At 44.1% G+C, this 72,089-nt stretch overlaps 1 protein-coding gene across 1 annotated transcript; it reads right to left on the bottom strand.

The window, feature by feature from the left end:
* Positions 1-30,189: 30,189 nt before the first annotated feature.
* FDX1 (ferredoxin 1) lies at positions 30,190-56,281 on the bottom strand. Its single transcript, XM_075851599.1, has 4 exons — positions 56,104-56,281; positions 42,565-42,689; positions 34,442-34,571; positions 30,190-33,000 (listed from the first exon to the last, which is right to left on the bottom strand). Exons 1-4 carry the CDS (start codon positions 56,229-56,231, stop codon positions 32,886-32,888), a joined length of 498 nt encoding a protein of 165 aa, XP_075707714.1. The 5' UTR covers positions 56,232-56,281; the 3' UTR covers positions 30,190-32,885.
* Between the last annotated feature and the right edge of the window lie 15,808 nt (positions 56,282-72,089).

Below are 72,089 nucleotides of genomic sequence, written 5' to 3'. Positions count from 1 at the left end.
GATAAATAACTAAATAATTTTGTAGTTCAGGCCGTTACGGACGCGGCGATACCAATTATGTATAGTTTATTTGTTTGTTTATATATTTTTATTAATAATAAATGACTGATAAGGGAAAAAGGGGGATTTTTACTTTTAATACTTTTATTTTCTTATTTTTACACATCTTTTTTTAACTTTTTTTTTACTGTATTACTTTGTCCCACTAGGGGACTTGAGGGCAGGAGGCCCTGATCGCAATTCTAATACACTGCACTACATGCGTAGTGCAGTGTATTAGAACTGTCAGCTACTCACTGACAGCAAGCATAGTGGGTCCTGACGTTGTCAGGACCCACTAGGCTTCCGTCTATGGCATAGCCGGACGCCATTGTTTGGTGTCCGGTTGCCATAGTCACCATCGCCGGCCGCTATCGCGTAGCAGGCCGGCGATGGCAGCTTAACCCCTAAAAAGCCGCAATCTCTATAGAACGCGGCTTTTAAGGGGTTAATCAGCGGGGACTCAGCGATCGGTCCCCGCTGTAGGAGCTGTGACAGCTGCTGAACAAGACAGCAGCTGTTACAGCTCCTGTATGTGTCGGGAGGACGGCCGAAACGGCCGTTACTCCCGAGACGTACTATTAGGTCATGGAGCGCGAACGATACAGCTGTCATGACCTAATAGTACGTCCAGGAGCGGGAAGGGGTTAAAGGGGTTGTCCACTTATTTATTTTATTATTTATTTATAGAATAGGAAATCATATCGTTTTCTGATATACATGTATTAAAAATTGTGCTCACATACCTTTCTTATGCCTGTGTAGTAGGCCCCTGCCTTCACAGTAGAATGGAAGGCCAGGGTGCCCTTAGCAACAGGGACACATGGGATCATGTTGCCTGTGGGTTTAGTTTTTCCTATTTAATCATAAATGGTCCCCCCCCCTCTATATGGGGGGAGTTGGTACTTACCTTTTTAAGTTCTCTTGAAGGTCAGCTGTGATCCTCACGAGCAGGTTCTGGAATGTGTTGGAAACATCTGGAAGGAGGTCATGGATCCAGCTGATTGGCCAGCGGTGTTTTGACGGGAATCTTCAGTCTCTATTTATTCCAGTGCTGGAACGTCCGCTAGGTCTTTTGGAAGAAGAAGCTTTGCACAGCGCCCACCCTCCCTCCCTCAAGTCGCGGTATTCCTTAGAGGGGATTGTCGCCCAATAAAATATGGGTGGACAAGATCTTTCATGGTTCAGTTTAAATTTGAACTCATACGCTTGATTCTTTAAGACTAAGCCTTGTTATGGTCATTGGTTTTTATTAATTATTTATGGATTAATTTATTGACATTTTAATATGTATGGTAACCCCTAAGGCCCCATGCACACGACCGTGCCCGCAATCCCGGCCCGCGATTGCGGGCACGGCCGGCCGCTGACTGACAGCCGCATTTTCGGGCCGTGCTCCCATACAAAGTATGGGAGCACGGCCCGCAAAATGCGAAAGAACAGACATGTTCCATAATTCCCGGAACATTTCCACGGCACTGACACCCTTCCGTAGTGCTACGGAAAGGTGTCAGTGTTCAATGGAAGTGAATGGCTCCGTTTTTGCGGACCGCAATTGCGGTCCGCAAAAACGGAGGTTTTTTGCTGTCGTGTGCATGGGGCCTTAATAAATACTGCGGCCTTATTTATCCAAATAGTATTGTTTCGTGTCATTTTATTATTCATATCACAATGGCGTCTATGATCCCATGGTATAGCCCACAGATTATTCCTGTGTAATATATCCATGGGCTAACTGAAACATGGTGTCAATCATGTGACCACACACACACACACACACACACACACACACACACACACACACACACACACACACACACACACACACGTTAGGGCAACATAGAAGAAACATCCATTGGCTAAGAGACTAGGACTGATGGTGGAATAATGATGAACAACTACTTCACTTCGGGTGTATTTACTTGTATGACACGGCTGCCTGTCTTTAGTTGATGTTGTCAATAAAGTTAACTGTTAAAAAAAACACATACACACGCACGTGGTCCAGGGTAAGACCCGAATCAGACAGGTATAATAGGGCTGCAACACCCAAGCCCTGCACAGTTCTACTCACCTGAACCCAGATCACCATGAGGGCTTATTTAGACGAATGTGTAATACGTCCGTGCAACGCGCATGATTTTCACGCGCGACGCATGGACCTATGTTAGTCTATGGGTCTCACGCAGAGTGTGTCTGCTGCGTAAAACTCACGACATGTCCTATATTTGTGTGTTGTTCGGTCATCACGCACCCATTGAAGTCAATGGATGCGTGAAAATCACGCGCAGCACTTCCGTGGGACGCGCGTGATTCGCGCAACAGCAGTTAAAAGTATGAATGAAAACAGAAAAGCACCACGTGCTTTTCCATTTACAAACATACAGTGTCATAATGATGGCGGCTGCGCGAAAATCACGCAGCCACGCATCATACGGGGCTGACACACAGAACTGTTAAGTACCTTTTGCGCGCGCAAAACGCACACGCTCGTGTAAATCCGGCCTAAGGCTCTGATCGAAGTGATCGTGATCAAAGCTTTTTTTTTTTTTTTTTTTTACAGTACAATCGTGTGGGGTCTGAGTATTTTAGCCCTATTGCTATTTGACCCAGACCTGTCTGGGTGAAAATGAGGAAACAATCAGCAGGGCAAAGGCTGCATTGAAAAGGAACTGGTCATCCATATGCATCCTTTTTCAATATTTCTTCATAAATAACAGACCTCATGCAGGTAAAACTTTAATAAACCTCACACTAATATCTAAGAGGGTAAAATGTAACTAAATCTACACAAGGTACATGAGGTAAATGTTGGAAATCTCCCCTATGTCTAGATCATTGGCAGTAATGTGGCAGTCATGAACGAACAGTCAAAACAGACTGACAAGGTAATCTCCTTTATACAGCGCTCTGCAGCAGCTTTACCGGCAAGCCCCAAATAAAACTTCAATACTAAGATATAACAATAAACTAAAAACCGCAGGATGAAGACACCAGAACAGATGAGCCCCCCTGAATGTCTGCCCTCGGGGGCCGCAACTACAAAAGAGATCGCCCACTGCCTGCTAAGAAATGATATCATAATGATCCCAGTACAGAACTAAAGTAAGACAAGACTCCATCTGCTTCTGGTTTCTTTGATATTTCCGTGGACCATCTTAGTTTTCATATCCTTGAATATTTTTTTCCATATATTACAATTATATATTACATTAAATGGAGTTTCTTTTTTATATTCCATTTATTTTTAACTACTTAGTAAAGCAAGAGATGAAATACCTTGTTTTGTGCTGTATCTTCTCATGTCAGCCACATATACTCCAGATTTCTTTCTATAGTAGTGGTGTCTGTTCACATAACATCAGGAGCCTCCGTCACAGAACCGGTCAAAAATGACGGATAAAATAGTGCAGAATGGACATCAGGACGGGTACCCGACGAAACCCATTAAAGTCAATGGGGGAATTTTACATTATTATTTTATGCACCAGTCTTAATAAACGTGTCGCATCTTATTCCAACTTTTTCTTTCTACTAAGAGGCGAAAGCCTCTTGATAAATATGTGGCATCTTTTGGCTGGGCCATGCCCCACAATTGTGGTGCCGTTCCAGCATGGCTCATGCAAGGTCCTGATGCTGCCCAGTGATAGTACATTGTATCAGCCGGCCACGCTGAGGGAACCTGGAGGGAAGAAGAGGAGCACTTAGGTAAACAAATTTTTTTTTTCCATTTTTTCTTATTCACCTATTCAATGGGGGAAGGGGCTCAGAGGTAGTCTGATCGGGGGTGCAAGGAAAAAGGCCCAGCACAGGCGTCTTCCTTGCTATGCTAGGCGTCTTCCGTGCTTGTCTGCTATCGTGCAGGACAAGGCGGCCAAGCTGCTCGTGTGAGAGCCGGGTTGTTATTAGGAGGGAAAGGTTAATAGTTAGATTGTACTAGGTTCTAAGGCTGAGGCTGTTGTACATAGATTAAAAGAACGCCCTAGAAGAAGCCAGAAATACAGGCGAAACGCGAGTGCGCCATTCTTTTAATCTATGTACAACAGCCTCAGCCCTAGAACCTAGTACAATCTAACGGTTAGCCTTTCCCTCCGGCTCTCACATGAGCCCCTTGGCCGCCTTGTGCTGCATGATAGCAGACTTACTGGTAGGCAGGGCTCTAGCATTCTGTGCTTTTTTTATTGCCCCCACATGGCTTGCTCCATAGCTATTGCCAACGCTTCTCTTGCTCAGTCTGAGTGGAGAAGCAATAGCGTTCACTGTCCTCAGAATCCCAATGCTCTGTCATTGCCAGAGCGCTTCTGACAGCGACTAAGCGACAGACTGGAGGAAGGCTGTAGTGTGAGCTGTCATTTTCCCCCGCTCGACACACGAGCGGAGGAGTGACAGTGCTGATCAACGGCACACTTCTCCATGCCCGGATACCGATCTTAGCAGTTTTGATCAGTTTACATCGCTGCTGTGTTTCCTCCGTTCAGTACACGAGTGGAGTAATAGCAGCACTTCTTCATTTTTGACAGGCAATGTAATGGTATATAACTAGAAAGAAAGGCGACTGACTCACAAACATAATTACTTATATTTGTTTCGACCCTTTCTATATAGTCAGGAATTAGGCCATCACTTATATGCTATTACAGTTCAGTAAGGTTGGGTATACATATACAGTATAGGGCACACTTATTCCCTCCATTGCAGAATATATAGGGGTCTCTGCGACATTTTAATGTGTGGTTGTTCATTTCTATATATACATAAATACAAAAACGAATAGCCTACCGCAGGAGCCGTCACAGCAGGGACAGTAGGTGGCTTTAAAAAAGGCTTAGATAATTTCCTAGAACAAAAAAGTATTAGCTCCTATGTGTAGAAATTTTTTTCCTTCCCTTTTCCCATCCCTTGGTTGAACTTGATGGACATGTGTCTTTTTTCAGCCGTACTAACTATGTAACTATGTAACTATGTAACTATGTAACTATGAATAAAGTGTTCATTTATTAATTGTTATTCCATCACCACACAGTTTTCCACCTTTCCCTTCCCTTATCAATTGGCACCAAAATACTAGCTTGTGTCAATATGCAAGTCTCACTATCCTTCCATCATACAGTGTCCGCTACAACGTAAAACGTAGTATTACATGGCAACCATTCAGATGACCAGATTCCGTTTTAGCAAGGCTCTGTTTGTTAGCAGCTCGAGATCACCCCCCCCCCCCCCACACACACACACACACACACTATGGCATCCATAAGCGCTAATAGGGAAGTTACAACGGCCATTTTCTGCCAAATGTGGAGCCGTAATAGTCACACGCAGCAGATTTGTTGCCGAAATTTGTGGGACTGCCCCGTTCATCTGAATTGAACTTACAGAAATCCATGCACTTGCTATAGAAACAGGCATGTTCATATGTATAGGATGAGTTTTCAGTCACAGAAATTGCTGCAACAAATTTGCCTGCATGTAAATTCTCGCTACTGTAGACAGTCACACAGGCTTCAAAGAAATGCACAGTCTCTCCTTCCCTTATCATGACTTTTCTTCCAGCGCCTAATCTAGAAGAATAAAAAGTGGAGATCACAAGCAAGACATTAGTTAGATTTTTTTATTTTATTATTAAAGGAATATTGCAGGCAAACAGAAAACTCTGTTAAACAAGAGCTACAAGACCAACCCAACCCCCGCTCCTTATTTCTACCACTTGCATTTTTCACTGGGCATGCTGGTAATAATGGTACATAGAGCTCTGCATGTTATGCCAATAACACAATTATTTCCATAGCTCTTCTCCTGGTGTTACGCATGAGGCTTGGCACACAAGGGAGTGGAGCATGATATTCATATGTTGCATTAGCCGGTCATCAGTGAGTGCAGTGCCCGTTACAGGATCCGCAGGTCCTGTATGCTGCATCCCACAGCTTCATTCACCCATGAGCGATAATTAATCTCCTTGCTTATCAAATCCTGTATAAAAGCGGGAGCACATTAAACTAAACAGATACCCTTCAGATTTAGGTTTTGTTAACTAATGTTTGACAGATCAAAATGTAACATAGCAATTGCTGTCCATTTTTTTTTCCAGCAGAGCACCTTTAATCCGTTACTGACCGCCAATACGCCTTTTAACGGCGGCCACTAACGGGCTTTAGTCTGATGCATATGCCTTTTTACGGCGCTGCATCAGGCTAAAGTAAACAGAGCAGGGAGCGTCAAATCTCCCTGCTCTGCCGGGTGAGATCGATATTAGTATCGATCTCACCCGTTTAACCCCTCAGATGCGGTGCACAATAGCGTGCACCGCATCTGAGTGGTTTTGGAGAGCTCCCTCTCTCTCCCACTGACACCCGGCGATAAAAGCCCCCAGGTCTGCCTGGAGCGAATGCCTGCTAGATCATGCCGGAGGCATGACCTAGCAGATGCCTGTCCGTTTTAAACAGACAGGCAGTAATACACTGCAATACAAAAGTATTGCAGTGTATTATAATAGCGATCGGAAAATCGCATATTAAAGTCCCCTAGTGGGACTAGTAAAAAAGTAAAAAAAAAAGTTTAACCCCTTCCCGCTCCTTGACGTACTATTACGTCATGGCAGCTGTATCGTTCGCGGTCCATGCCGTAATAGTACGTCTCGGGAGTAACGGCCGTTTCGGCCGTCCTCCCGACACATACAGGAGCTGTGACCGCTGCTGTCTTGTTCAGCAGCTGTCACAGCTCCTACAGCGGGGACCGATCGCTGTGTCCCCGCTGATTAACCCCTTAAAAGCCGCGTTCTATAGAGATCGCGGCTTTTTAGGGGTTAAGCTGCTATCGCCGGCCTGCTACACGATAGCGGCCGGCGATGGTGACTATGGCAACCGGACACCAAACAATGGCGTCCGGCTATGCCATAGACGGAAGCCTAGTGGGTCCTGACAACGTCAGGACCCACTATGCTTGCTGTCAGTGAGTAGCTGACAGTTCTAATACACTGCACTACGCATGTAGTGCAGTGTATTAGAATAGCGATCAGGGCCTCCTGCCCTCATGTCCTCTAGTGGGACAAAGTAATAAAGTGAAAAAAAAGATGTGTAAAAATAAGAAAATAAAAGATTTAAAAGTAATAAAAGTAAAAATCCCCCTTTTTCCCTTATCAGTCCTTTATTATTAATAAAAATATATAAACAAACAAATAAACTATACATAATTGGTATCGCCGCGTCCGTAACGGCCTGAACTACAAAATTATTTCATTATTTATCCCGCACGGTGAACGCCGTAAAATAAAATAATAATAAACCGAACCACAATCACAATTCTTTGGTCACTTCACCTCCCAAAAAATGGAATAAAAAGAGATCAAAAAGTCGCATGTACCTAAAAATGGTGCTGATCGAAAATACAGTTCGTTACGCAAAAAATAAGTCCTCGCACGGCTATATTGATTGAAAAATAAAAACGTTCTGGCTCTTAGAATAAGGTAACACAAAACGTGAATGATTGTTTACAAAACGTATTTTATTGTGCAAACGCCATAAGACATAAAAAAACTATAAACATCTGGTATCGCCGTAATCGTATCGCCCCGCAGAATAAAGTGAATATGTCATTTATAGCGCACGGTGAACGCTGTAAAAAAAATAGAATAAAAAAACAATAGTAGAATTGCTGTTTATTAGTCACCACGCCACCTAAAAATAGAATAAAAACTGATCAAAAAGCCGCATGCACCCCAAGAAAACTAAAATGGATTCCTCAAGGGGTCTAGTTTCCAAATTGGGGTCACTTTTGGGGGGTTCCCAATGTTTTGGCACCACAAGACCTCTTCAAACCGGACATGGTGCCTAATAAAAAGGAGGCCTCAAAATCCACTAGGTGCTCCTTTGCTTCGGAGGCCGGCGCTTCAGTCCATTACCGCACTAGGGCCACATGTGGGATATTTCTCAAAACTGCAGAATCTGGGCAATAAGTACTAAGTTGCGTTTCTCTGATAAATCCTTTTGTGTTATAAAAAAAAATGGTATCAAGAGGATTTTCTGACAAAAAAAAAATGTAAATTTCACCTCTACTTTGCTCTAAATTTTTGTGAAACACCTAAAGGGTTCATAAACTTTCTAAATGCTGTTGTGAATACTTTGAGGGGTTTAGTTTCTAAAATGGGGTATTTGATAGGGGTTTCTAATATATGGGCCCCTCAAAGCAACTTCAGAACTGATCTGGAACCTAAAAAAATAAATAAATGAGGCAATACTTCGCTTCTTACATTATACTGATAATAAGCCGTGCCCACCCCTAGATGACCCCAGTTTTGACCGTTTGTATAAACGGAGACCCCTATTAGACCGTTCCAGTGCCCGGTTTTCCCAAGCATACACCCCCGAGAAGTGTATTTCTATTGATGAGTCCCTGGTACATTTTAAAGGGAGGGTTCAATTCCGCGAGTACCTGCCGGGTAAGAGGGCAAGGTATGGCGTGAAGATGTATAAGCTGTGCGAGAGGGCATCAGGGTATACCTACAGGTTTAGGATATATGAAGGAAAGGCCACCCCCAAACCAGACTGCATCCTGGACTACAATAGGTACATGGGAGGGATGGACTTGTAAGATCAAGCCCTGAAGCCCTACAGCGCCATGCGGTGTGGTATAAGAAGCTGGCCGGGCACATCATACAGATGGCATTGTACAATGCGTACATGCTACGTCGATGTGCAGGCCAGACGGGAACTTTCCTGGAATTTCAAGAGGTGATTATCAAGAACCTAATCTTTAGGGACCAAGAAGGGGGGCACCCAGTACTTCTGGAAGCGAGCCCACACGCATCGTACCAGGGCAACACTTTCCAGGAGAAGTTCCCCAAACTGGCAAGAAGGGAAAAAGTCAAAAGAGGTGCAAAGTCTGCTATAAGAGGGCGATAATGGATGACACAATATATCAATGTGACACGTGTCCCGAATAACCAGAGCTCTGTATGAAAGTGTTTTAAAATTTATCATACATCCCTTGGTTTATAATTTACCCCAATTTTACTTACCCCGATGCACTCCACACAGCTTATCCCCCCTCGTCTTTCCCCTCTGGGCCCTGCTGTGTGTCCAGGCAGCTGATAACAGCCACATGTAGGGTCTTGCCATACCCGGGAGAACCCACATTACAGTTTATGGGGTGTAGGTCTCCGGTCAAAATGCTCACTACACCTCTAGATGAATACCTTAAGGGTGTAGTTTTTAAAACGGGGTCACTTCTTGCGGGTTTCAACTGTACTGGTACCTCAGGGGCTTCTGCATACATGACTTCGCACTAGAAAATCCCCAGTAGGCCAAATGGTGGTCCTTTCCTTCTGAGCCCTCCCATGGGCCCAAACGGCAGTTTATCACAACAAATGGGGTATTGCGGCACTCAGAACAAATTGCGCAACAGAATGGGGTATTTTGTTTCTTGTGAAAATAAGAAATTTTCAGCCAAAACTACATATTATTTGAAAAAAATAATTTTGTTTTCATTCCCAGCCCAATTCAAATAAGTTCTGTGAAAAAACTATGGAGTCTAAATGGTCACATTACCCATAAATGAATTCCTTGAGGGGTGTAGTTTCCAAAATGGGGTCACTTCTGGTGGGTTTCCATTGCTTTGATACCTCTGGGGCTCTGCAAATGCGACATGGCACCCGAAAACCAAACCAGCAAAATCTGTACTCCAAAGAACACACAGCGCTCCTTCCCTTCTGAGGCCTCCCATGGGCCCAAACGGCAGTTTATTGCCACAAATGGGGTATTGATGCACTCAGGAGAAATTGGGCAACAAAATTGAGTATTTTGTTCCCTGTGAAAATAAGAAATTTTGGTAAAAAATTACATCTTATTGGAAAAAATGTCATTTTTTTAATGTCACAGCCCAATTGAAATAGGTGCTGTGAAAAAACTGTGTGGTCAAAATAATAACAACAACCATAAATGAATTCCTTGAGGGGTGTAGTTTCCAAAATGGGGTCACTTTTGGTGGGTTTCCATTGCTTTGATACCTCTGAGGCTCTGCAAATGCGACATGGCACCCGAAAACTAATCCAACAAAATCTGGACTCCAACAAACATATAGCGCTCCTTTCCTTCTGAGCCCTCCCATGGGCCCAAACGGCAGTTTATCACCACAAATGGGGTATTGCCACACTAAGGACAAATTGGGCAACAAAATGGGGTATTTTGTTCCCTGTGAAAATAAGAAATTTTGATCACAAATGACATTTTATTGGAAAAAATGAAATTTTTTTCATTTCAGAGCCCAATTCAAATACGTGCTGTGAAAAAACTGTGCAGTCAAAATGGTAACAACAACCCTAAATGAATTCCTTGAGGGGTGTAGTTTCCAAAATGGGGTCACTATTGGGGGATTCCTACTGTTTTGACACCTCAACACCTCTTCAAACCTGGCATGCTGCCTAAAATATATTCTAATAAAAAAGAGGACTCAAAATGCACTAGGTGCTTCTTTGCTTCTAGGGCTTGTGTTTTAGTCCACGAGCGCAGTAGGGCCACATGTGGGACATTTCTAAAAACTGCAGAATCTGGACAATACATATTTAGTAGTGTTTCTCTGGTAAAACCTTCTGTGTTACAGAAAAAAAAATGAATAAAATTGAAATTCAGCAAGAAAAATGAAATTTGCAAATTTCACCTCCACGTTGCTTTAATTCCTGTGAAATGCCTGAAGGGTTAAAAAACTTTCTAACTGCTGTTTTGAATACTTTGAGGGGTCTAGTTTTTAAAATGGGGTGTTTTATCAGGGTTTCTAATACATAGGCCCCACAAAGCCACTTCAGAACTCAAGAGGTACCTTAAAAAAAAGGCTTTTGAAATTTTCTTAAAAATATGAGAAATTGCTGTTTATGCTCTAAGCCTTGTAACGTCCAAGAAAAATAAAAGAATGTTCAAAAAACGATGCCAATCTAAAGTATACATATGGGAAATGTGAACTAGTGACTATTGTGGGTGGTATAACCGTCTGTTTTACAAGCAGATGCATTTAAATTCTGAAAAATGCAATTTTTTCAAAATTTTCTCTACATTTTGCAATTTTTCACCAATAAACACTGAATATATCGACCAAATTTTACCACGAACATGAAGCCCAATGTGTCACGAGAAAAAAATCTCAGAATCGCTTGGGTAGGTTTAAGCATTCCGACGTTATTACCACATAAAGTGAAATATGTCAGATTTGAAAAATGGGCTCTGAGCCTTAAGGCCAAAACTAGGCTGCGTCCTTAAGGGGTTAATAAAGTTAATTTAAAATTTTAAAAAATTAAAAAAAAAATGAAAAACCCAGCTTTTCCCCTTACAAAATGCTTTTGTAATGATGGGGGTAGGGAGACAGACAAGTGAGCCCTAATCTACCCGCCACTCAGTCCCTGCCTACTTGCAACGACCCGCCCTAGGCGACGGGGTACAACTGGGCGACGGTCCCTACGCTCAATAAGTGCATGACAGACAAACAGACAAAGGTACACAGAAGCTAAGGGAAATGGAGCAGTTGCCCACGGCAACACCGTGAGCAACAAGAGTGGTGAACGAGCCGAGTCAAACCAGGAGTGTACGAGGTACCAAACGCAGAGCAGGAGAGTAGTCAGTAAGCCAGGGTCAGTATGAAGCAGGGACAAATAGTTCAAGAAGCTGCAGCAGGGCCAGGAAACCAAACGAGAAGAATCACAAGCAAGGAGGAACAGGAAAGGCAGGTATAAATAGACAGAGGACGGGAGCTAGCTCCGTCTGGCGAGGCTGTGATAGGCTCTCCCACTCCTAAGCCTGCCATCCTGAGTGGTGGAAGATGGAGTCAGTCTCAGACACATAGAAGCAGGTGCAGACTGATTACCTATGGGCGTATACACAGAAGCTGTGCCTGGCAGATCCTTTACAGCTTTACTATTAAAAAAATAAAATAAAGTTAAAAAGTTACACATATTTGGTATCACCGTGTCCGTAACGACCCCGACTATAAATCTATTACATTATTTAACCCGCACGGTGAACGCCGTAAAAATAAAAAACTATGGAAAAATTGCTGTTTTCTGTGAATCCTGGCTTAAAAAAAAAGTGATAAAAAGTGATCAAAAAGTTGCATCTACTCCAAAATGGTACCAATAAAAACTACAAGTCTTCCCGCAAAAAAAAAGCCCTCATACAACCGCATCGGCCAAAAAATAAAAACGTTACGGCTCTTCAAATATGAAGACACAAAAACAAATAATTTTGAAAAAAAAAGCGTTTTTACTGTGTAAAAGTAGTAAAACATACAAAAACTATACAAATTTGGTATCGTTGCAATCGTAACAACCCGCTGAATAAAGTTATTGTGTCATTTATATCAAACGGTAAACGGCGTAGATTTAAGACGCAAAAAAGAGTGGCAAAATTTCAGGTTTTATTCTATTCCCCCCCAAAAAAAATTTAATAAATGTTAATCAATAAATAATATGTCCCCCAAAATGGTGCTATTAAAAAATACAACTTGTCCCGCAAAAAACAACACCTTATACAGCTATTTCGACGCAAAAATAAAAAGGTTATAGCTCTTGGAATGCGCAGATGGAAAAAACTTAAAAAATGGCTTGGTCATTAAAGGGAATGTGTTGTTAGCAAAAAATGTATTTTTTTTTTTTGTTAAACAATTAGTGTGTAGGCGATTAAACATTGTTCTAATTTTTTTAATTTTTTTCACGAGTCAGGAAATATTATAAATTAGATTCTAATTTATAATATTTCCCAGCACTGGTCACTAGATGGAGCAATTCCCAAAATTGCAGCATTGCATGTGGTAAAGCAACCACATTGCTTTATGCTGCAAAATGGGGAAAAAATCCCTCGCTCTAGTGAGCTCTCAGAATCCCCCCTCCTTTATCCTGGCTAGTGCCGGGAGAAACGAGGGGATTGAACGGTCAAACCTCCTACACTGTGTGTCGCCATTTTTTGAGCTAACACACATTGTAGAAGGTTAACATACAGTAGTAAACACACTGAAACACGAACATACATAGAAATAACTTACCTGCTCCTGTCGCCGCCGCTCCCTCTGGTCCGTCCGCTCCGTCTGCTGCCGCTGCTCCAAGTGCACAAGTTCGGAAGCCGCGACCGTAAGTAGTAATCTTACTGTCCGGCCGCGACTTCCGGTCTACAGGAAAATGGCGCCGGACGGCGCTCAGTTCAACTTGGACTGTGTGGGAGCGGCGCATGTGCCGTTCCCACACAGACGGCGTACACCATAGTGGATGGAACGGGCCCCGTTCGCATTCACTATGGGACTGGAGCTGCCGTATTCCATGTCTGTATGTGTCGTTAATCGACACATACAGAAATGGGAAAAAAAAAATGGCAGCCCCCATAGGGAAAAAAAAGTAAAAAAATAAAAAAAAGTAACACACACACACACACAAATAAATACAAAAGTTTTTCATAAAATACTAACATCAAACTGATATAAAAAATTTTTTTGGGGCGACACTATTCCTTTAAGTTTTAAAATAGGCTGGTCATTAAGGGATTAAGGCTCTGTAAATACAACATTTTAGCCCTATGTTTAGCGTATACTTCAGTAAAGCTCCGAACCTGCATGCTAAATGTGTCTATAGGATCCACTAGTCCGCCGAAGGATGCAGGCTGGAATAGGAGCAGACTACGCTTTTACATACCAACGCATCACACAAAAACAACAAAACATGGTAACACAAACCCCAACACAGAAACAACAGAACATAAATAAAAACACAAGACAACTTTTGGAAAAAATAGGCTGCGATGTTTATTAAGGGTTACCAAAGAATAAATAATTCCACATAACCATAAAATTATTGAAAATTCATTAATCAATTATCATAAAAATATTGTACCAAGTACCCCCAGCATTAGCTGGGAGACTAAACCCCACAAGCCATGGACCAGAGATACATAGCCACCCTCCCAAACATCGCAGCCATTTTTCAATGATATTTTGTAATCAGAGATTGAGGTAGGGATTAACATTTTCAGATAAGTGCACACCATCTAACCTATAGAGGCCACAAGTAAAACCCTCCAGATCAATACGTCTGTATTAAAAACCACCTAAAGAGGGCATACATTTTTCCATAGCTCGATTGACTCTCTTCCTTATTTTCTCCATAAATGAACATACATTACTTGTCCAAACTAATCTAGGAACCAGTTCAGAAAAAAATCAGAACACAACTGGGAAACATGCATTTTAAAATAGCGAAATCCCTTCTCATTTCCCATAATAAATCTAATGTCTTGACTTTTCCAATGTCATTCCCACCGCTATGAATTATGAACACGTCCAGACACGGCGAAGACAAATTCAGTTTCTTCAATTCAGCCATAACTCTTTTCCTTTGCATTCCTCTTATAACCCACCAAAATAAATATTAAAAACATTCAGATCGATTGATGGGTTCTCAGAATAACTTCGTTTGGCTGCTCTCTCCTGAGCCCAGAAGATAAAAAAAAACGGTCCCTACACTCAATAAGTGCACGACAGACAAACAGACAAGGGTATAAAGAAGCAAGGGAAATGGGGAAGTTACCCACGGAACACCGTGAGCAACAATCGAGGTGAACGAGCAGAGTCAAACCAGGAGATGAGCGAGGTACAAATACGCAGAACAGAAGAGTGGTCAGAAAAGCCAAGGTCAATCACAAGCAGAGGAGAAGTAGTTCTAGAAGCTGCAGCAGGGCCAGGAAACCAACAAAGAATCACAAGCAAGGAGGAACAGGAAAGGCAGGTATAAATAGACAGAGGGCGGGAGCTAGCTCCGTCTGGCCAGGCTGTGATAGGCTCTCCCACTCCTAAGCCTGCCATCCTGAGTGGTGGAAGATGGAGTCAGTCTCACAGACATAGAAGCAGGTGCAGACTGATTACCTATGGGCGTTGACACAGAAGCTGTGCCTGGCAGATCCTTTACAGTAAGATCACATTTTGATAACGTATTTATAGCAAAAACAACCGCTTTGTTGTCAGTATGTAAACTAATTCTTTTATTTCTGAATTCATGGCCCCAAATTACAATTGCAACTATTACAGGAAAAAGTTCAAGTAAAACTATATTCTTGTTAACTTTATTCACTAACCTAGAGTACGGCCAAACCTCCGCGGACCAACTATCATCCAATATGCTCCATAACCAACGCTTCCTGCTGCATCCGTGAATAAGCAAAGGGAATCTGAATCTTGAAATTCTTGCTGCTTGCAACTATGGCCATTGAATTTGCTAAAAAAAATCCAATCAAATCCCTAAATCATCTTTTAATGACCTAGTCAATCTAATATGTGCCCAGGAGACTTTAACCCCTTCGCGCTCAGCGACGTAATAATCCGTCGCGCTAACTGTATCGTTAGCGCTCAGCGACGGATTATTACGTCGCGGGGATAACGGCCATTTCGGCCGTCCTCCCGACACATGCAGGAGCTGTGACAGCTGCTGTCTCGTACAGCAGCGGTCACAGCTCCTACAGCGGGGACCGATCGCTGTGTCCCCGCTGATTAACCCCTTAAAGGCCGTGTTCAATAGTGATCACGGCTTTTTAGGGGTTAAGCTACAATCGCCAGCCTGCTACGCGATAGCGGCTGGCGATGGTGGCTATGGCAACCGGACACCAAACAATGGCGTCCGGCTCTGCCATCGACGGAAGCCTAGTGGGTCCTGACAACGTCAGGACCCACTATGCTTGCTGTCAGTGAGTAGCTGACAGTTCTAATACACTGCACTACGCATGTAGTGCAGTGTATTAGAATAGCGATCAGGGCCTCCTGCCCTCATGTCCCCTAATGGGACAAAGTAATAAAGTTAAAAAAAAGTTAAAAAAAGATGTAAGGTGTAAAAATAAGAAAATAAAAGTTTTAAAAGTATTAAAAGTAAAAATCCCCCTTTTTCCCTTATCAGTCCTTTATTATTAATAAAAATATATAAACAAACAAATAAACTATACATAATTGGTATCGCCGCGTCCGTAACGGCCTGAACTACAAAATTATTTTGTTATTTATCGCGCGCGGTGAACGCCGTAAAAGAAAATAATAATAAACCGTACCACAATAACAATTGTTTGGTCACTTCACCTCCCAAAAAATGGAATAAAAAGAGATCAAAAAGTCGCATGTCCCTAAAAATGGTTCTGATCGAAACTACAGTTCGTTACGCAAAAAATAAGTCCTCGCACGGCTTTATTGATGGAAAAATAAAAACGTTCTGGCTCTTAGAATAAGGCAACACAAAAAGTGAATGATTGTTTACAAAACGTATTTTATTGTGCAAACGCCATAAGACATAAAAAAAAACTATAAACATCTGGTATCGCCGTAATCGTATCGCCCCGCAGAATAAAGTGAATGTGTCATTTATAGCGCACGGTGAACGCTGTAAAAAAAATAGATTAAAAAAACAATAGTAGGATTGCTGTTTTTTAGTCACCACGCCACCTAAAAATAGAATAAAAACTGATCAAAAAGCCGCATGCACCCCAAGAAAACTGCAATGGATTCCTCAAGCGGTCTAGTTTTCAAAATGGGGTCACTTTTGGGGGGTTTCCACTGTTTTGGCACCACAAGACCTCTTCAAAGCGGACATGGTGCCTAATAAAAAGGATGCCTCAAAATCCACTAGGCGCTCCTTTGCTTCGGAGACCGGTGCTTCAGTCCATTACCGCACTAGGGCCACATGTGGGATATTTCTCAAAACTGCAGAATCTGGGCGATACGTATTAAGTTGCGTTTCTCTGGTAAAACCTTTTGTGTTATAAAAAAAATGGTATAAAGAGGATTTTCTGACAAAAATTTTTTTTTAATTTCACCTCTACTTTGCTCTAAATTCCTGTGAAACACCTAAAGGGTTCATAAACTTTCTAAATGCTGTTGTGAATACTTTGAGGGGTCTAGTTTCTAAAATGGGGTGTTTGATAGGGGTTTCTAATATATAGGTCCATCAAAGCAACTTCAGAACTTAACTGTAACCTAAAAAAAAAATAAAAAAATCAGGCAATACTTGGCTTCTTACATCATACTGATAATGAGCCGTGCACACCCCGAGATGACCCCAGTTTTGACCGTTTGTATAAACGGAGACCCCTATTAGACCGTTTCAGTGCCAGGTTTTCCCCAGCATACACCCCCAAGAAGTGTATTTCTATTGATGAGTCCTTGGTGGATTTTAAAGGGAGGGTTCAATTCCGCGAGTACCTGCCGGGTAAGAAGGCAAGGTATGGCGTGAAGATGTATGAGCTGTGCGAGAGTGCATCAGGGTATACATACAGGTTTAGGATATATGAAGGGAAGGACACCAATGCTCAGCCCCCAGAATGCCCCCCCTTACTGGGAGTTAATGCAAAAATTGTGTGGGATTTGGTACACCCACTGCTGGACCAGGGTTACCACCTCTACCTGGATAATTTTTATACCGGCGTCCCACTCTTCAACTGCCTCGCTTCCAGTCCTGTGGCATGCGGCACTGCTAGAAGAAATCTGAGAGGCCTCCCTAAGACTCTGCAGGGCAAACAAGAAGGGGTGAGCGCAGGGCACATTCTAGCAGCAACATATTGTGTGTCAAGTACAAGGACAAGAGAGATGTCACACCAGTACCCATGTACCTGTACGAGGTACCAGTACAGAGACCCCTAAACCAGACTGCATCCTGTACTACAATAGGTACATGGGAGGGGTGGACTTGTCAGATCAAGTCCCGAAGCCCTACTGCGCCATGCGGTGTGGTATAAGAAGCTGGCCGGGCACATCATACAGATGGCATTGTACAATGTGTACGTGCTACGTCGATGTACAGGCCAGAGGGGAACTTTCCTGGAATTTCAAGAGGTGATTATCAAGAACCTAATCTTTAGGGACCAGGAACGGGGGGGCACCCAGTACTTCTTCTGGAAGCGAGGCCACACGCATCGTACCAGGGCAACACTTTCCAGGAGAAGTTCCCCAAACTGGCAAGAAGGGAAAAAGTCAAAAGAGGTGCAAAGTCTGCTATAAGAGGGGTATAAGGGAGGACACAATATATCAATGTAATGCGTGTCCCGAAAAACCAGAGCTCTGTATGAAAGAGTGTTTTAACATTTATCATACATCCCTTGTTTTATAATTTACCCCAATTCTACTTACCCTGATGCACTCCGCACAGCTTATCCCCCCTTATCTTTCCCTTCTGAGCCCTGCTGTGTGCCCAAGCAGCTGATAACAGCCACATGGAGGGTATTGCCATACCCGGGAGAACCCACATTACAGTTTATGGGGTGTATCTCTCCGGTCAAAATGCTCACTACACCTCTAGATGAATGCCTTAAGGGTGTAGTTTTTAAAACGGGGTGACTTCTTGCAGGTTTCAACTGTACTGGGGCTTCTGCACACATGACTTTGCACGAGAAAATCCCCAGTAGGCCAAATGGTGGTCCTTTCGTTCTGAGCCCTCCCATGGGCCCAAACGGCAGTTTATCACCACAAATGGGGTATTGCTGCACTCAGGACAAATTGCGCAACAGAATGGGGTATTTTATTTCTTGTGAAAATAAGAAATTTTCAGCCAAAACTACATATTATTGAAAAAATTAATTTTGTTTTAATTCCAAGCCCAATTCAAATAAGTTCTGTGAAAAAACTATGGGGTCAAAATGGTCACAACACCCATAAATGAATTCCTTGAGGGGTGTAGTTTCCAAAATAGGGTCACTTCTGGTGGGTTTCCATTGCTTTGATACCTATGGGGCTCTGCAAATGCGACATGGCACCCGAAAACCAAACCAGCAAAATCTGTACTCCAACAAACACATAGCGCTCCTTTCCTTCTGAGCCCTCCCATGGGCCCAAACAGCAGTTTATCGTCACAAATGGGGTATTGCCGCACTCAGGACAAATTGGGCAACAAAATGTAGTATTTTATTTATGGAGACAATAAGAATTTTTGAGCAAAAAACGACATATTATTGGAAAAAATATATTTTTTTTTAATTCCCAGCCCAATTCAAATAAGTTCTGTGAAGAAACTATGGGGTCTAAATGGTCACAACACCCATAAATGAATTCCTTGAGGGGTGTAGTTTCCAAAATGGGGTCAGTTCTAGTGGGTTTCCATTGCTTTGATACCTCTGGGGCTCTGCAAATGCGAGATGGCACCCGAAAACCAAACCAGCAAAATCTGCACTCCAAAGAACACACAGCGCTACTTCACTTCTGAGGCCTCCCATGGGCCTAAACTGCAGTTTATCGCCACAAATGGGGTATTGCTGCACTCAGGAGAAATTGGGCAACAAAATGGGGTATTTTGTTCCCTGTGAAAATAAGAAGTTTTGATAAAAAATGACATCTTATTGGAAAAAATTTTTTTTTTTCATTTTACAGCCCAATTCAAATAGGTGCTGTGAAAAAACTGTGCAGTCAAAATTGTAACAACCATATTTGAATTCCTTGAGGGGTGTAGTTTCCAAAATGGGGTCACTTCTGTGGGTTTCCATTGCTTTGATACCTCTGGGGCTCTGCAAATTCAACATGGCACCCGAAAACCAATCCAGCAAAATCTGGACTCCAACAAACACATAGCGCTCCTTTCATTCTGAGCCCTCCCATGGGCCCAAACGGCAGTTTATCACCACAAATGGGGTATTGCCGCACTAAGGACAAATTGGGCAACAAAATTGGGTATTTTGTTCCCTGTGAAAATAATAAATTTTGATCACAAATGACATCTTATTGGAAAAAATTTCATTTTTTTAATTTCACAGCCCAATTCAAATAGGTGCTGTGAAAAAACTGTGCGGTCAAAATGGTAATAACAACCATAAATGAATTCCTTGAGGGGTGTAGTTTCCAAAATGGGGTCACTATTCGGGGATTCCTACTGTTTTGGCACCTCAACACCTCTTCAAACCTGGCATGCTGACTCAAAATGCACTAGGTGCTTCTTTGCTTCTAGGGCTTGTGTTTTAGTCCATGAGCGCAGTAGAGCCACATGTGGGACATTTCTAAAAACTGCAGAATCTGGACAATACATATTTAGTAGTGTTTCTCTGGTAAAACCTTCTGTGTTACAGAAAAAAAATGAATAAAATTGAAATTCAGCAAGAAAAATGAAATTTGCAAATTTCACCTCCACTTTGCTTTAATTCTTGTGAAATGCCTGAAGGGTTAAAAAACTCTAAATGCTGTTTTGAATACTTTGAGGGGTCTAGTTTTTAAAATGGGGTGTTTTATCAGGGTATCTAATACATAGGCCCCTCAAAGCCTCTTCAGAACTCAAGAGGTACCTTAAAAAAAAGGATTTTGAAATTTTCTTAAAAATATGAGAAATTGCTGTTTAGGTTCTAAGCCTTGTAACGTCCAAGAAAAATAAAAGAATGTTCAAAAAACGATGCCAATCTAAAGTAGACATATGGGAAGTGTGAAATAGTAACTATTTTGGGTGGTATAACCGTCTGTTTTACAAGCAGATGCATTAAAATTCTGAAAAATGCTATTTTTTCCAAATTTTCACTACATTTTGCAATTTTTCACCAATAAACACTGAATATATCGACCAAATTTTACCACGAACATGAAGCCCAATGTGTCACGAGAAAACAATCTCAGAATCGCTTTGATAGGTTTAAGCATTCCGACGTTATTACCACATAAAGTGAAATATGTCAGATTTGAAAAATGGGCTCTGAGCCTTAAGGCCAAAACTAGGCTGCGTCCTTAAGGGGTTAATCCCCATGTAGCAAAATAAAGTCTTTTAGAAAAAACACGTCCCATTGGGATAACTCTAGTTGCAAAATTTAACAAACCAAGTAAAGATTGCATTTCTTGTAAAGTAGTTTTACTTTTAGCTAATAAATTAATTAATAAAACTCTAATTTTTATTAACATCAACGGGCAAACTAAATGCCATTTTAACCAAATCTATAACCCAGGGGAATAGCTAGGGGGCGGGGGGGGGGGGGGGGGGCAGGCAGGGCATGTGCCCGGGGCGCAAATTAGAGGGGGGCACCAGCACCACACCGTCCATGACGCAGCAGTCTGCCTGGAGAGAGGGAGCAGACGCACCGGAGGAGAGCACTGCAGAGGACAAGAAAACACAGGACAGTGGTGAGTACACAGTGTAAACAATTTAGTGACTAGGAACACTAGAGTTTCTAAAATCATAAAATATATGAAATTATTTTAGAAACTCGTGTCTCCAGGTACATTCTTTTTGCGGCTCCCGCCTGCCCTCTCGCCCCCCCTCGTAACCCCCCATGGGACTGCTGTAACTTTTCCCTCTCCTGGCATGAGAGGGAGAATAGTAATAGTGGTAATAGAAAAAACACATTTCTCCATTAAACATATCTATCTGTCTGTCTGTCTCATATCTATCTATTATCTATCTCATACCTCCCAACCGTCCCGGATTCAGCCGGACAGTCCCGGATTCCGGGCGGTGTCCCGCTGTCCCGGGCGGCCGGGGGTACATCCCACTGATTGACAGGGAAAGTCATTCTGCTCTGCCAATCATCGCCTTTCGTAGACGCAAGCGGCGCGATCACGTCATCGCGCTGCTTGCGTAGTTCAGCCCCAGGAGAAGTGCGCAGAAGAGAGCAGGTCTCCATTGCCGCTGGAACGGGATTAAGGAGAGTTTGTTTATCCTAATAAAAAAAGTGTGTGCCATTATCCATGAGGGGGGTGGACTATATGTGGAGCAGTATATACAGGGGTGGGCTACATGTGGAACACTATAAACAGGGGTGGGCTATATCTATAGGTGGGCTATATACAGGGTTGGGCTATATGTGGAGCACTATATACAGGGGTGGGCTATATGTGGAGCACTATATATAGGGGTGGGCTATATGTGGAGCACTACAGGGGGAGCTATATGTGGGACACTATATACAGGGGTGGGTTATATGGGGGGCACCATCTATAGGGGGCACAGTGTGTGTGTGTGGGACACGATGTATGGTGCTATTATAATTAGAGGTGCAGTGTATGGCGCGATTATATTTAATGGTGTAGTGTGAGGTATAATGAGAACTTTATTTTTGTTTATAGGTGTAGAAATGTTTGAAAAGTGAAAAGCTGAATACATCCAAGCGGCAAACTGCAGAAATGGGCTGTGGCCGGGAGAAGTCATCATAGAGGTCTGGACCGGATGGAGAAAAATAACTAGAATCTGAGACGTCACTGGTGAGTCACTTAATGTAAATGTTTATTCTGCCTCTAATCAGTACTGTAGTCACTGTATAATCTGCGGTGATAAATGGTGGTATGATTATGATACGATTTATTTTTATTTTTTTTGAAACAGCAACTTACAGCATATCCTTACCATTGTTTGAACCATGCTGGGAGCTGGAAACAATTTAGTGCAAACCTATACGGCAGGGGTTGCACTAAATTGAGCTTTATTTGTGCTGGTGTTGTATATATGTAATGAGCTGGGTTCTGGTGAAGTATATATGTACAGAGCTTGGTTCTGCCACTATATATATGTACTGAGCTTGGTTCTGGGGCTGTATTTATGTACGGAGCTTGGTTCTGGTGCTGTATTTATGTACGGAGCTTGGTTCTGGTGCTGTATTTATGTACTGAGCTTGGTTCTCGGGCTGTATTTATGTACTGAACTTGGTTCTTGGGCTGTATTTATGTACTGAGCTTGGTTCTCGGGCTGTATTTATGTACTGAGCTTGGTTCTCGGGCTGTATTTATGTACTGAGCTTGGTTCTGGTGCTGTATTTATGTACTGAGCTTGGTTCTGGTGCTGTATATATGTAATGAGCTTTGTTCTGGTGCTGTATATACGTAATGAGCTTTGTTCTGGTGCTGTATATATGTAATGAGCTTGGTTCTGGTGTTGTGTATAGGACTAGAGATTGCTTGTAAAATGTACAAATGTTTTTATGCTTGAGTTACATAAAAAAAAAATTTGGAAAAGAAATGACACGTCATTGATTGGTAGGGAAAACAAACATGGCGAGGGGGAAGGAGATGTCGGGAAAGATGTTGGGGGGGGCGCCAAACTGAATGGGTGCTGGAGAACCTAGCTGCGCCTCTGTATAACCATATGAAGAAATCCTAAACAATGACAAGGCAAAAAACAGTTTTTTCTGTAGCAAAGGGGAACTCCAAACCAACCAGCTACTTCTACAAATGTATCTAACAACTCAAAACATAAAACCGAATGTAATAGACCATTTGTCATTTGATCTTTAACTACCCAATGAAGAAAGGTAGAAAAGGTGTCAAAATAACAACAAGATAAAGAAAATCCCATAGGGAGGGCACTTATCAAAATAAAATTCATCTTCAAATTGAAAACCTAAAGAGTTAAACCCGATGGGCTTAACCGGCAGTAGTCTGAAAGCGGATTTAATGTCAGCCTTGGCTAATAAAGCCTTGTGGCCAAACTGTCGTAATAAAGCTACTGCCTGATCAAATGAAGAGTATACAACGGACGCGGTTTCTTTTAAAACGTCAACATTTAAAGATGGCTTTTCGGGGTAAGAAAGATGATGAATTAATCGAAATGACCCAGCTACTTTCTTGGGCACAAGACTGTACCGCCAAAATTGCGATATGCCTCAAATACAATGTCGACATGCTGAAATAATCCGCAACATTTATCTTGCATTTATACTGCAGTTTTACGTGAAAAATACCCAAATGCCTGTAGCCAGTTAATAAAAGACCCAGGCATACTGCGTTTCCGGTCATCATTCTTATCTTTTTTATCGCTACGAACAATATGTTCTTTAGCTGAAGGCAATAGTGATAAAACCTCAATAAATTCATTATGCCAAATGCGTTCTTTCACACTTTTCTGTAAATAAAAACCTAAAAGGAGACACTTCACATGAAATCACTTCTTTAGCACATGTCTACACGACTCCTGTACCTTTATCTAATAAAAGGAACATTGACTAAAGAACTAGGGTGCAAATCATGTGGCAAAACGACAGAAGTATTAGGGTATGTTCACACGCATAGCAAAAAACATCTGAAAATACGGAGCGGATTTCAAGGGAAAACAGCTCCTGATTTTCAGACTTTTTAAATCAAACTCGTGTTTTTAGCTGCGTTTTTTACGGCCGTTTTTGGAGCGTTTTTTCTATAGAGTCAATGAAAAACGGCTCCAAAATCGGCTCAAGAAGTGACATGCACTTCTTTTTCGCGGGTGTCTTTTTACATAGCCGTTTCTCAAAACGGCCACGTAATAAAATGCCCCGTTGGAACAGAACGCCATTTTTCCCATTGAAATCATTGGGCAGATGTTTGGAGGCGTTCTGCTTCCGATTTTTCAGTCGTTGTCGGCCGTTTACGGCCCGAAAAACGGCTGAAAATAAGCTGTGTGAACATACCCTCATATTGCTAATTGAACGGTTTGGTTCAACCCAAACTCCAGCTGCTGAAGCAGGAGCTGATGCTTTAATAATAAAATCTGAGATTAATTTAATAAAATTATACAAGAGGGACATTATTGGGGATAGAATTCATCTCACCCGTCGGCGACTCCGTATGGACCTCTTCTGGCCCTAGTACCACAGCTGGAGCTAGGCCCCGCTCCTGTTGCTGCGCTTCCTCTCCTGAATGTGCAGCCCGTCCTGTGGTGCATGCCGTCCAACGCTGCTGCTTTGAAGTACTTGCCCGCTCCTCAGACTCCAATGCACGACCATGGAACCGCTGCCTTGAAGGTGTCCCAAACCGCTCTCCTGATGCCGACCGTCTATGCGGTCTCCACTCAGCTGACTGGAAAGTCTCCGCCCCTTGGCTGGCTGCCCGTACGCTGCTTCTGCTCCAGCTGCTATGAGGATGCAAATACAACTCAGCTCCTCCTTGCTCTTTTGGCCGGCCTCCTGTCACTCTCCGCTAGACCCGGCTCTTCCTCTGCTGGCACCGCCTCAGTCACATCGTGCCGCAAGCTTTCTTCCTGTTCCAGCAGCATCTTCTAAGCCAGTGTTCGCTGCGTGCCGGCTCTTCGTATCAGCTGCTGAAGGTCTTCCATGGCTTTTCTTTAAATCGCCCAGAGCGCCGGCAAACACGAGAATATAAGGGTATGCTCACACGCACTAATTACGGACATAATTCAGGCGTTTTTGCCCCGAATTATGTCCGAAAATAGCGCCTCTATAGCGCTGCCAAACATCTGCCCATTGAAAGCAATGGGTAGACGTTTGTCTGTTCACACGAGGCGTAATTTACGCGCCGCTGTCAAATGACGGCGAGTAAATAGACGCCCGCGTCAAAGAAGTGACCTGTCACTTCTTTGGCCGTAATTGGAGCCGCTATTCATTGACTCCAATGAATAGCAGCGCCAATTACGTCCGTAATGGACGCGGCGTTCAAGCGCCTGCACATGCCGTTACGGCTGAAATTACGGGGATGTTTTCAGGCTGAAACATCCCCGTAATTTCAGCCGTTACGGACGCCCTCGTGTGAACATACCCTAAAGGGGAATTCTTCCTGCCATTGCCACTCAATAGCCAATCAGGAGAAAGCGTAGACTTCACGAGCGCAAGGTAGAAGAATCTAGAACCTGCTCGTATATTCCATACAGCTGACCGACAGTTGACCCCAGCAGGTAAGTACCAACTGTAAATAATAAGAAGGGGAAGAAGGGAGAATGACGTCAATGACGTCCGCCGCATTGAAGTGGTTGACAGAGGGAGGGAGCTCCCTCTGTACCCCACAGCCCCCCCCTCCCCGATGGATCGCGGGTGGCGATGGTTGCTAGGCTTCCTGGTTGCCCAGGTACGGAAGCCTATTAGGTCCTGCCCGAGGCAGGACCTAGTAGGCTAACTGTCGACTGAAGAATGACAGTTACGATACACTGCACTACATAAGTAGTGCAGTGTATTGTACCAGGGATCAGAAGACCATATCTTCATGTCCCCAGGTCAGTGTAAAAGAAAAAAAGTGAACTAAAGTAAAAAAAAATGTTAAAGAAAAATAAATAAAAGTTTGAACTAATAAAAACAACACTTACCCGGTTTCCCTGATCAACTCCTTTATTATTAGAAAGAAAATGAAACCATGAAAAAAAACTATACATAATAGTTATCACCGCGTTCAGAACGGTCTGATCTATAAAAATATCACATTATTTTTACCGCACGGTGAACACCATAAAATTTTTTAATAAACAATGACAGCATTTTATTTTTTGGTCATCTTGTCTCAAAAAAAATGTAATAAAAATTGATAAAAAAGTTGCAAGTAACGCAAAATGGTACCAATAGAAACTACAGTTCGTCACGCGTAAAACAAGCCCTCCCGCAGCGATATCAACTAAAAAATAAAAAAAGTTATGGCTGTCAGAAAATGGCGACACTAAAACATGATTTTTTTTTAGAAAAGAGTATTTTTATTGTGGGAACGTAGTGAAACGTAAAAAAACAATATAAATTTGGTGTCGCTGTAATCGTATCGCCCCACAGAATAAAGTTAACATGTTGTTTATACTGCACGGTGTATACTGTAAAAAAAAAAAAAAAGTGCTAGAATGGCTGTTTTTTGGTTTCCTCATCTCCCAAAAAATTGCATAAATCGTGATAAAAAAATACCATGTACCCCAAAGTAGAACCAATAAAAATTACAGCTCGTTCCACAAAAAACGCGCCCTCACAACGCTCCGTCACCGGAAAAATAACACGTTATGACTCTCAAAACGCAATGATGCAAAATAATGCTAAATGACGGCCAAGACTCATTTTTAGGTCCAGTAGAATTTCACTAAATACCCCACATCATCATTTTATGTACCCCACAGGTGGACCCTGTAGATGCAGCGGAGCTGAGGACACTTTAGGGCCTTGTGCGGCTTATAGGGCTAGTGAAGAAATCAAATATAAGGCAATACTGGAGCGCAGATATTTTGTATAATACCCAATAAACCCGGCCTGTGTATATAGGATTGGTTCAAAGCGTACCACACCAATCAACGGATTATTCATTCACCCCATTATTACATCGTCCTATTATGACCTGTTGCACTCCGCCCATCTTATATATACCCTGATGTACTCCTCACAGCTTACATATACCCTGATGTACTCCGCCCCAGATTACATATACCCTGATGTACTCCGCCCAGATTACATATACCCTGATGTACTCCGCCCAGATTACATATACCCTGATGTACTCCGCCCAGTTTACATATACCCTGATGTACTCCTCACATATTACATATACCCTGATGTACTCTGCCCAGTTTATATATACCCTGATGTACTCCACACAGCTTACATATACCCTGATGTACTCCGCCCAGTTTACATATACCCTGATATACTCCGCCCAGCTTACATATACCCTGATGTACTCCGCCCAGATTACATATGCCCCCACATTATAAGCTGAAATACCAGTAAAACACCAAGCAAAATCTGCACTTCAAAAGCCAAATAGTGGTCCAACTGAGCCTGGCAGTGTGCCGAAACGGCAATTTATGACCATATATGGGGTATTACTGTATTCCGGAGAACTCGCTTAACAATTTATGGGATGTGTGTCTACGGTGGTACAAGCTGGGCACAACACATTGGGCACTGAAATGGCATATCTGTGGAAAACAGCAATTCTCAATCTGCAACATCTATTGTTTACTCATTTTTGCAAAACACTTGTGCGGTCAAAATGCTCACTACACCCCTAGATCAATTCTTTGAGGAATCTAGTTTCCAAAATGGGGTAATTTTTCAGGGGGCACCACTGTACTGGTACTATAGTTCAATGCAACATGGTGTCAAAAAATTAATCTTGTAAAATCTCCTCTCCCAATACTAAATGGCGCTCCTTCAGTTTAGAGCCTTGCTGTGTGTCCAAATAGCAGTTTATGACCACGTGTGGGGTATTTCCTTACCCTGAAGAAGTTGCTTTACAAATGTTATGGTGCTTTTTCTCCTTTATTTGATGAGAAAATGAAACATGTGACCTAAAGCTACATCTTAGCGGAATTTTTTTTTTAATTTTTACTGCACAATTCTAATGAAATCTATGAAACACCTGGGTGGTCAAAATGCTCACTACACCTCTAGTTGAATTCCTCTAGGGGTGTAGTTTACCAAATGGAGTCACTTTTGGGGGTTGACCACTGTACTGGTACCTTTAGGAGCATTACAAATGCGACATGGTGCCGATAAATTAATCCAGCAAAATCAGCGCTCCTAAAGCTAAACGGCGTGCCTTCCCTTCTGAGCCCTGATGTGTATTCATACAGTGGTTTATTACCACATATGGGGTATTTCTGTACTCTGGAGAAGTTGCTTTACAAATGTTGGGGTGCTTTTTCTCATTTATTTGTTGAAAAAAAATTCTGAGGTAAAGCTATATCTTATTGGAAAATAATGTAATTTTTAATTTTCACTGCCCAATTCTAATGAAATCTATGAAACACCTGTGTGGTCAAATTGATCACTACACCCCTAGATGAATTCCTCTAGGGGTGTAGTTTCCCAAATGGAGTCACTTTGGGGGGGGGGGGTTTCCTTTGATTTTGCACCACAAGACCTCTTCTAACCTGACATACTGCCTGAAATATAATTTAAGAAAAGGAAGGCCGAAAAATTCACTAGGTGCTCCTTTGCTTCTGGGGCCTTTGTTTTTAGGCCCGTAGCACACTAGGGCCACATGTGGGATATTTCTAAAAACTGCAGAATCAGGGCAATAAATAGTTGTGTTAGTTCAGTTGTGTCTCTCTTGTAAAAAACTGTTCCCTAAAAAAAAAATAGGCTTTTGAAATTTTCTTGAAAATATGAGAAATTGCTGCTAAACTTATAAGCCTTGTAACGTCCTAGAAAAATAAAAGGGATGTTCAAAAAATTATGCAAACAAAAGTAGACATATGGGAAATGTTAGTGACTATTTTGTGTGGTATAACTATCTGGTCTTACAAGCAGATACATTTGAATTTAGAAAAATGCTAATTTTTGCAAATTCTCTAAATTTTGGTGTTTTTCACAATTAAATATTGAATTTATCGACCACATTTTTTCACTAACATAAAGTACAACATGTCACGAGAAAACAATCTCAGAATCGCTTGGATAGGTAAAAGCATTCCAGAGTTATTACCACATAAAGTGACACGTCAGATTTAAAAAATGAGGCTGTGTCATATGGTCCAAAAATGGCTGTGTCCTTAAGGGGTTAAACTAAATTCTATGTGGGGTTGTGATACCATGTGTCCCCCAAGCTATTGCTATGGGGGGCCCTGACATACCTCGCGGTATACGTTTAACATGGGAACCTATGGCTGATGTATGCCACTGTATGGCATACGTCACTGGTATACGTTTAACAACTACGCCATGGGCTTTTCAACAGCCTTTCAGGAAATATACATTTAACGGATACCATTATAGTCTATGGTAACATATGCGCTAAACAGGTGCCTAACAGTGGCATTCGTCACCCATAGACTATAATGGTATCCGTTTCACATATACATCATTAACAGGGCCATGACAGTGAATGACGTGTAGGTTTAACGCAGTCAGGGACTTTTCAAGCCGAATACGTTAAACGTAGGCCCAAAACTGGATATTCATGTAGCCTTAGAAGGCGCTAATGTTGGATCTTCTATTTAACCCCTTAACGACATGTCACGAGCAGTTTTATTTTTATTAAAGTGGTAAAACATTTTTAAAAAAAGTATACATTTTGTATCGCCATAATCACATTGACCCCGTAGATTAAAAGGTGAACATTACGGAGCCATTTCACAAGAACTACAACTTCTCACAAAAAATAAGCCCTCAGACAGCTAGGTCAATGAAAAAAAAAAAACATTAAAAAAAGTTATGGCTTTTGAAAGTCGGGGAAGAAAAAAAACGAAAATTGGCACGTACGGTAATATGACATCAGTTAGCCCTCTCACACACAACCGAGCAACATTTTTCACAGCATCCGAGTGGCACGCAATGGTTTTCACGAACCCATTCACTTTAGTGGGTGAATAGGGTTTGTGAAAACTGATTTGACAGTTTTGCCGGATGCTGTGTTCTTAAAGAGTTAAAAGCATACTGAAAAATTAATTCTCTTCGCACATCTAAAAAAAAAAAAAAAAACACAAAAAAAAAAAAAAAAATGTTGAAACCATTTGTTGATTCACACGTGTATTGGTGAAATAGAAAAATTGCTAAACTCAAATTAGGTTAGTGGCACGAGGGAAAGAAAAGAACATCCATATCGTCTGAAAATGCACTTTTTATTGAAAGTGATTTAATAGATTGACAATTCTAAAACCAATCTAGTATCGTATGTCAATTACTCCATGCCCATCGAGCAGTATTATTTAAAGAGAAGCTCCACAATTCATCAGTATTGGCCATATAATCAGCAAGGGTTACCTGGTCACACATCTGGTGTGTGTAGGTGAAGTACATTAGGCCGCTTCTGGATGGACCTAATACAGGAGTGTCTTTGTGCCCATGCTACGGACACAATACCCGAACCTTCAGTGGTTCATCAGAAGCTAAAGTTAGCGCACCATAGGCTTCTGGTTCAGAAAACCATTGGTCTGGAGGACCCGGCCTATCTGTGCATTGCTAGGACAGCCCACTGATTTCAATGGGATCCATGTAACGCTTCATTTCCCCTGTTGCGGCACTTTTACAGCTGATTTCCAGCTGTTTCGACGGCAGTGCAAAGAATAAAAGAAACAAAACCCGACAACTCCCTTTAACTGCACGACAGTCACAGTCCATTGGAATACATAGATTTGCGTGAAAGTACAAAACTGTTGCGTGACAAAGAAATAATATATATATTTATATTCAGTAAGGCATAGGGTGAAAAAGTCATGACTGACCTTTTACAACGGTTATTGTCGCATAATAGCATGAATCCCCAGGTTTATAGTTCCAATAGCAAGTATAAAATATTTATTAAAATGAGATCTGTCAACAGCATCTAGTCTACTTGTGAAAGGTTTCCAGGTACAGAGCCACATATACAGTAGTGACATTTTGCATTTTTTGTAAACAACCAATATTATTCAAAAGTGGAGCTTCACAAAAACAGAAACAAAAACACAAAGAACAGTTTAAAACTAAGAGAACTTTTAGTGCTTTCCTCCTCTAATTCCCTCATTTACAATCTCACCAACGTTTAATTGCGATGACTATTATAAACCTCTTAATATTTCATATACTTGGCTTGCTTACAACGTCGCCCATCTTGAATTGCTATAGAATCACAACACAAGGCTAGGTCTCCACTGAGACTTTTTGTACTGTGACTTTCCAAATTGTATCTTTCGAGGGAGAGCTGCAGTCCACAGGAGTGAACGCAACTAAATGTATTCCTCTGGACCACAGCTGTAGATCAATCGTTAAAATTGGGCAGTTGTGTTACAAAAAGTTACAGTGGAGGCCTAGCCTTAAACAGACCTTCACTATTAAAAATGTCTTAGAGTAAATAAACTTTCCAAAAACTTGACACGTCAGAAAATTTGATCGGTGAAGGTCCTAGCACAGAGACCCCCCCACTTATAGCTAAAACGAACCGACCGAAGAAGTCGGGTGAGCACTGTGCCACTGTTTCTGATCGGCTTCCTTCGGAAAGCCAAGAAAGTGGTATACGGGCTCAATAGAAAATCTGTACACAAAGTTTTTGGAAAGTTTAGTTCCCCTTTAATATTAGATCAGTGGGAGCCCTAGGAGCGGATATTCTTATGGATGTCCACTGGTTCAGTGCCATATCTGCTGGTAAGCAGACAGATTCCTCCCTGGATTGGGTAAGCGATTTCCACTCTGGCCACAAACTTCAATGTCTTCTCATACCACAGGCACTGCCACTTAATCAAGTTCTTTTCACAATCAGAGATTCCAAGTGGTCTCAACTTCTATTTTGTTTTCTTGCCAGAAACCGCACCACTTTGGTCCACTGGCTGTGTCTGGTATCGCAAAAAAAACAGAAGATCCAGCGATGTGTGGTATGAATCGGAAAAACTCAATCCGGATTGGATTTATTTACTTTGTCGGCTTGCAGGGGCTCACTTGACCTAGCCATGATTAAGAGCACAGCTAGTGCTTGAAACGCGTAGGCTTTTTTTATTGCCATAACCTACCACCTTGTTATCTCTCCTGGTGTTTTTTCTAAGCTTTGTTTGCTTGCATCTGAATAAAGTGGAAATTGAGTTTTTCCGATTCATACCACACATCGCTGAATCTTCTCTGTTTTTTTCTACTATTACCTGCCGTGTGCCGTCGCGGATGATCCGGGCGATCATCAACACAGGAGTATCAGGCTGGTGAGCTGGAGGGTTTCCTCCCTTCCCTTTTCCCCTTCATTAACTCTGGTATCGCAACTCTGGTCCAGTCAAGTAAGACCTAGCGGCAAATGCCAGACCAGAGTGTTGTGGCTTCAGAAAACAATAACATACCACTTCAATATATTTTTGTTTATTTCTTGATGTTAATTGCTACCTCAATACTGGGCGTATGAAGACTACACCATGCAGAAATCAATCTAATAGTTGCATGGCGTTTGTTCTCGGGACAAGTTCATCTATAGGTGACAGAGCACTATCGAGATATGTAATGCACCCAATTTCCTTGCAGCACTGCCACCTGCCTCCAGTTCATAGGGGGGGCTACAATATGTGCTGTGAAGGTGGCACAGAAAGGGTTTATCCAAATGTGCATAGTGCTCTCATGTGACGACAGAGGCGTTAATGTACACAAAGAGTCTTGGCCTGACAATCAGAACAAAATAAATCCTCGGACATGCGTATAACAAAAATACACTTTAAGGCAAATTTAAAAAATACATTTTGTTAACCGGTGTCCTATAGCATAAAACACCTAATTACATAGGATTAAGAACTAGAATAGAAGAAAAAATAAAAAAGTCAAAAAAGTCAAGTTGCTTCATGTTTGGCTTCAAGAACTCTTTCCCATATCCATTGCTTGTCGGACATCTGCTACGGCCTCCGGAACTTTCACAATCATTCCATTCATGAATGGCCGGAGGCAGATTTGGCACCCCAGTCTTGACCTAAAGGAGAACAAAATCTGAAATAATTAGTAGGAAAAACCTTTATATACAACTCCGCTATTAAACTTTATAAATATAGTGCAAACACCATAGCTAAGCTCACAATTCTACTGGTTGTTATTGGAAACGGTCAGCCGGTTATTGACAGACATCCCTCAAAGTTTAAACACCAACGCACATGACCATGTGTGCCACCTGAGTCTCATCCGTGATCCGTGGATAGATAGGACCTGTCCTATCTTTTGATGGATTCGATTTTTCACTGACCCTATTCACCCACTAAAGTGAATGGGTCTGTGAAAACTATTGGGTGCCACTCGGATGCTGTGAAAAATGGCCCGCGTGGCACTGGTTTGTGTGTAAGAGGGCTAACTGATGTCGTTACTGTACACTACTGTGAATAGTCCTTGCTTTGGAGATTTGGATTCTGGGAAGACATTGAACCAACTAGGAATGTTGCGAAATTTAAGCTCTGTACCCTGCAGAATTGTGAATACAGCTCTGGATTGGTACAAGTAATTTACATAGTTACCAATCTTTCTATGCTGTTTCAAACTATATCTGAACTGTACAGCTGTGATCAATATGACCACTAATCACAAAATCCATCTGTGTAATCAAATACTCTATTGTTTCCTGCTATCAGCCATTATTTAGGCTAGGGAGAGGCTGGCTGTAGTGTTTCTTTATTGGGATTACTGGTATGAAGTCCAGAAAAGAACTTCCCTTAGGATCACTACGTTCTCACAAATGATCAGTTCAGCCCAACATAAAAACCGCAGCAATGCAAAGTAGCGAATCCAGACGCATTTCACAAACCTGCTATACGGGCTGCCTTTATGAGACTTGACGTACAACGCCACACATTAAACAGAAAGGTCAGCTTGTGACCATAATTATGGAGTTTTCCCACAATAGGAACATTATTAAATAACAAAAGATAAACTCCGATCCCGGCTGCTTCAGAAGGGGGGGCGGGGGTCAGTGTTACAGCCGCCGCTGAGGACGTGCCCTCAGATCCTGAGCCATCACTGTGCCGTAAATGCACAGCAGTTTGCAGGAAATGACCCGCCAGCTGCGCTGTAAATTTAGGGCGCAGGGCGTGAAGGGTCAAACATTTTGTTTTAGTCATTCAACCCAAGAAAGTTTAATTTCAAACAGTTCAATAAGGGATGGGGGTTAGATTGGGACCACACTGAGTGCCAGAATTGAGGGCCACTCTGTAAGAGCAACTCCGGCTCTGGCAGACCCGGTACATAAACGTATTACATGGACTGTCGGTGGCTTCTCTTGACAACCAGCTGCTATCACCAGATGATAGAGAAGCCAGACCCAACCTCATGTTTAAAAGGGATCGCTCAGGAAGACAACCCCCCCCCCTTTTTAAAAAGATGGATCATGCCGAGATAGTTTAATCCTTGCAGCACAAAGGAGACATTACATGTCAGTGAGTCCATAGGCGAGATCCAGCATATCCATCTCCTCATCCGTAACTGGTTCCAGCTGCTGAAATATATGGTCCTCGAAGATGAGATGACAAGTAGAACAGGCCAATGTCCCCTCACACGCACCTGAATCGAAACATGAAGGAAGCGGTATTCAGTTACAGCACATTATATAGGTCAGTGCCGGTCATCTGACATTATTAAAGGGCTTGTATTCGGCTTCTGGTTTGTGTCCAATTGCATCTTGGATGTTTCTGACCCAGTTGTATCGAAAAAATTATTTTCAATGAGAAACATATTTGGGTGTTTGCCTCATTTGGCATCTATTTTTCATCTCAGAAAGCAGATGTTCGTTCTGATCCAGTTCCTAATATGACTGATCATTGAAGAGACTATGAGGTCAGGTCCCACGAAAAACCCAAGAAACAGCACCACTTGTCCACAGGCGGTGTTTGGTACTGCAGTACAATCCAGTTTAGGGTATGTTCACATCTGCATCAGGGCTCCATTCCGCTATTCTGTCGGAGCTTCCCGCCCAAATGGAGCCCTGACTGACACAAAGAAACCATAGGTGAATGACCCGGAAACCTATGGTTTCCATTTGTGTCAGTAAGGGCTCCATATGGATAGAAAGCTCAGATGGAACGGAGCCCTGACGCAGAGGTGAACGAAGCCTTACTTGTAGGGGGCGGAGCAGCAATACCAGATTGACAAATACATTGGTAAATCTTCCCCAGTAGGCCTAGTTTGTCAAAACTAATAGAAACACGGGTGTCACCCATAGCAACCAATCACAACTTTCATTTGTCCAGAGGAGTTTAAAAAAATAATAAAAGATGAGCTCTGATTGGTTGCTATGGAAAATAGTTTTGATAAATAAAGCCCAATATTAAAAGATTAATATGTATTACAATTCTGTATTATACCCCTCTGCTATGATCCATTTGCATCAGGTTAGGCCGCATGTCAATAGATTTGTTGTAGATTTTACTGAATCCGATTTTTGAAACACCATTCACACGTTAAAAAAAAAAACAAAAAAAAAAAAAATCAACAAAACTTATGGAGCCAACAATGAAGTCAGTCAACTCAAACAAACTACTCTACAAACCGGTGGTCCCTCTATTCAAATCAGATCCCACTTTAGTGCCACATGGAAGAAAGGAAACAACAACCGATCCAAGCACATTCCGGATTCGAAGCGGAGGTTGTCTCTTCCATTGTAGTCACAGCAGTCTCCCTTCCGACACAGTAGTCACAACAGGTCCCTCCTAACTTCTCCGGTAGTTACAGTAGCCACCCCCATACATTAGTAGTCACAGCAGCACTAAAGCCCCCTCATTAAACCCATCTGATCACTTCTGAAGGAAGAGATGAAGCGGGATGAGGTCAGGGACTGTGCTAATACTCAGCCACATATACAGGGCAAGGTGCAAAACCTGGTCACCAGGGCTGATTTTGTAGACGGATTGCGGATTTCTATTAAGGCAAGGGCAGAATTATACAGGTCTAATAACTGGTAAGGGGCGTTCACATATATTAATTGTCCGTCAGTTCCCTCCAGCATGTTTCAGGAAAACCGGAGGGATACTGAAGGGAGAACGGGTCCCAAAGCCTTCTATGGGATCTGTTCTGGCACATCAACATATGTTGTAGCGCCATACAGCGCAGAACCTGTGCTGAAGATGGATCCAAAAATGTTACCTGTAGCGTTTGTGACCGGCTCCGTATCCTATCTTCGCGCACTGTTCGCCGGATGCTACCGCATCCACCTTCCGGCAGCACCCGGCGTGAGAGAATAAGGCCCTATTCCACTACTAGAGGGAGCCCCTGTCCATATACGGAAAGTGACATCAGGGGTCCTCCTGGACCGGATCCCCGGCCAGAGCGTTGCAGACGGTCTGGCCGGGCATTCCACTCCTAGAGGTAGCCCCTGACATATATGGACTGGGACGTCATGGGCTACTCAATGGCACTACCTACAGAGGGCACTGTGGCATTATCTACAGGATTTAATCAGTTTTTAAAGCAGTGAAAAATGGGTCACAATCAGTCACCAAAAACAAACATGGAACGGATGCAAAACGGCTGTCAAAAATTGACTTAAAACCGCCGTTTCTAACGGCATACACATGGACCCTGTCGTGTGAATAGTAATTGCAAACCCGGGGTGGGATCAGGTAGCTCTAAAGGCACCAAAAACTAGTCCCTCCCTGAAATTAGGGCTAGTGTTTGGTGTCTTTGCAGGTTCACATGGCTGCTTTAAAGATCTGAGGTGAGGGGAGTGGACAGCAGCTGCCTTCTGGGCTCTCCCTCTCGGTGCTGCTCTAAATATGACACTCGTGACATTATAATGTGTGTCAGACTTCAGTGTAGCGCCGAGGCTGGAGCAAAGGAGAGCCATGACATGCCAGGATCACGTCAGAAGCTTTGTGAAATGACAAGTACACAACATGTATCTAATCTATCGTGTATCCAATTAATCACAAACTGCACCACTGATAAAATTAGCACATTTTCAGCCCCTAGGCCACCTTTTTGGTGGACCATTGTGGTAAAAACGGATGTTAAAAACAGATAACGAACGACAACTAATTATTTTGTAGCAAAAAGAAAAAAAAAAAAAAAAAAAAAAAACCCGGATGCAGATGCAACTCATATACGTGAACGCACCTAAAGACTATCAAGTAATTGTCGCACACACACTGAGGTAAATAAGTCCTAGTAAGGGGGAGCCGCAGGGTCGCTAAATTATTATTGGTGGATTCATTGGGAAGATTTATATTCTAGAGTGAGGCCTAAACCCGTGATGTATATTCTACACGTCCTGTACATCCTGCAGCTATGAACTACATCCACACAACATTACAAATCATACGCATACATTTTTCCTCGGACCAAAACAAAGAGTTTGCAATTTCCATACCGATGCCGACTAAATCCTGAAGAATAAGTGAGATTTAAGAAATAAGCACAAAGGGATTTTAGGGTCAAATTAATTTGATGAGCCGGTTTTCCTACCAGTTGTGATGCACCATGTGGTGGATCTGACACCAAGGGGATCCAGTAAACCCATAGACTCCCAACCGGTGACACTACAGCGGTGGTGAAACTACAACGCCTACCATGCCATAAAAGTCTGCAGCCCTCAGAATTCTGGGAGTTGTAGTTTCACCAAAACTGGCAAACAGTGCAGGAAACTGTTAGGGTATGTTCACACGGCCTATTTACGGACGTAAATCGGGCGTTATTGCCCCGAATTACGCCCGAAAATAGCGCCTCAATAGCGCTGACAAACATCTGCCCATTGAAAGCAATGGGAAGACGTTTGTCTGTTCACACGAGGCGTATATTTACGCGCCGCTGTCAAATGACGGCGCGTAAATAGACGCCCGCGTAGAAGAAGTGACCTGTCACTTCTTTGGCCGTAATTGGAGCCGCTATTCATTGACTCCAATGAATAGCAGCGCTAATTACGGCCGTAATTGACGCGGTGTTCAAGCGCCTGCACATGCCGGTACGGCTGAAATTACGGGGATGTTTTCAGGCTGAAACATCCCCGTAATTTCAGCCGTTACGGACCCCCGCCGTGTGAACATACCCTTAAAGTGAAGGCAAGTTATGGAAACATATGGGTGGTCTCACAAGACTTCAGAACTTCCATTCATTTAAACACAGAGGGTCCATGCATGTGCAACCACCTCCCTACCAAGAATCTCCTTGTTGGAATGGTGTCTCCTAGATAGAGTAAACTGAAGTGTTGAATTATCTTAATTTTTGCTATGACAAACATTTCCATGGAAAATCATTGTGATTCTAGCAAAGAATAAAAAAACAATTATAATTTGTCACTTTTTCTCATCTATGGATAGTAATTATTGTTGCAGAAGGCAAGGAGCTGCATTGATAAGAATGAATACAAGGTTCAAGAAACACTATACAAGTCATTACATTAACCCCTTCTATCAGATGGTTCATTCTAAGGGTATGTGCACACACACTAATTACGTCCGTATACTTATGTACGACGCTAGGAGTCCCTGCCTCTCTGCAGGACAACTGTCCCGTACTGTAATCATGTTTTCAGTACGGGACAGTTATCCTGCAGCGAGGCAGGGACTCCTAGCGTCGTACATAACTATGATGCTAGGAGCCCGGCTCCCTGCACTGAGTTCGGTCCGGTACTTGCAGCCGAAATACGTCCGTCAATTACGGACGTAATTAGTGTGTGTGCACATAGTGTATGTCATGTCTATTAGGGTAAGTATGAGTAATGGTCCCAGAAAGCCGGGTGACAACACACATGGGACTTTTAATTGCTGCCATATTGGTGGTCACCAAATTTTTATATCATATCAGTCTGATCTGCTCCATGACCCGGTGCCCGCACATAGAGGCGCACGTTGGGGGTGACAGAATGGTCCAGTATCTTTACATCATCGTTAACCTTGACCAGCAGCATTCCAGGAGGGATCGGAGGCGTCGTATGCGGGTGATGACTGTACATTGCTCAACGTCTCATATTTCAACCTTCAGTATGTTCCACTATATTCACATCACGGCTATAGCAAGCGATACGGAATTGTATTAGACTGCAGATTAAAGGTCATGTTCACACAGCTTGTGCAACTGCCTGAAAAATGCAAGGCCAATTTCGAGAGAACAGCCTATAAAATCTCTTTTTTTGAGCAGATGTGCAGCTTTTTTTAAGCGTATTTGGAGTTTTAGGGTATGTTCACACACACTAATTACAGACGTAATTCGAGCGTTTTTGTCCCGAATTACGTCCGAAAAATGCGGCTTGAAAGCATTGACAAACATCTGCCCATTGAAAGCAATGGGCTGACGTTTGTCTGTTCACACGAGGCGTATATTTACGCCCGCGTCAAAGAAGTGACCTGTCACTTCTTGGGGCGTAATTGGAGCCGTTATTCATTGACACCAATGAAAAGCAGCGCCAATTACGTCCGTAATGGACGCTGCGTTCAAGCGCCTGCACATGCCGTAACGGCTGAAATTACGGTTATGTTTTCTCCTGAAAACATCCCCGTAACTTCAGCCGTTACGGACGCTGTCGTGTGAACATACCCTTAGTGCGAATGGGAAAAAAACGCTTTAGAAAGTGATTTCACTGCTTTTATTTACGAGGCATTTTTTTGATTCAGCATGAAAATACCTCATATGAACTACACAGTAGATTTCCCATTGAAATAAGTCTGCAAACAGCTTTCAAATTTGAAAGCAGAATGCAGGCTCTGAAATACGCCTGAAAAGATGCTGCGTGAACATTGACTAATGCTTGTTCACACAATGCAGATTTTGAATTTTTTTTTTATTTTTTTAAAGTCAAAACCAGAATTGGATCCAGAAGAGCAGACCTATAAGGCAATCCACAGTGTGTGAACAAAGCCTAAACATCATTGGCTGAATATTCAGTACACTTATTTATTGCACTAAAGCCCCAAACTTTACAGGTAGGAACGCAGATAGCGGATACAATGTGGATTTTCCGCAGCAAATTAATTCCGGAGAGTCCGCAGAGTAGTACAGAGCAGCAGTTTGGGTGAGATTTGAACAAATATCCGCACACAGCCGGAAAAAAAAAAAAAAAAAAAAACCTCAGCAGGAAACCCATCCATATAGACCCGCGGTGTTTTTTGTTTTTTTTTAAACGCAGCATGTCGATATATGCTGCGGAATCATATATATATATATATATATATATATATATATTTTATACTTACCAACCACGCCTGTTCCCAGCGACGTCTCATTCTCCTCTGAGCACAGCCCGGCCTCCTGTGATGACGTTTAATCCCAGCGACTGCTGCAGCTAATTAAAAGACGCTCACATCGACTACAGCGTCATCCCAGGAGGCCGGGCTACACTCGAGTGGGACGCGACTCCATAGGTATGGAGTAGAAACGTTTTGTTTTTTTTATTCCTTCAGTACTTCCTTCCGCAGCAGACACGCTGACAGAAAAACTGCACCACAATTCAGTGTGGTTTTTCGGACGGAATTCCCTATTGTTTCCAGGACGGATACGCGGGGTAGTTTTACGCAGCGTATCCGACCTGTATGTTCATACCCTAAATTAAACAAGTCCTGCCTCAATAGTCTAATCCTAGCATGCGGATATGAAGCCCTTAGGCCAAATTTTCACAAGTAGCGTAACATGTGGGCGGAAGATTGGTAGCATATCACAGTAGCAGCAAAGCGGTTGAGATTTATCAAATCTTATATACGCGCTTTGGAAAAACGTCCGTGCAGAACTATACTCTCCTCCTGGAAAGACGTTTCGTCCAATGCAACTGCTGTAGCCAACCGCAGGCTACAGTGTCACGTGAGACCAGTCGTCACCCCAGGGACCACCCCCGGGGAGCAGGGAGTCTGCATTGTGGCAGCACCAGGGGAGGAGTGTACAGCCTTTATTTTTTTATTTCTAAATCCCATCCTCCCCTCTTTTCCACCGACAAATCCAATCAAAAATCTGCATCAAATCAAACACAAGTGCAGATTTTCAGCCACAATTGGGTCAGATTCTCGGGGAAAAATTCAGTAGGAGCAAAGTGGATGAGATTGTAACAACGTCTCGACACACTGCAGAAGTTCACGGCAGAAATGGACCTGCAGTGCGGACTTGAAATCTGCAGCATGTCAATTACGGTCGCGGAACGAGAACGGATTTGTGGTGGATTTTCCCCTTTGGGAATGTTCACAGGGGTCGGATACAATAAAATTCTGCAGCGTAAACAACCCAGAATCTACGGAGCGCGGCTGAAAATCTGCACTAAAAATGGTGTTCAATTTGGTGCAGACTTCCGCTGGAATGGCCGCTACGGAAAGCAGAGGTGGAGAAAAAACAAACAAAAAAAACACCACCAGTCCATACTCCGTAGGGAAGCGTCCCTGATCCTCACGTGTGGTGTCGGCGCAGCCAGCCTCCTGTGAGCACAGCAGGCCGACAGCACGGACAAGAGCGGAGGGGTGAAGGAATTGCCGCTATAGCAGTGACGGGAGCAGAGTATGGACTGTTTTCTATTTTAGGCTGGGTTCACACAGAATTTTGCTGAGTTATTAATGCGGCCAGATGTTACATTAAAGTCTATAGTAAAATATCAAATGCACTACATAAAACTGCGTTCTGCTTTGTGACAATTTTATGGTCAGTCTATTTTAAAAAAATAAAAAAAATAAAAACGCTGCTCTAAATACTTTAAAAACACATGTACGAAATGACACCAAATCCACATGTTACATTTGACACACACACACACACACACACACACACACACACACACACACACACACACACTAAGGCCCTGTTCACACAGTTTATTTACGCTGATTTTGACCCAGAAACCATGTCGGGATCAGCAGCAAGAAACGTCACGGGAAAAAAAAATAAAAAAAAATGACCAGGACCTAAAACTCCAAAAGAATTCAGCGTGTGACGGAGGCCTAATATGGGAATTAGGTCCTTTTTTTCACTCCATTACTTACAATTTTTGCTGCACAGCAAAAACGTCAACATTTGCAATTTGTCGCGGATTTTCAGTTCCTCGTGTAACTCAATGAGGAAAATCAGCAGCAAAAATGCAACGATTAGGATCAGGATGAGAATTATTAAAGTGTCATTCACGCTGGTGCTACAGAAATAAGCTGCAGATCTTCCATACGCAAACCTGGACGTGTTGCAGAAGTCCCTGCAGGTCGACCGATTTCCATAAGTAAAATGCACCGGTGATTGAAATCAGGGCACGATTATACGATACACGGTAACATACGGGGTGTGCAAATTTACTAGAGTAAAAGCAGCATCAGAGCACACGGAGTGAATAATCCTTGTTCTAGTCTTGACAATTTTATTACTTACTAAGCAACATGGCTGCCGACATGGTATGCAAGATAGTAACGATTCTGCCTTTGGCAACACCCAGCCTCCATAGCCGGCATGTGGACGAAGTCTCAATGACGTTGCGTCCGTAGTGGTGTAATGTCCCATGGCAGTAATTCGACAATATGGCCGTGTCACTGAAGCCCTAACCTATACACAGACCCTATAGGGTAGAGAGGCACAGAACTAAAGAAAAACATTTTATTTGGCATCTACTTACCAAAACCATCTATGTCTAAATTTTTTTCCACAACAAGGTCCAGAAGGGATTCTCCAACCTTCCCCTCCGCTACAATGGCCTCTCCATCCCGGGTTATGAATTTCACTTTTACTTTGTCTTCTGAGCTGTGGGGAAGGGGAAAGTAGTTAAATCGGGTTCCAGGTTCTGTAAGAACAGCGACAACCGCACAAAATACACAGTAGGCCTCATGGGCTGCATTTTGCTGCCGTGCTCCCATACAAAGTATGGGAGCATGGCCTGTAAATCGTGGCAAGCAGGACACGCTCCATAATTCCCGGCACGGACACCTATCTGTAGCGGCAAGGAAGGGTGTCCGCAGCCAATAGAACCAGGCAGGTCCGGAACTGCAGACCGTATTACAGTCCGCATTTAGAGATTCTTTACGGTCGTGTGTATGGGGCCTAAGACCAGCAAACATATTCAAGGTTGAAACATCTTCAGCAGATTATAGTACCAGGCAAGAGGATGAGATTTTACAAAATCTCACCCACGCAGAATTTGGCCTGCGGCGTGGATTTTATAATCTGCAGCATGTCAATTCTGTTGCAGATTGCACACAGATTTTCTCCATTGACTTTAAGGGTATGTGCACACGATGAGAGGCTTTTATGTCTGAAATGACAGACTGTTTTCAGGAGAAAACAGCTGCCTCGTTTCAGACGTAAATGCTCCTCCTCGCATTTTGCGAGGCTTCTCTGACAGCCGTAAATTGAGCTGCTCTTCATTGAGTTCAATGAAGAACGGCTCAAATTACGTGGCAAAGAAGTGTCCTGCACTTTTGCCGAGGCAGTCATTTTACGCGTCGTCGTTTGACAGCTGTCAAACGACGACGCGTAAATGACAGGTAATCTGCACAGTACGTCGGCAAACCCATTCAAATGAATGGGCAGATGTTTGCAGACGTATTGTAGCCCTATTTTCAGACGTAAAACGAGGCATAACACGCCTCGTTTACGTCTGAAAATAGGTCGTGTGAACCCAGCCTAAGGCTACACGCTGCGGAATTTGGTGCAGAAAATCCACAGGTGAAAAACAGAACTATGGCTAGAGTCACACGACCGTGTCAGTTTTGCGTCCACAATAAAATGCAGCGTTTTTCCTGCATTGCAGTTCCTTGTGCCATCAGTGTGTGTGTTCCGTGAGGCACGTCAGTGTTGGGGCACATTTATTACCCCCTCAGCTTTTTAGAAACTGGTGCTTGAGTCACAGACAGCACACTGACGACTGTCCGGGATTCTGTGTGCTGTCCGTGATTTTCCCGCAACCATGGACTTCAATGCGTGTGTGATATGCAAAAATGCACCAGAGCAGGACATGCAGTGAGTTTCACGCAACGGAAACACGCTGCGTGAAAAATCACGCATGTCTGAATGGCCCCATTGAGTTGCATAGGTCAATGTGCCGTCCTTGGTTTTCATTTATTTTACTTTGGAAATAGGGAGAGAGGAAAAGAATTGTGGTTCCTATTATAAATTGAAAATAATAAATTTTATTAATTGTATTTATATTAAAATATTTTAATATTTCTATAATTCTCAATGTAGGTCAATTATTCAGTAGTGCAGAAGACCCCTTGTCCTGCATTTAAAGAAAAGAATTTGTCTTTTATATGCTACTATCATATAACATTGAAGTTAGACTTGCTAAGGTGAGTATAGATCTAATGACATAGATATATTACATGTACTGTGTGAATCAGTGTTAGCTGTCAATCATTAAACATTGTATCAGTTTTATATATACTGATATTTCCAATGTTTTCTGTTTGTAAATAGACAAGTATTAGTTATACATTGTGTCTATTCATTTTGTACTGAAATCAGACAGACACTTTATCTATTTGTTTGTGCTTTGTACTGATGTTGTTAGATCATATTCTCAGGATAAATTGCAACAATCATTGCTGAGATTTGGTTTTTATTTTTTATATATTATTTATTTATTGTCTCTTATATAATTATTTGCAGTCCAAATTATGTTATGTTACACTGGCTACCTCAAGTAGTGCCAGTGCGGTAACTTGTAAAAGGTGAGCACTATAGGATATAATATCGTTGTAGTGTGCTCTGAACTGGTTCCCTCCTTAATTATGTAGGAGGCTATTCACATTGGTGCTGTGCGGTTTTTAGGCTGGGTAGTTTGTTTGTTATATGCTACTTGTATCTCCGATCCTCAATTGGGATCAGTAGCAAGATGATTTGCTTGTATTAACTTTATATGTAAGTTACTTGCTGTCTGCCTTCTGTCAAAAGCAGCGAGCAGCAGCCGATTGAAATGTTAAAATCAGGCCGCTTGTGTGTATCGACGTGCTAAGTTATGACCAGGCCGCTTGTATATATCATCGTGTCAATCTAAGCGCTGTATATTCAGTTAGGATTGCGCTTGGAAGTATGTTTTCTTAAGAAGCTGCTAGCTATAAATTTTCTTATATCTCCGTTTTTGCGGAGACGGCCGTAGCTAACAGCACTGTGTGTGGTCTAATGGACTTGCTCTGCAAGTCAGCTGGTTTTGTATGCGTTGTCAGGGATAATCGCCCTGCAGCATTTGTCAAAATTCACGTCCCGCTCTCCTGCAGGGAGCAGTGCTTTTACAAGTAAGTCTTTGCAGACTGTTTGTTAATTTTTATATCATTGGTAGTAGCATTCAAATTGGGCTAAGACCTTGTACATTGAGTTCATAATATGACTGGACACCCGACGCGCGTTTCGCTGGCATTCCGGCTTCCTCTTGGGGTGTGACCCGCCGATTCTGACGCCCTTAAATATCCTGTGTATTGAGTGACAGTCAAGGGGGCCAATAGCATTGTTTTAATTATAACGTGTGTAAATGACAGGTAGATAAATTCCTAATATCTGTCCTAAGGCTCAAAATTGTCTCTAAAACAGAGAAAAATCATTTTTAAATGATGTTATTTTAAGATTAACTATAGCTCTTTGTTTCTTAATTGTAAAATTCCAATTTGTATATGGATATCAATTATATCTCGATTTAAGTCACATCTAGTTATTTTCCAACTGTATGGGTATATTAATCTATCTGATATGACCAAGGAGATTTTCTAGTATCATATATGGAGTTTATAGAAATTCACGGTGCTTGATTTATTGAACACGCTGCGTGAAAAATCACGCATGTCTGAATGGCCCCATTGAGTTGCATAGGTCAATGTGCCGTCCTTGGTTTTCACGCACAGCACAAGGACGTATACAACGCTCGTCTAAGGCCTAATAGCACATTCTTTGATGCATTTGTAGGTGTGGCTTTTACAATTTGATGCGGAAACCGATGCGTTTTAGTGATTTAAAAATAAATAAATAAATTTTCAGATACAATTCGTAAGCGGAAATGCAAGATCCATTGACATGCTGTGGATTTTAAAACATGCACCGCAGGTCAATTTACGTGCGAAAAAAAAAAATCTGCAACGTGTAAATGAGATTTCTTGAAGTCTCATTTATTTTGTTGCTGCTGTATTAGGGTATGTTCACACGGCAGCGTCCAATACGCCTGAAATTACGGAGCGGTTTTCAGGCGAAAACAGCTTCTGAATTTCTGACGTAATTGCTCGTACTCGCGTTTTTCGCGGCGTCAATTACGGACGTAATTGGAGCTGTTTTTCAATGGAGTCAATGAAAAACGGCTCCAATTACGTCTCAAGAAGTGACATGCACTTCTTTGACGCGGGCGTCTTTTTACGCTCCGTCTTTTGACAGCGGCGCGTAAAAAAAAAGCCTGTGTGCATAGAACACAGTAAGACCCATTGATTTCAATGGGCAGATGTTTGCCGGCGGTTTGGAGCCGTATTTTCGGACGTAATTCGAGGCGTAAAACGCCCGAATTACGTTTGTAAATAGGGCGTGTGAACATACCCTTACACTGGATTTGCCGCACGAAAATACGCACTTTGGCCCAATGGGGTAGAAAAAGTCCACATTGAAATCTGCAAGCAATCTAGTGCTGTAGATCACCTAAGGAGCTCAAGATTTTAAAACAGTTTTTTTTTTTTTTGTGTGTGTTTTCCAGATTCTGCAGGAAAATCCACAACGGCAAACCTGCACTTTTTTCTAGTAGCTGAAAGAAATCCACAACAAAATCCACAAGATTCTATGCGGATCTATTTGACAGAAAATGACACACGGCAAGACCGCGTTCACATGTTGCATTAAGATCCGCCATCTATTTCCACGGAAGAAATCCAAGGCTTGCCCTCAGATTTCTGTTGCCAGTATGCAGCCGATCCGCACGAAGATCAGCCGTATTGTCAGTCTACAGAGTCGATCCGCGGCTTTTCTGTGCAGAATCCGGCAGCTACATATTTTTGCAGCTGAAATTTTTTCCTCCGTGCAGACAAAAATCAAAGCAGAAAATTTCCCAAAGGGTTGCGGAAACCGCATGGGATGCGGATTATCAGAGTTTTACGTGAGTTTGACATAAAATTCATGCCAAAATCTGTCAAATCTGAAACGTGTTTCTTTCACACAAAGGAGCTTTGCAACATAGTTCATAGAGTAGCCGCCTATGGGAAAACCGGCAGAAAAAAAAAAAACACATGCATGCTGCGTTTGGAAAAAAAAAAAAAAAAAAAATGTAATGATCACAAAATCAGCCCAAAAATCAAAACACAGTTGTATGGAGCGCTCTTTATATTTTACTATAGACATTAATGCAAGAACTGGCTGCACTAACAAATGGCCTGCCAAAAATTGCTATAAAAAAAAAAATAATAATTAGGCCTCATGCACACGAACGTATTTTTTCCCTCCCGTAAATACGGTTCCTTGGTCACCCGTATTCCACCCGTATTTACGGGCACGTTTTCGCTGCAAAATTGCACTGCACTAATCGGCAGCCCCTTCTCTCTATCAGTGCAGGGTAGAGAGAAGGGACAGCCCTTTCCGAGGTAAAAGTAAAAGAATTTCATACTTACCGGCCGTTGTCTTGGTGACGCGTCCCTCTTTCGACATCCAGCCCGACATCCCTGGATGACGCGGCAGTCCATGTGACCGCTGCAGCCAGTAATTGGCCTGTGATTGGCTGCAACGTTCACATGGGCTGAAACGTCATCCCAGGAGCCCGGACTGGAGGAAGAAGCAGGGAGTTCTGGGCAAGTATGAACTTCTATTTTTTTTTACACCTCGATTTATATTGTGATCGGATGTCACTGTCCAGGGTGCTGAAAGTTACTGCCGATCGTTTAACTCTTTCAGCACCCTGGACAGGGACTATCCACTGACGTCGCCTAGCAATGCGCCCGTAATTACCGGAGCACACACGTAGTCACCCGTAATTACGGGAGCCCCATAGACTTCTATGGGCCTGCCTGTGCCGTAATTACGGCCTAAAATAGGGCATGTTCTATATTTTTCAACGGCCTGGGCACCTTCCCCTAAGCATACTGGGAGGTACCCTTGGCCAATAGAAGTCTATGGTCCCGTAATTACGGGCGTTTTTACGTTCGTGTGCATGGGGCCTTAAGAAAAAAAAAGTAGTGAAAAAAAAACCAAAAAAAAAAAACACAAAATGCTGTGTGGGAATCCAGTCTTAAGATACACACAATCGTTTTTTTCCCCAAATAGTGCATCTCAAAAGACTGTAGTGCTTCTTAGGTTATATATTTTTTTCCAAATAGCGTCTTTATGTTAGGTGACGTTTTACATTTTGCAAATCGTGTGATAGAGATTGTGATGCAAAAAGATTCCTCTTTACAGCACATGATTTTGAAAAAACGCCACCAAAAACGGCATACATATTATCCATTGTTTTTTTTGAAGAGACGCGCACACAAGGGGGCACTCCCTCCGTCTGGAGAAAAAAAGGTTCAACCTGCGGAGGCGACAAGGCTTCTTTACAGTGAGAACTGTGAATCTATGGAATAGTCACCGCAGGAGCCGTCACAGCAGGGACAGGAGATGGCTTTAAAAAAGGGTTCGATAATTTCCTAGAACAAAAAAATATTAGCTCCTATGTGTAGAAATTTTTCCTTCCCTTTTCCCTTCCCTTGGTTGAACTTGATGGACATGTGTCTTTTTTCAGCCGTACTAACTATGTAACTATGTAACATATATACATTGACTCCATTGAAAAACATCTCCAATAACGGCCGTAAAATACGCTGCGAAAAACGAGAGTTGCTACAAAAACGTCTGAAAAATCAGGAGCGGTTTTCGCCGTATTTTTAGACGCTTCTGGTGACTGCGTGTCAACATACCCTTACTGCGTTTTTGTAACAAAAACAAAACCCACAGTTCGTAGTGAGTTTCATTCCCTATTGACTTCCAAGCCAACATCTGGCTGCACGTGAAGTGATGTCCTCTGCAGGGTTGGAAGAAAGCAGTGAACAAAAGCTCCTGGGGCACTTGCCTTGGCACCTGCACCGGTTATAGTATAGTGGGTTTTTCTTGTGGAGCAGACTCTTCCAGTCTGTGGCATGTCACTAATGGTGACGGAAACCTAGCTAATGGTCTTCGTCTGTCACAGGATTCCGTCGCGGAATCAATAGCGCAGTCGACTGCGCTATTGGTTCCATCAAGAACAACGGACCCGTCACAACGGTGACAGGGGAAAACCATTAGCTAGGTTTCTGTCACCATTAAGTTCAATTGTGAGGGAAATGGAAGTTTCCGTTTGCCTTTCCGCTGAGGGGTTACCCCGACGGAAACCTCAGACGGAACCCCTCATTGGACACAGGCGGTGATGTGAACAAAGCCTAAGACTGGAGCCGTACAGTGCTCTCTGTGGGATACTAAAGATGTTCCCCTAAGGCCCTGTTCACACGGCATGAAATTGATGCGTTTTACGTGCCATAAAAAGAAACATCAGGGCAATTCTTTGGCGTGTAAAACACACCTAATTTCCATAATCAATGGGAGTCCTGACTACGCACCCAAAAAAAAACAAAAACGTGTCAAAGACAGACAAAAACGGCTGTATTTTAAACAGCACTTTACAAAACTGCTAGCGTTTGACACTTATGCACATCTGTGTTTTTTAGCGTTGTGTGAACAAGGTATGTAAAGGTCTTAAATCTAACCAACCCCTGGTAAATCTGGGGCCAGGATACATTATATTGAATTACATATAATCCTATTTTTACTGGGTATTAGGACCTCTAGTCCGGTCGGCTTTGAAGCAAGTCCCATTCCCATAGTGTAGTCAGTAACTCTACAAGGAATGTGGTGGCTGGTTGCAGGGACAACTGCCTAGGTGGTGCCCGCATCTTCCACCATTACCAAGTCTCACCTCAGAGTAAGGATGCACGATGCATCGAAACTTCGATACTGTTTCGATACTGTGCACCCCCAAACGGTTCGATACAGTTGTTTCATGTATTTCGATACTTCGCTGTGCAGCCGCACAGCTCAGTATTGTAACACATGAATGTATGAGAGCGAGGCTGCGGCTGTGTGATACAGCCATTGCCGCGCTCCCGAGTCCTGATAACAAGTGCGCGGGGTCAGGATAATGCGATGCGGCCAGCGCTGCACTAATGAGCGGTGGCACGGAAGACAGAACATGGCAGACGCACTGCAAAACACCCCCATGTTCTGTCTTCAGTGCCTGAACCGCTCATTAGTGCAGTGCCGGCTTAATCTCCTCATGCTGACCGCGCACGCACTTCCTGTCAGGAGCGGGGCAATGACTATATTACACAACCGAAGCCCCGCTCTATAACGGCGGAGATCAGAGAAACCTCTGATCTCTGCCGTTATTCCCGTGAATGCTGCGATCACAGCGGACTGCGGCATTCAGGGGAAAATTAGAAGGGGGATGCCCCTTGGATTGCGTCACAGGGAATTCCTGTGACACGATTGAGGGACATACCATATATGGGCAGACAGCCCAGGGTCCATTGAAGGACCCCAGGGCTGTCCTACCATATTTCCTGATAGGGCATACCAAAGTATGTCCTAACAACTGCCTGTGTGCTATCTGTACACCGGCTAATGTACTGTAATATAGATATATGCCAGTACATTAAAGTTTAAAAATAAAGTAAAAACATAAAGTAAAATTAAATTTAAAAATAATACACATACACCTTTTTTTTTTTACAATAAACATTAAAATAAGTCTCAATACATAAAACATACACATTCGGTATTGGCGCGGCCGTAATAACCTGCACAACAATTTTTTTGCATCATTTCTGATGTGTAAGCTGTAAAAAAATAAAATAAAAACTGCTTTCTATCACTTATTGTGGGGCACGAGGTGTGATGAATTTAACCTCCATGTGCCTCACATTAATAGTAATTAACCCCATCATGTACCTCACATTAACCCATTATGACTGAGAAACATGATGGGGTTAATTACTATTAATGTGCGGCACGTGGAGGTTAAATTCTTCATCACACCTCGTGCCTCACATCAGAAAATGGATGAACTTTTTTGTTATTTTATTACTGTTGGTAAAGTATCGAAATCGCAATACTACACGAAGTATCGGTATCGAAGTCCAAATTCTGGTATCGTGCCATCCCTACCTCTGAGAGCTCTATATGGCTCCACGTCGTCGTCCAGGAGCTGCGTTACAATTGCTACTCACATGGTTGGATCTTTCGCAATGGTCACGAGGTTGCTTGCAACTCCCCCCCCCCCCCCCATAGGGAATCATTGATGTTGAAGTCCTCTAGTCTGGTATAATCTGTCCGTGAGCATGGTCATAAATACAGGGTCAAAAGTTATAACAGGTAAAGCAACATAATAGGGAAATGAGGTTCTCGCATTCGCCTTCTGGCTACAGGTACAAAGAAACCCTTTATGGCTTCATCCCCAACATGTTCAGCAATAGACTTTGTTCTTCTCCAAGTGTACAATATGTGCTAAACTCCACGAGGGATATTCCGGGACTGAGTTTTTTTCTTGGTTTTTGTTTTTAACAAAAAAGCCTATAAAAAGCGTAGCATCAGATCTATAGGAAGAAATGACAGACGTACAGAAGACCGGGAAATGTAAGGAACAAGTTGGGACAAAATAATGTCAGAAGATGGACAAGGACAATAGAATCAGAACGGTCAGGTTAAGGCCATGATCACACAGGATGGAAATTATGCAGATTTTCCCTTGGGATTATAGTCGTAGCAAAGTGGGTGAGATTTGGACAAATCTCATCCACACACTGGGGAAAAAAAAATAAATCATTTATAAATTAGCCTGCAGGGTTTTGCCGCGGAATAGTTTTCTTCCTTTTTGTTGTAGATTTTCTGCACGGAGTTTAATCGGGAGGTAAAAATCTGCAACAAAAAGCAAACGTTGATGCGCAGGTAAAATGTATCAACATGGAGACCGGATATAGTGTAGTTGAAGCAAACGCTTAGGCCTCGTGCACACGTCCGTGCCGGTAATCACGGTCCACGATTACGGGCACGGCCAGTTGCGAACAGCCACCCGCATTTTTCGCCCGTGCTCCCATATGGAAAAAACACCCATCTGAAAAAAGCAAAAAAAGACAGGACATGTCATATCTTTTGTGGAGGCTTTCTACAGCCCGGATACCTTCCCGCAAATACACAGGAAGGTGTCAGTGGTCAATAGGCGTGAAAGATTCTACGGTCGTCTGCATGGGAGCTTAGGCCGGGTTCCCACGTAGCGCAAGTGCTGCGGAATTTCCACAACAAATTCCATGCGGAAATTCTGCAGCATTTACAGTAGCAGCAAAGTGAATGATATCTAGTAAATCTCATGCCCGCGCTGTGGGGAAACCGCGGCGTAAACGTTAATAAATTGACCTGCGGTGCGGAATTTAGTTCCGCAGCATGTCAATTTATGCTGTATTTTGTTGCGGATTTTCCCTATTGAAATCAATGGGGATGCAAAGCCAAGTGTTGCGACTTTTGTGGCGTAATCGCAGCGATTACTCTGCAAAAATTACGGATTTTTTTTAAAACGTACCCAGAATGCCCTCCTTCCTGCAGTCCGGCCTCCTGGGATAACATGTCATCTCATGAGACCACTGCAGCCAATCACAGGCTGTAGCATCACATGGCCTGCAACGTCATTGTAGGAGGCCGGACCGAACGTCAAAGGAGGGAGGTGGGTAAGTATGATCGTTTTTTTACGCAGCGGAATGTGCGGTGGGTTCCAGGTCAGAAACGCTGCGTGATTTTTACACATCGTATCCAACCTGTGGGAAACCGGCCTAAGGGCTAGTTCACACAGTGGATTTTGGTGGCGGATCCCGCCGCTGAACTATTCCTGCTGGCAGGAGTAAGGTTCCTCCCTCCCATTGACATCAATGTGAGGTTCAGGCGGAGAACGTGCAGGGCGCTTCTTTTAGATGAACGTCGTTCGATCCCATGGACCATCTGATGTATATGGAGGTGTCAGACTCTCCCCTGATGGCAGGTGTCGGAGGAAGGAAGGATCGGGCATGTTGGATTTTAACATGCCCAATCCTTTGTTCTCACGGTAGAGATGCTGCTGCCAGAGGGGTCTGTCAGCAGCTTATTCCAGTCTCCCCATTGCGTACACATGCACGCTTGGTAGAGCTAAACATGTTTATGGGGGGTTGGGGGGGGGGGGGAATAGCTGTCGGTAAACCGCTATCTAAGTATATGGGCTTTAGTTAGGAGAAGTATGAGATGGGTTGTCACGATACCAGAATTTGGACTTGGATACCGATAGTTTGTGCAGTATTGCGGTATTCAATACCAAAACGATACTTTGCCAGAGTTTAAAAAAAAACCCAAAAACAAGTTCTTCCATTTTCCGATGTGAGGCGCGTGGTGTGATGAATTTAACCTCCATGTGCCTCACATTAATAGTAATTAACCCCATCATGTTCCTCCGTCATAATGAACATTGGGTTAATGTGTGAGGCACATGGAGGTTAAATTCATAACACCTCACACCGCACATTAATAAGTGAAAGAAGAAAGCAGATTTTATTTTATAACCATGTAAACGTCATAAATGACGCTATAAATTTGTTATTACGGTCATGACGATCTAGAACGTGTATATTTTATCGAGACTTTTTTTATGTTTATTGTAAAAAATGTGTATGTGTATTTTTTTTAATTGACTTTTTTTTTTACTTTTTTATATTTAAACTTTAACGTACTGGCATATATCTATATAGTGATAGCGATCAGCATGAGGCGATGCGGCTGGCGCTGCACTAATGAGCGGCGGCACCGGCACGGAAGACAGAGGACATGGGGTATTTTGTAGTGCGCCCGCCATGTCCTTTCTTCAGTGCCGGCGCTCATTAGTGCAGCGATTGCCGCATCACATCATGCTGACCGTGCGCGCGCACTTGTCAGGACTCAATGACTACTACATAGCCGCGGCCCCACCCTCATACATTCATGTGTTACTATACTTAGCGGTGCGGCCGCACAGCTTTGTATCGAAATCCATGAAATAACGGTATCGAACCGTTTGAGGGTGCACGGTACAGTATTGAAATGTCGATGCATCGTGCGACCCTAGTAGGAGACCAGGGCTCCATAGAAATGAAGTTCATCAAAAATCTCTTCATAATCTTTTGCAAATCGCTCCAGTCAAGAGAGTCCGCAGAAGTCTTTAATCACTTCTAAAGGGTCAGTCTACTCTGTGGGACTGGGGGAAAAAAAAAAAAGTTTTCCAAAAAGTCTGGACGGTAATCGGATTCCTCAGAAAGGAAGCGTTCAGACGACAGAAGTTAGGGGATAGCGGTTAATGCCATTCCCTAGTATACATGGATGTCATAGGAAGAGACCCCCCCCCCCATCCTTTGAGCCAGAGCAGATACACAAAACTGGTTTCCGCTCGGACGGACCCGACACCTTCATTTCAATGGCCACCCTGTAACGTCGTAGCGGATGTAACGTATGGTCAGGTTCCGCTTCTCCTGCCGATAACGGCTCACGGATAATCAGATCTACCCCTTTAAAGGGCTAATTCCCAACAAAGACATTTGGCCTATCCCCAGGACACGCCATAAATACCTTATAGGTGCGAGTCCAAAGCCGAGCTCAGCACTTTCCGTAGCTAAACTTCGACAAGCGCGGAAATCTCTTCACCGATTTCAATTGGAAAAGTAACCCACTGTGAAGGGGACAACGCACCCACTGTGAAGGGGAGAACGCACCCACTGTGAAGGGGACAACGCACCCACTGTGAAGGGGACAACGCACCCACTGTGAAGGCGAGAACGCACCCACTGTGAAGGCGAGAACGCACCCACTGTGAAGGCGAGAACGCACCCACTGTGAAGGCGAGAACGCACCCACTGTGAAGGCGAGAACGCACCCACTACACATTTATGGCTTATCCTGTGGATGACGAGAAGCTCCTAAGGCCTCATTCACACTTGCATATTTTGGTCAGTATTTGTAAGCCAAAACAAGGAAGGCGTCCACAACACAGAAGAGATACAAACATTTCCTATATCAGTTGTGCAGGATCCATTCCTGGTTTTGGCTTCCATATACTGAGGTGTGAATGAGGCCTATGTCTATATATCTTTTTTTAGCCTCTGGAGGTAAACGAGAGTGCTCCAATTCACTGACAGCAAGCCTCTTCAAAACAGTGAGATACTGAAACAGAGTAAATTAGAAAGTTCCAGTATATAATATTAGAATGGATTTACATAAAACCAGAAAATCCCTTGAAGGGAAACTTAAAATACATATTCAGCTTTGAACAGGTTCAGTTTACATATGGGATAAATCTACATAACTGTGGAGGAACTCTGTAAACACAGTATAGGTATTACTTGTATGATCCAGAGTTAAAGGCAATTACATTATTTGTGATTATCTGATATATTGTCAGTTCCAGAGTCCCTACAGTAGGGATTTTTCTAATATGGAGATGGTCCCCGATCTGACCGGTGTCCTGATAGTTTTCACTATTGGGATGCAGGTCATTAAAAGGTCCATACACTGCAAGATATCTGCAACAATGGAACATCCTAATGTAGAATATATACTTCATGGATCTGATACACATCACCCGGTGTACCCGCACATTATCCCCAATCTGCTATATACAGATATGTGCGGACATGAAGGAAGTCACCATGGCCGGCTCCAGGTGTATATAGGCAATCTGGCTACCTCACCCTTGGCTCGACAAGCATGGTTATGCAGACTATCCATGCCCAGTGGGCCCTGGCATCTGCCCCAGGCTTGCCTGTTGCTGGCACCAGCCCTGGACACAATCAGTGGCATAGGATTATACGGTAGAAGTCCAATCACCCAAAAAAAAAAAAAAAAAAAAAAAAGAGAGTGAGAAACACACATAGTTCTGTCCTTGATTCTCACGGCACCATGATGATGATGATAATAACAAAACAAAAAAAAGTTCTCCTACTATTTAGGCGAATGTAGCTCTCAAAACTACAACTCCCAGAATGCTTTTCCAGCAGACGTCAGTTGTTACAAAAGGTAAAGGTTTGAAAAGCACGCTGGGAGTTGTAGTTCCTTAGGACAACAGTAAAGATAAGCCTGCTGTCACCGCAGGGTATAGTCAGGGACATGTAGAGCGCGCCGGGGTTACCGTGACAGCAGGAAATAGCACAGGGAATACCTGAACGGCCGCGTCGCTCCGGTCCCCAGAGACACTCCAGCCGCCCGCAGCGGCCGCTGTACCGCGGAGATCCGGCTCCTGCCAAAAAGACAGCGGGAGCTGGATAACAGTCTGGTCACTGCTGCCATGTCTGTCCCTGTGTTCCCGGAACCAGTCCCTGCTGCAAAGTTATACAAGCCGGGGAGGAGCATGGAGGCTCCGCCCCCCTCATTCCCTGTATTCTGCAGACCGCCAGCAGGGGGCGCTCTCTGCAGTGAAGATACAGGTACACCTCATATAAGCTGGTTATATATTATAGAGAGAGCGCCTTTTATAGCAACATTTCTCTACATTTAATATTTGCATAAGAATAGTAACAAACACTATATGGACAAAAGTATTGGGACACACCCATTCATCATTGTATTCAGGTGTTTCATTCAGTCCCATGTCCACAGGTGTATAAAATCCAGCACTCGCCCGGCAGTCGCCTTTAGGGCTTGTTTACACGAGCGTGTTATTCGTCCGTGTGATGCGCGTGATTTTGACGCGTGTCGTACGGACCTATAATAGTCTATGGGGCCGTGCAGACTGTCCGTGAGTTTCACGCAGCGCGAGTGCGTTGCAAAAAACTCACGACATGTTCTATATTTGTGCGTTGTTCGCGCATCACGCACCCATTGAAGTCAATGGCTGCGTGAAAACCACGCATCTCACACGGAAACACTTCCGTGGAACGCGCATGATTCACGCAACAGCAGTGAAAAGGATGAATGAAAACCGAAAAGCACCACGTGCTTTTCTGTTTACAAACATCCAAACGGAGTGTCATAATGATGGTGGCTGCGCGAAAATCACGCAGCCGCGCATCATATGGTGATGACACACGCAGCTGTTAAGTGCCTTTTGCGCACGCAAAACGCTGCGTTTTTTGCGTGCGCAAAAAGCACACGCTCGTGTAAACGAGGCCTCATAAACATTTGTGATAGAATGGGTCATGTAAGGAGATCACTGAATTCCAGAGTGGTCCTGTATGTTCACACGCTAGACTAAAAACGTCTGAAAATACGGAGCTGATTTCAAGGGAAAACCGCTCCTGATTTTCATACGTTTTTTGTGCCACTCGCGATTTTCGCTGCGTTTTTTACGGTCGTTTTTTGAGCTTTTTTCAATAGAGTCTATGGAAAACGTCCCAAGAAGTGTCCTGTACTTTTTTTTTGCGGCCGTTTTTGTTATGCGTAAAAAAACGCTGTGACAAACGCTCCGTCTGCTTCCGATGTCTCGGCTGTTTTTCGGCTGTTTACGGCCCGAAAAACGGCCGAAAATAGGTTGTGTGAACATACCCTAATAGGACGTCGCCATTGTAACAAGTCCGTTCATGAAATTTCTTCCCTCCTAGATATTCCACAAGAACTGTAAGTGGTGTTATTGTAAAGTGGAAGTGTTTAGGAACCACAACAACTCAGACACAAAGTGCCAGACTACGTAAATGTACAGAGCGGGGTCGCCAAGTGCTGAGGCACATAATGCATAAAAGTCGCCAACGCTCCGCTGACTCAATAACTGCAGAGTATAAACCTCCTCTGGCCTTAACATCCGCACAAAAACTGTGCCCCGGAAGCTTCATGACATGGGTAGCCAAGAAATGGAAATGCGTTGATGTACCAACGATATTGGAAATGACAAAGATAATTAACACAAATGATAAATATGAGTACATGATGGCGAGAAACAAACAGGCAGTGCACTAATTCATGAATTATTGGGCTATTTGGACTGATTCAGGATTAGCAGATCCGTTATGAGATGTTTTGGTTCTAAAGGAAATACTCCGATTAGCTTAATAATATCTTCCATTGCGCAAATGAGAAACATTTACACTCCAGAGACGAGAGATTCTGCGTGTTCTTTGAAAATGTATCTATGCTCTAAATCAACAGATACATCAGATGACATATAAGAATACTCATTATTGAGACTGTCTTTCGTATAAAGTTTTACATTAATAACTAGCTCTGAATTGTTTGTATAGTTATATGTAAACAATTTTTGCGCTAAATTCTCAGGATATGTGATTCTAGGTTGTATAAAATAATCAATATTTGTTAGAACAATTTATGATGTCAAACATTCAATAAAATGTAAAAACATTGCTTAAAAAAACCAAAACTGCTGTAGGTGTAATGTGTAGTTGTCCCAATACTTTTGTCCATACAATGTATTTATATACACACACAAACATACACATGGGTCTAAATATTAATCCAGCATTCAGAAACCAGAAAGCTGAGCAGCGGTGAACAAAGGTGGTCATGACACAAGATTGGTCGGTAAGTAGTGGTGGACAGACGTGGGTATGAAAAATACTGTGTCCGATACTAAGGCTGGATTCAAACGAGCATGTTACGTCAAAAACGGCCGATTTTCCCGGCCGGTTTGCATCCGTTTTGCATCCGTTCCGGGCCGAGTTGCCGTTTTTACCGGCCGATTTGGACCCGATTTGAATCCGTTTTTTTCCCTGTCCGTTTTAAAATCGGATGAATTTCATTTAAAATTTGTTGCCACACACAGCCCTTTGTAGATAATGCCACAGCCCCCCTGGTAGGTAATGCCACCCAGCCCCCTGTAGGTGATGCCACCCAGCCCCCTGTAGGTGATGCCACACAGCCCCCTGTAGGTGATGCCACACAGCCCCCTGTAGGTGATGCCACACAGCCCCCTGTAGGCGATGCCACACAGCACCCTGCAGGCGATGCCACACAGCCCCCTGCAGGCGATGCCACCCTGCCCCCTGTAGGTGATGCCACCCACCCTGCCCCCTGTAGGTGATGCCACCCACCCTGCCCCCTGTAGGTGATGCCACCCACCCTGCCCCCTGTAGGTGATGCCACACAGTCCCCTGTAGGTTGCACCCATCCCCCCCCCCCTTTCCAGGAGAAGTCACTGACTTCAATGTCCATATATGGACAGTGTAGTCACTGACTTCTCCTGAAGAGGAATTCCCTGCCACAGGTCGGGAATTCCGCTTCAGAAGTGAGTGACGTCACTGTGTCCATATATGGACAGTGTAGTCACTCACTTCTCCTGTAGCGGAATCCCCGGCCATAGAGTCGGGGATTTCGCTGCAGAAGTGAGTCACTTCGCTGTGTCCATATATGGACAGTGTAGTCACTCACTTCTCCTGTAGCGGCATCCCCGGCCATAGAGTCGGGGATTCCGCTGCAGAAGTGCGTGACTTCGCTGTGTCCATATATGGACAGTGTAGTCACTCACTTCTCCTGTAGCGGCATCCCCGGCCATAGAGTCGGGGATTCCGCTGCAGAAGTGTGTGACTTCGCTGTGTCCATATATGGACAGTGTAGTCACTCACTTCTCCTGTAGCGGCATCCCCGGCCATAGAGTCGGGGATTCCGCTGCAGAAGTGCGTGACTTCGCTGTGTCCATATATGGACAGTGTAGTCACTCACTTCTCCTGTAGCGGCATCCCCGGCCATAGAGTCGGGGATTCCGCTGCAGAAGTGTGTGACTTCGCTGTGTCCATATATGGACAGTGTAGTCACTCACTTCTCCTGTAGCGGCATCCCCGGCCATAGAGTCGGGGATTCCGCTGCAGAAGTGCGTGACTTCGCTGTGTCCATATATGGACAGTGTAGTCACGCACTTCTCCTGTAGCGGCATCCCCGGCCATAGAGTCGGGGATTCCGCTGCAGAAGTGCGTGACTTCGCTGTGTCCATATATGGACAGTGTAGTCACTCACTTCTCCTGTAGCGGCATCCCCGGCCATAGAGTCGGGGATTCCGCTGCAGAAGTGCGTGACTTCGCTGTGTCCATATATGGACAGTGTAGTCACTCACTTCTCCTGTAGCGGCATCCCCGGCCATAGAGTCGGGGATTCCGCTGCAGAAGTGCGTGACTTCGCTGTGTCCATATATGGACAGTGTAGTCACTCACTTCTCCTGTAGCGGCATCCCCGGCCATAGAGTCGGGGATTCCGCTGCAGAAGTGCGTGACTTCGCTGTGTCCATATATGGACAGTGTAGTCACTCACTTCTCCTGTAGCGGCATTCCCGGCCATAGAGTCGGGGATTCCGCTGCAGAAGTGCGTGACTTCGCTGTGTCCATATATGGACAGTGTAGTCACTCACTTCTCCTGTAGCGGCATCCCCGGCCATAGAGTCGGGGATTCCGCTGCAGAAGTGCGTGACTTCGCTGTGTCCATATATGGACAGTGTAGTCACGCACTTCTCCTGTAGCGGCATCCCCGGCCATAGAGTCGGGGATTCCGCTGCAGAAGTGCGTGACTTCGCTGTGTCCATATATGGACAGTGTAGTCACGCACTTCTCCTGTAGCGGAATCCCCAATCCCCAGCCGGGGATTGGGGATTCCGACTCCTACAGCGAGCAATAAAAGATCCTCCTCCTCACATGCACTCTGCACTGTGAGGAGGAGGAGAGAGAGTGTGCGAGCGACGGAATACATGGCCATCACTCGGGACACATTCCGGTGATGGCCATGTATTACCCGGCCCCATAGACTTCTATGGGAGCCGGGCGGCCGGGCACCCGGCTGAAAATAGAGCATGTCCTATTTTTTGACGGGCGGTTTTCCCGGCCGTCAAAAAATCGGTCGTGTGAATAGCCCCATTAGGGGTCTATTATTCCTAATGCAGCCGGGTGCTGGCCGATTTATGAACGGCCGGCACCCGGCCGGGAATCCCTGTCGTGTGAATCCCGCCTAAGTGCCAGGGCTGGGAGAACTGAAGGTAGCAGTGGTAACCAGGGGGTAGACGCAACCTCACAGGGGCTCTGTGGAGTGACAGGGAAGAGACAAGAGACAGCGGCTCTGTGGGGGGCAAAAAGGGAAAGTGAGTGTGCGTGTGTGCGTGTGTATAGATAGAATCTGTCAGGGTGTAGGAGGGCAATATAAACAAAAATCATTGCACTGAAACCCTATACACAGCAGAGTCACTCACCAAAATGTAGTCCCTAAGATCTCCCACCGCCACGGGCATGCCTGGATGATGCTTTTGCATTCTCTTCACATGCTTGCACACACGTTATCTGTGTAAATACCACACAACAAAATTAATTCAGACACCAAACCAGAAAAAAATTCAGATCCTAGACCAAACCTGTTAGGTAATTCAGACACCTTTCCACCAGACCCCTACCTGTGGCCAGAGTTTAGCATTTAGACTTTTATCTACAGGGAAGTGTGTGTGGCGCTATCTACAGGGGGCAGTGTGTGGAGCTATTTACAGGGGGTTGTGTGTGGCACTATATACAGGGGGGTGTGTGGCACTATCTACAGGGGGGTGGGTGGCACTATCTACAGGGGGGTGTGTGGCACTATCTACAGGAGTGTGTGTGGCACTATGTACTGGGGTGTGTGTGGCGCTATGTACAGGGCTGTGTGTGGCGCTATGTACAGGGCTGTGTGTGGCGCTATCTACAGGGGGCTGTGTGTGTCGCTATCTACAGGGGGCTGTGTGTGGCGCTATCTACAGGGGGCTGTGTGTGGCGCTATCTACAGGGGGCTGTGTGTGGCGCTATCTACAGGGGGCTGTGTGTGGCGCTATCTGCAGGGGTGGGTGTGGCGCTATCTACAGGGGGGTGTGTGGCACTATCTACATGGGATTGTGTGGCGCTATCTACATGGGATTGTGTGGTGCTATCTACAGGGGGCAGTGTGTGGCACTATCTACAGGGGAGTGTGTGTGTGGCGCTATCTACAGGGGGTATGTTCGGCGCTAACTACAGGGGAGTGTGTGGCACTCTCTACAGGGGATTCCAGTCCAGCAGGAGACCCTGACCTCACTGTCCATATATGGACAGTGACCTCAGGGGCTACCTCTAGGAGAGGAATCCCCGGCCAGAGTGTCGGCAACTCTCTGGCCGGGGATTCCGCTCCTGGATGGGTGAATGGCAGAGCAGGAAGCTGATACTTTCCTGCTCTGCCATAGTATTCAATTGTATCTGCATCCTGTGGACGCAGATACAATTGAATATGGCAGTGGCTGAGACACGTCCGGGACAGTAATTTGCCGGGACTGCCTCTGTAGATTCAGGACAGTCCCTGCAAATTCAGGACTGTTGCTAACTATGCCTCCGGTATAAGCTTTCTCCCCCCACCCAGGTATACTCTCTCCTTCCTCTACCCCTCCCCATGTATAATGTCTCCCCTCCCTTCAGATATCATCACTTTTCACCCAATTATTACCCCCTCCCCCCCATTGTATAATGCCTCCTCCAGTGGAGGGATGTCACGATACCAGAATTTGGACTTCGGTACCGATGCTTTGTGTAGTATTGCGATTTCGATAACAAAGCGATACTTTGCCAACAGTAATAAAAAAACAAAACAGTTCTTCCATTTTCTGATGGGAGGCGCGAGCTGTGATGGTAAATTTAACCTCCATGTGCCTCACATTAATAGTAATTAACCCCATCATGTTCCTCAATTATAATGGTTTAATGTGTAAGGTACATGATGGGGTTAATTACTATTAATGTGAGGCACATGGAGGTTAAATTCATCGCACCTCGCGCCTCACATTATTAAGTGAAAGAAGTTTTTATTAAATTTTTTACAGCGTACACATCATAAATGATGGAAAAAAATTGTTATGCAGGTTATTACGGCCGCGCCAATACTGAATGTGTATATTTTATGTATTGAGACTTATTTTAATGTGTTTTGTAAAAAAGGTGTATGTGTATTTTTTTTTAATGTAACATTACTTTATGTTTTTACTTTGTTTTTTAAACTTTAATGTACTGGTATATATCTATATACGGATAGTACACAGGCAGTTATTAGGACAGACCTGAGTATGCCCTAACAGGAAATATGGTATGACAGCCCTGGGGTCCTTCATTGGACCTTGGTCTGTCTGCCCATATATGGTATGTCCCTCAATCGCGTCACAGGGATTCCTGTGATGTGATCCAAGGGGCATCCCCCCTTCTTATTTTCCCCTGAATGCTGCAGTCAGCTTTGATCGCAGCATTCAGGGGAATAACGGCGGGGATGAGGGGTTTCTTTGATCTCTGCCTTTATAGAGTGGGACTGCGGCTGTGTAATACAACCATTGCCCCGCACGCGGTCAGCACGAGGTGATGCGGGCGGCGCTGCACTAATGAGCGGCAGTTCAGGCACTGAAGACAGAACATGTGGGGGTGTTTTGTAGTGCGCCCGCCATGTTCTGTTTTCAGTGCCGCCGCTCATTAGTGCAGCGCTGGCTGCATCACATAATCCTGGTGGCACGCACATGTCAGGACTCCGGAGCAGGGCCGTAACTGTATTACACAGCCGCAGCTCCGCTCTCATACATTCATGTACTACAATATTGAGCTTTGCGGCCGCACAGCTTAGTATCGAAATATATTAAATAACGGTATCGAAGCGTTTGGGGGTGCACGGTATCGAAACCGTATCGAAGTTTTGATGCATCCCTACTCAAGTGCCATCCTCCCTCCATTATTATCTCCTTCCCACTCTAGCATCATTTCCTTCCCTACCCAATGCCACGGCTCTTTTCTCCTGTCCTGTGTAAACAGAGGGAGAAGACAGGTTTATTGTCACATGTTACACAGGACGGGAGATAAGAGCCGTAGAGCTGATACAATCCTATGCTGCGGTGTTAACATAATACAGACGTGGGTAAGATATTTACTTTCTATGGGGGCAGGAGGAGATTTTTTCAGGAGGCTCCGGGCAGCAGCAGCCGGACACAGACATAACTTAGTACTCACTGAAGACGACGACTGCTGCTGGACATATCCTCCGAGGCTGAGCTCCTAACTCCTGCTGCTGTGATGTCTCCACCCCTTGTCTCCTCCCCACACGCTGTCACGCTGTTGTGGAGGAGGAGGGGCGGGCATATCTCACTCTCCAGCGGGCCCTTACGGTTTTATTCTGATGCAATGAACGGGCCCCTGCTTCGTGATGGGACCTGTTCCTTTCACCGAAATGAAATCGTAAGAGCCACACTGCCGTGAGTATATTAATTCCAGCGGCAGAGTGCGGGCCCCTTTTTATTAATTTCTGCCCGGGCCCCTCACTGCAGTACCCCAAGTACCCCCCTGATGGCGGCCCTGGAGCCGGGCTCCTAGCATCATAGTTATGTACGACGCTAGGAGTCCCTGCCTCTCTGCAGGACAACTGTCCCGTACTGTAATCCTGTTTTCAGTACGGGACAGTAGTTCCACGGAGAGGCAGGGACTCCTAGCGTCGTACATAACTATGATGCTAGGAGCCCAGCTCCTTGCAGTGTGTTCGGTCTGGGACCTGCGGCCGAAATACGTTCCATCCATTACGGACGTAACATGCTCGTGTGAACCCAGCCTAAAAGGACAGATACTGGGTAGAATGCTGGAGTAGATAAGGCTTTGCTCTTGCACTTGAGACTACTCAGAGTTGCCTGTCTGTGAAATTACCGGGGTTTCCTATGCACCCCCATACCAGTCCTTTATAGGCAGTGCCGGGATCAAGCACGCACATACATGGTTCACAGTTGTCACCAGCCAGGAGCAGGCAGGCAACATGGTGGGGACCAGGACCCCAGGAGCGAGTAATTATGTCACAAGTTACAGTTTTATGTTCCTAAAACCAACCCTGCTTAATTATTACCCTGGGCCCTTTTTAAGCAACACAGACCTCAGGAGGCATGTCAACCATTTATTGTGCCCCATTTACCAGGGAAGGGGTCCTTGAGTTTTGCCTGGAATATTTATGTAATCATGTAAGGTAAAACATCTCTAGTACTGTATAACCTTATACATATAAGACTAATGTTGCCCAGAAACATCTGAAAATTAGGGGAAGCAGGGCAAAAAAAGTGACTAGTGACCTGTCTTAGGGGCCATTCACGTATATCCGTTGCCCCTGTCAGTTTCCCTCCGGCGTGTTGCAGAACAACCAGAGGGAAACTGATGCTAGAACGGATCCCATAGCTTTCACTTTACGTCTTTGTCCATATATGGACAGTGATGTCAGTGGCAATGGGGAGTTGCTGATGATCTGGCCGGGGATTCCTCTCCCAGGGGTTCGGACAGCACTAGGCAGTAGTGGGTGCACGAGTAGGGACCCAATCCAATATGTTTAACAAAAGAAGCAGTCGGCACACCAGATTGGAGTAAAACTCTAAGGCTGGGTTCACACGAGCACATTAACGTCCGTAATGGACGAACGTATTTCGGCCGGAAGTCCCGGATCGAACTCAGTGCAGGGAGCCGGGCTCCTAACATCATAGTTATGTACGATGCTAGGAGTCCCTGCCTCTCTGCAGGACAACTGTCCCGTACTGTAATCATGTTTTCAGTACGGGACAGTAGTTCCACGGAGAGGCAGGGACTCCTAGCATCGTACATAACTATGATGCTAGGAGCCCGGCTCCCTGCACTGAGTTCGGTCCGGGACTTCCGGCCGAAATACGTCCGTCCATTGTGCTCGTGTGAACCCAGCCTTAAAGAGGCTCTGTCACCAGATTTTGCAACCCCTATCTGCTATTGCAGCAGATAGGCGCTGCAATGTAGATAAGAGTAACGTTTTTATTTTTAAAAAACGAGCATTTTTGGCCAAGTTATGACCATTTTTGTATTTATGCAAATGAGGCTTGCAAAAGTCCAAGTGGGCGTGTTTAAAGTAAAAGTCCAAGTGGGCGTGTATTATGTGCGTACATCGGGGCGTTTTTACTACTTTTACTAGCTGGGCGTTCTGACGAGAAGTATCATCCACTTCTCTTCAGAACGCCCAGCTTCTGGCAGTGCAGACACACAGCGTGTTCTCACTTGTTTGCAATTTCTGACTTGTATAAGATCTCGGCGCTTAGGTATTGCGGCTAACCGCATATAGGACGCTACAGTTACTGTCCATATATGGACATTGACGTCAGGGACTCCTCTTGGAGCAGAATTCCCGGCCAGAGTCGGCAACGGGGATTCTGCTCAAGGAGTAACACCTGTCATCACTGTCCATATATGGATGGAGGGGCTCCTCTTGGAGGGAATCCCCGGCCACAGCGTTAGCAATGCTGTGGCCAGGAATTCCTCTGCTAGAGGGAGTTTCAGTGGCACAATTCACAGGGGAAGCGGGGTGCTATAAACTGTGGTGGTGCCGCTATCTACAGGGGGGCGCTGTGTGGCACAATCTACTGGGGAAGCTGTGTGGGCCATCTACAGTGGGCGCTGTGTTGCGCTATCTACAGTGGGGCTGTGTGACAAATCTACAGGGGGTACTGTGGCATTATATACAGAAGGCACTGCGACATTATCTATGTAGGGGTGTGGCACTATCTACAGGGGAAGGGAGTAGCGTTATATACAGAGTGCGCTGTGTGGCAGAATCTGCTGTGCTGCCATCTACAGTGGGCGCTGTGTGGCACTATCTACAGGGAGTACTGTTGCATTATACAGAGGGCACTGCAACATTATCTACAGGGGGTGTGTGGCGCTATCTACAGGGGAAGGGGGTAGCACTATATGCAGTGGGGGTGGCACTATCTACAGGGGGGCGCTGTGTGGCACAATCTACAGGGGGCGCTGTGTGGTGCCATCTACAGTGGGTGCTGTGTGACGCTATCTACAGGGGGGCTGTGTGACATTATCTACAGGGGGTACTGTGGCATTATATACAGAGTGCACTGCGGTATTATCTACAGAGGGCACCGTTTCATTATCTACACAAGAAATCAATTCATCTGTTTTTAAAAATGTCTCAAAAACGGAAAACACGGACACGGAACGGATACAAAACAGATGCAAAACGGCCGTCACAAACGAACTTACATGGCCGTTTCCAACGGCCGATACCCAAACCCTGTTTTGTGAATAGAAACAGCAATCCCTGTATGGTGTGGGGTGGGTAGGAGATGCGGGGTAGGATTGAGTAGCTTTAAAGGCGCCAAAAACTAGCTACTCCCTGAAGTTAGGGCTAGTGCTTGGCGTCTTTGCAGGCTTACAAGGCTGCGTGGAAGATCTGATCTGAGTGGACAGCAGCTGCCTTCTGGGCTCTCTCTCAGCGCCGGCCTTGGTGCTGCACTGAATATAACACCCTTGACATTGCAATGTGTGTGTCAGACTTCAGTGTAGAGCTGAGGCCGTAGCAGAGGAGAGCCCTGACATGGTACACAAGTATCTAATCTATCATGTATCCAATCTGTCAAAAGCTATGCACCACTCTGATAAAATTGGCACATTTTCAGACCCTAAACTGCCTTTTTGGTGGGCCATTGTGGTAAAAACTGATGTTAAAGAGGCTCTGTCACCAGATTTTGCAGCCTCTATCTGCTATTGCAGCAGATCGGCGCTGCAATGTAGATTACAGTAACGTTTTTATTTTTAAAAAACGAGCATTTTTGGCCAAGTTATGACCATTTTCGTATTTATGCAAATGAGGCTTGCAAAAGTACAACTGGGCGTGTTGAAAAGTAAAAGTCCAAGTGGGCGTGTATTATGTGCGTACATCGGGGCGTGTTTACTACTTTTACTAGCTGGGCGTTGTGTATAGAAGTGTCATCCACTTCTCTTCACAACGCCCAGCTTCTGGCAGTGCAGCACTGTGACGTCACTCACAGGTCATGCATCGTGTCGGCACCAGAGGCTACACTTGATTCTGCAGCAGCACTTGATTCTGCAGCTACACTTGATTCTGCAGCAGCATCAGCATTTGCAGGTAAGTAGCTACATCGACTTACCTGCAAACGCCGATGCTGCTGCAGAATCATCTGTAGCCTCTGGTGCCGACACGATGCAGGACCTGTGAGTGACATCACAGTGCTGCACTGCCAGAAGCTGGGCGTTGTGAAGAGAAGTGGATGACACTTCTATACACAACGCCCAGCTAGTAATAGTAGTAAACACGCCCCGATGTACGCACATAATACACGCCCAGTTGTACTTTTACTTTTCAACACGCCCAGTTGTACTTTTGCAAGCCTCATTTGCATAAATACGAAAATGGTCATAACTTGGCCAAAAAAGCTCGTTTTTTAAAAATAAAAACGTTACTGTAATCTACATTGCAGCGCCTATCTGCTGCAATAGCAGATAGAGGCTGCAAAATCTGGTGACAGAGCCTCTTTAAGAACGGATGGTAAAAACCGATGACAACTAACGACAACTGATGGTTTTGTAGTAAACAAGAAAAGTATTCAGCACACTCGTGGAAAGTGAAAAGATTATTTTATTTTGGTTTTCTGTGTTGCCAGTAGCTTACGTGCAACGTTTCGGTAGCAAGACCTTCGTCAGGTACTGAGCCGTACTGGGGACTGTTTAGGAGTTTAGCTGGCTGTAAAGGATCTGCCAGGCACTGCTTCGGGGTTAATTCCCAGAATTAATCAGTCAACACCTGAGTGTACATCCCTGAGACAGACACCAGCTTCCTCCACTCAGGCTGGCAGGCTTGGGAGTGGGAGAGCCTATCGCAACCTGGCCAGACTCAGCTAGCTCCCGCCCTCGGTCTATTTAAGCCTGCTCTTCCTGTCCATCTGTGCTTGTGAATTCTTTCCTTGAGGTTTCCTGGCCCAGCTACAGCTCCTGCTACTTTTTGATCCTGCTCCATACAGACCCCGGCTTACCGACTACTCTTCTGCTTTTCGCTTTGTACCTCGCACTCTCCTGGCTTGACTCGGCTCGTTCACTACTCTGTTGCTCACGGTGTTTCCGCGGGCAACTGCCCATTTCCCTTGCTTGTGTTCCCTTGTTTGTTTGTCGTGTTTGTCATGCACTTGCTGAGCGCAGGGACCGCCGCCCAGTTGTACCCCGTCGCCTAGGGCGGGTCGTTGCAAGTAGGCAGGGACAGAGTGGCGGGTAGATTAGGGCTCACTTGTCCGTTTCCCTACCCCCCCCACCATTACACTGGCACTGGAGTATATAATGGCGGCTTACCGCTAAATGAAGCGCAGTGGTTGTGTAGTAAGCGCAGTTTTGTAGTAAAAATCGTGAAAAAGCCTGATGGCAACTGATACATTTTTGCATCAGTTTTTGCATCAGTTGTAATCACTTGTGAGACAAAAAAAAAAACTATGCTGATGCAACTCATATATGTGAACGCACCGTTAACGGTTGATATACACAACTACATGATTCTCTCTACAACTGGCTGTGCACCCCAAATGCCAATCTGCAGCACATCTCCCATTGGGGTGTCCTTTTCCTACTCTTCCCCCACTACGCATCTTACATCTTGCTTTTTCATGAAACCATTAGAGAAACCTGTGTATTCTAGGCAGCGGCGTAGCTAGGGGGGTCAGGTGGGGCATGTGCCCCCCGTGCGCAACTAAGAGGGAAGGTGGGGGGGGGGGTGCAGGAGCGCACCGCCCATGACGGTGGCCTGCTGCCTCTCTGAGGGGGCGGCGGCGCCACTGAAACCAGCCGTCGCCACCCCCGCCTGCACTGTTGGCAATGAACGGCTGGGTATGTTCCGTGCCCGGCCATTCAGTGCCTTTCAACAACTCAAGCAGCGAGATTACCTCTTTGCGCCGCTTGCATCGCTGAAAGGCTGATTGACAGGGCAAGTCATAGTGCCCTGCCAATCAGCGCCATTCATAGACACAAGCGGCGTGATGATGGCGCTGATTGGCAGGGCAGAATGACTTGCCCTGTAAGTCAGCGCCTTTCAACAACACAAGCGGCGCGAGGATGTCAGAAGAGAGCAGGTCTGCATTGACACGGGATGGCGCGGGAACGGGATTAACGTATGTAACGTTTTTTGTTTTTTATTCCCCAAAAAAATGTAAGTGACATTATCTACAGGGGGTGCTCTATCTACAGGGGGCAGGCTCTATCTTCAGGGGGTATCAATACCTATACCAAACCAGGCCAAAATAATACATATAATGATCTGCGTATATATCAAAGCATAAACACAATCCCTATAGTATATACGTAGACACTACCATATAAAGACTGAAATAACACAATAGCACACCATAGGTACCACACAACAAACTTTTATTATATTTTAATCCGATATTTAAGAGCAATGGGCATCAAGACCTAAAATATCACACACATTTAAAACCACATGTTGGTGGTGGGTGGGACTACAGGACACAAAACAGCATATCACACCAATAATATAACAAGGAAGTACTAGTGTTGTAAATATATCTCATAGATAGTCAGGGTTCTGTGGTGGTGGTCTGGTGTGATTTGGGACTCCGTATGCAGTACAGTGGTTGGTATTCAACCTTGGAAGTATCTATGTTTTGAATGGCTTTTTTTTCTTGGAGACAGCACTGATATCCAGTACTATACTGAGTGTATACCTTTTGTCTCTTGAAACTATGTTTATTTGTATAGCAGGTGACTATCTATGAGATATATTTACAACACTAGTACTTGCTTGTTATATTATTGGTGTGATATGCTGTTCTGTGTCTTGTAGTCCCTCCCACCACCACCATGTGGTTTTAAATGTGAGTGTTATTTTAGGTCTTGATGGCCATTGCTCTTAAATATCGGATTAAAATATAATAAAAGTTTGTTGTATGGTACCTATGGTGTGCTATTGTGTTATTTCAGTCTTTATATGGTAGTGTCTACTTATATACTATAGGGATTGTGTCTATCTTCAGGGGGGGGGGGCTATATACAGAGGTCGGCTCTATCTACAGGGGGGGATATATACAGAGGTTGGCTCTATCTACAGGGGGGGCTATATACAGGGGTGGGCTATATGTGGAGCACTATAGGGGGAGCTATATGTGAGGCACTATATGCAGGGATGGGCTATATGTGCAGCACTATTTATAGGGTGAGATATATGTAGGGCACTATCTACAGGGGTGGGCTAAGGTTGGACACTATATACAGGGGTGGGCTATATCTACAGGTGGGGCTATATACGGGGGTAGGCTATATGGAGCACTATAGGGGGAGCTATATGTGAGGCACTATATACTTGGGGGGGCTACATGTGGGGCACTATATACAGGGGTGGCTATATGTGGGCACTATCTACAGGGGTGGCTATATGTGGGCAATATCTACAGGGGGCTGTATGTGGGGCACTATTTATAAGGGGAGATATATGTAGGGCACTATGTACAGGGGGCTATATGTGGGGCACTATCTACTTGTGGGGCTATATGTGGGGCACTATCTACTTGTGGGGCTACATGTGGGGCACTATCTACAAGGGTGGCTATATGTGAGCACTATCTACAGGGGTGGCTATATGTTGGACACTATCTACAGGGTGCTGTATGCGGGGCACTATCTACAGGAGCTCTATGGGGGTCACTATCTACAGGGGGATCTAAGTAGTGCACTATCTACATGGGGCTCTGGGGGTACTATCTACAGGGAGCACGGTGTGTGTGTGTGTGGGACACAGTGTATGGTGCTATTATAATTAGAGGTGGAGTGCATGGTGCTATTATAATCAGGGACAGTGTATGGTGCTATTATAATTAGAGGTACAGTGTATGATGCTATTATATTTAAGTATATTTAAGTATCTGGCACCATGATAACTTTATATTTGTTTCTAGGTGTAGAAATGATTGAACAGTGAGAAGCTGAAGACATCTGAGTTTTAAACTGCAGAAATGGGCTGTGGCGGGGAGAAGTCATCGTAGAGGTCTTGACCGGATGGAGAAAAAAAGAGAAAAAGAACAACTAGAATCTGAGATCGTCACCGGTGAGTCACTTAATGTAAATGTTTATTCTGCCTCTAATCAGTACTGTAGTCACTGTATGATCTGCAGCTGGATGATGGTGGTATGATTTTTTGTAAAACAGCAACTCCCAGCATATCCTTATCATTGTTTGGGCCATGCTGGGAGCTGTATACAAGAACTATATTGCTTGTAAAATGTACAAATGGCTTTATGCTCGAGTTACATAAAAAAAATTTGGAAAAAAATGACACCTCATTGATTGTTAGGGAAAACAAACATTGCGAGGGGGAAGGAGATGTCGGGAAAGAGGTTTTTGCCAAACTGAATCTTTGCCCCGGGTGCTGGAGAACCTAGCTATGCCTCTGATTCTAGGTATGACA

Source organism: Rhinoderma darwinii, chromosome 2 (genome assembly GCF_050947455.1).
Source record: "Rhinoderma darwinii isolate aRhiDar2 chromosome 2, aRhiDar2.hap1, whole genome shotgun sequence".
In the NCBI taxonomy this organism is placed as follows: domain Eukaryota; kingdom Metazoa; phylum Chordata; class Amphibia; order Anura; family Rhinodermatidae; genus Rhinoderma; species Rhinoderma darwinii.
This window is presented reverse-complemented; position numbering and strand designations above follow the sequence as displayed.

Bases quoted from the DNA above. Each gene is read 5' to 3' on its own strand.
- FDX1 (XM_075851599.1), bottom strand. From the start codon at position 56,231: ATGGCAGCAGTGACCAGACTGTTATCCAGCTCCCGCTGTCTTTTTGGC. The intron at 34,572-42,564 runs GTAAGTAGATGC...GTTTCGATTCAG, and splicing joins TTTAGACATAGATGGTTTTG to GTGCGTGTGAGGGGACATTG. The intron at 33,001-34,441 runs GTAATGTCTCCT...GTTCTCCTTTAG, and splicing joins GCCTATGGACTCACTGACAT to GTCAAGACTGGGGTGCCAAA.